Source organism: Eumetopias jubatus, unplaced genomic scaffold (genome assembly GCF_037043125.1).
Source record: "Eumetopias jubatus isolate StellerSeaLion01/CBP00866 unplaced genomic scaffold, mEumJub1_p1.0 scaffold_5, whole genome shotgun sequence".
NCBI lineage: Eukaryota > Metazoa > Chordata > Mammalia > Carnivora > Otariidae > Eumetopias > Eumetopias jubatus.
Genome location: NW_028274811.1, coordinates 101342060 through 101414148, shown reverse-complemented (window position 1 = coordinate 101414148; position 72089 = coordinate 101342060). Strand labels below are relative to the sequence as shown.

The 72089-nt window shown below is 35.7% G+C and overlaps 1 pseudogene; it reads left to right on the top strand.

The window, feature by feature from the left end:
* Positions 1–42883: 42883 nt before the first annotated feature.
* LOC114211967 (peroxiredoxin-1 pseudogene) lies at positions 42884–43508 on the top strand (annotated as a pseudogene).
* Positions 43509–72089: the final 28581 nt, after the last annotated feature.

The window sequence follows — 72089 nt, the reverse complement described above, 5'->3', positions numbered from 1 at the left end:
CACCTATTCATTTCTCTGCTTCTTCCATCCTCATTGTGATTACACTGAGTCAGTTTTGCATTTCAGTTATACCATTTTTTTTTTATTTTGGCTTGACTAGTTTTTAAATCTTTTATCTCACCAACGAGGGTTTCTCTGGGGTTTTCTATACTTTTCTCAAGTGCAGCTAGTATTCTTATGACTACTGGTCTAAATTCTTGTTCAGATATATTGCTTAAAACTGTTTTGAGCAAATCCTTGGCTGTGATTTCTTCTTTATCTTTCTTTTGGGGAGAATTCCTCCATCTTGTCATTTTGACTAAGTTTCTGTCTTTTGTGTATTATGAAACCTTGTCATGTTTCCGGCTCCTGAGAATAATACTATATTAAGAAAGAGTCATACACCATACAGGGCCTGGTGCTTCAGGAAGTGTTTCTGGTGTATGCTGTGTGCACTTTTGGCTGCTCTTTCCCACAGAGCAGTCATCTACAGAACTCCTTGCTTGCAGTGGGAAGTGTCTGGACCTTTAACTAGGTGTGCTTTGATCTGTTTGTTAAGATAAGCCTGATTTGAAAAAAACAAGCAAACAAACCTGATCCCAGAAAAGAGAAAAGGAAAAGGATCAAAAAAGCAAACATACAGGCAAACAAAAAACTATAAGCCTGATTCCAATGAAAAAGAAAAAAGAAGTAAAAAGGAAAAGAAAAAAAAGGAACTTGATCCAAAAAATGACGAAAGGAAACAAACCAATAAATTAAAAAAAGAAACTCTAAGCCTGATACCAAAAAAAGGGAAAAAAGAATAAAATAACATAAAATAAAATAAAAATATAAAAAATTAAAAATTAAAATTAAAAAAGCAATTTCTACAGAACTGAAGCTCACACTTGGAGCACTCTATGATCAGGAGAATTAGTACATGGTGGGGGCCTGTGGTGGTCTCCTGAGGGAGAGGCTGACTGTGTTGGCTCACAGATCTGCCCTTGTGAAGATGCCCTTGCTGGACTCAGGGGGTTGGGGTTTGGTGTAAGCGCCTCCAGTCTCCACTAGAGGCGCTGTGTTTCTCCCTGAAGTCTACTGTGCTGGTGGGTGGGCAGGTGGAAGATGGCATCACTCTGACCTCTCAACCCTGGGGAGGGGAACTCACAGCTCCGGCTGTTTAGGAGGCCCTCACAGAAAAGCAAACAATCTCCTCTCCCGCGTCCTAGGCTTTCATCAGATCCCTGACCTTAACCTGACTGTATCCAGCCATCGGCCCATCTGGTGCCACAGTTCTCCTGGGTTTTATCTCTGGCCAGTGGCTGGGATTCAAAACTCCATATCTTAAAGGGCCTGGCAAAGTGCAGACCCACTCCCCTCCCCTGAAGGAGAGCTTCTGTCCCAGAAAAGCAGTCACATGGCAGGTGCATGGTAGCTGGAGTCTATTGTGATGCACAGTGGAAAGCTGAAACCACGTTATCTGCCCTCTGTGCACACTTCTGTCCCTTGCTGTTGAATGGCCACTCAATGGCTCCCTGTTGGCCTTTTGGCCTTGGACAGACAAAATACCCTCCTCCAAATGTACTCCAGGAAGGGGAGTGATCTCTCCCAGTGCAACCCAGGGAATCCCCTCACTGCCGGGGTTTGTGAAAACCCTATGAGCTGCTCTCACTCTCCCACTCGCTCCCTCTCTTCCTGACTTGGCTCTGCGCAAAGGGCTCCCTCCCCTTTGCAGCACCGCAGCTTTTCTCTCCCTCAATTCATAGTTCTGAACCTCACATCGCCATGTTCTCTTCCTCCAACTGTACAGATTGTTTTCTTAATCCTCAGATCAATTTCCTAGTTGTTCAAAATGATTTGATGTTGATCTAGCTGCGTTCAGGGGAACAGGCAAGCTCAGAGTCCCCCTACTACTCTACCATCTTAACTCCATTTTACCTTGCTAGCTCATTTCAGATTGAAATTGTTGGCATAGAGCTAGATAAGTTTTAAGAATGCACAATTTTCCATGGGCTAAGTAATTTGAAAACCTCTTCATTTTAGTATATAAGCAAACTTTTAAACAACAGAACTCTACTAGATTTTCTGGACATGTGTGGAGGAAATTCAAAATTCATTCTAAAATCATCAATGGCTATATGATAAAGTTAAATATATAATTTGGTCCCTTACTCTTTGTTGTTATTCAAGTACATTGAGAAAGTCCAAACGGGCTTGGTTGGCCCATTCCAAAACCATATAGTTAGAATCATGAAATTTTGAGATTATAATTGTCCTCAGGGCACATCTCTTAGGGGAATCACATTATCAATTCTCTTCAGGGACTACCAGGCAGATAATAGAAAGATAAGTCTTCCAGAAAGTGAGAGTTTGTAGATGATTTTAGACTATCCCCTGATAAAATGTATCAGATTCAATTTATAAAATTATATAATGATCAATAAACATTTTTCTGTACTGAATCTGACTTAGAGCCAAGTATGTAAAACAGGATCTAATGCTCAGCCTTATTTTATGGATAGAAAACAGAAGTGAGTGGATGGAACTGGAGGGTATTATGCTGAGCGAAATAAGTCAATCAGAGAAAGACATGTATCATATGACCTCACTGATATGAGGAATTCTTAATCTCAGGAAACAAACAGAGAGTTACTGGGTGGGGGGTGGGAGGGATGGGGTGGCTGGGTGATAGACATTGCGGAGGGTATGTGCTATGGTGAGCGCTGTGAATTGTGTAAGACTGTTGAATCGCAGACCTGTACCTCTGAAACAAATAGTACTATTATATGTTAAAAAAAAAAGAAGAAGAAGAAGAAGATAGCAGGAAGGGAATAATGAAGGGGGGAAAATCAGAGGGGGAGACGAACCATGAGAGACTATGGACTCTGAGAAACAAACTGAGGGTTCTAGGGGGGAAGGGGGTAGGGGGATGGGTTAGCCTGGTGATGGGTATTAAAGAGGGCACGTACTACATGGAGCACTGGGTGTTATATGCATACAATGAATCATGGAGCACTACATCAAAAACTAATGATGTAATGTATGGTGATTAACATAACATAAAAAAAAAGAAAACAGAAGTGAATGTTGGGTTAAGTAAGTGACTTATTCAAAGTCATTAGAATAAGTTATGGCAAAGCTAGGTCTAGATTCTAAGTGTTCTGTCTTTCATTATATAATACATTACATTACATTATATAATAACTATCCAATATTCATAGCTTTTTGTCTTGGCATTTAAAATATTTTCATACATATAAAAATTGTGTTTAACTGTACACTGATATCTTTTATAACCCTAATTCACAGTTCTTTTTGCTTTTTCCTATTTCAAAAGGTTACTATGTGAAGTAAAATAGAGTAAAAAAAACTTTATAAATATATTTAGTGGATATCCTTATAAGTTTTGGTGGAAGAATTATACTACTTTATAAGTTACAAAACACCAAAGTTTTCTATTCTGAGAGGCAGATTAAATAATGAAAACTGAGGCTATCATATTCTTTATTCATATCTAGTTCTGCTGTATTTGCCTAGATATTTCCTTGAAGAGAACAATAAACAATTTTATAACCCCCTGTGCAGTTTGCTCAGCATGGATCTTAATAGTCTGCTATTAATAAAAGAAACTTTGTTAGGACAAATCAAAGAATAATAAATGTTTGCTTGCTAGCAAGTCACTTGCAGATAGACCACCATCCCACTTTTTTTTTCACAGCCTAAACATGTGTTGTTGCATTTTGAGAAAGATTCATTTTTGCTTAGTGGAGACATGGCGAGCAACTGGAGCCCTCAATCTGGTGATCTGCATGAATGACATCGTACCAGAAATAATCACCATGTTTACATGGGTTATGTCCATCAGGACATTAAGCAATTGTTGCTCCTAAATAGGCCAGAGAAGAGAAACAAAAAATCTAATGAGCATCATTATTGAAGTGGCTTCAGTCTCAGGGTCCAAATTACAATTATTTGCCTCTAAGTCTTCTGATTATACAGGAATTCTTCAATAACAATTTATCTTTTCCAGAAATTTGTTCTTCATTCTTAAAATAGAAGCATAACTCTTCTGTGAACACAATGATGAAAGATGAGAGTATGCAGCCTAATCCATTTGTATGAATGAGTTGGTTTGATTTCCTTTTTGGCAACTCCAAACCCAAGGCATTAGGAATAAATGTGTTCATTCAACAAAAATGTGTCTTATTTGATTGAATAATGCTCTGATTCAAGCAAAAAAGTCTTAGAAAAATGGAAAAGATTTGTGAGGAAACTAATGAGATATTCATATTGTAATAGAAATAAAGCCACTCACCGTAATTTTTTTTAAGACATACTTAATTTTCATCTGGAATGTAAGAATGGCACACAGCTCTTTCCCACTACCCATAGTTTCTAAACAGTTAAAGTTATTCCCTGGTTCTAAGACCAACTGTTTATCTGGCCTCCAGTATTAGTAATAGTGCCTGTGTCTGTTAAGATTTTTTGATTGTCATCAACAGAAATCAACATTAAATAACTGAAGAAGATAAAAAAATTTACTGGAAGGTTATCATGTAGCACAAAGATTCAAAAATAATACTGATGAGCCAGATTTAGAGATGGACAAGAATCTGGAAAAGTAAATACTCAAATTTCTAAAGGCAAGTATCTGACTGGCCTAATTTGGGACACTATGCTAAGAGAAGACACAATGCTTTGATTGGCAATTCCAAGAAAACCACATTAGAGGAAAAGTAGTTCTCCAAAAGAAAAAGAGGGTGCTACTATCAAATGGAAGGCAGGGAAATAAAATAAATATGCACTACACTGCCCTTCATATTTTGGCTGTGATCAGTGTAAGATTAGAAAGGCAGATGCTAATAGAGGCCCAGAGTATCAGTACGGGCTTTTGCCCATTCCTCCTGATTTGCCTCCATCTGACTCCAGTCTTGCTATCTGATTAAAGACACATTTTCTTCACTTCTGATTTGGGCAGGCCTGCACATGGGGACTATTGCTGTTTTGTGCTTCCATATCACAAAAAGGAAATCAAGCAGACCATCAAAGACTCTTTTAACAGGAATCAGGCTGAAAATGTGTGATTTTTTTTTAAACTTTATTGTGTAGAAAACATAACTGCTTACTACCAATATTTTCTGGATGTCTATGAATTCATCATAACAGAAGCTGTATTAAACAAGGAAAAAACATAGTTTTATATAAATCAGAAGTGACAAACCAATTTCTGTTTTTCAGGTTTCCAAACTTCTAAGCTTCATGTGAAAATAAGTATTAGGGGAAAATTTTTTATTTAACAAGAACACCTAAAACCAATTTTACATGCCCAATATGCCATGGTGAGCATTCTGACTGATGAATATTTTATGATGTGCTTAGTAGGCCTAAATGAAATTTTTATCTGCAGCAGTATCAATCATTAGAATTTGCTATTTTCACCCCATGATGAATGCTTTGCAAACATTAGTCCCTGATGTTTAGACACTTGTGAGAAGAATGGTCCTATTTCTATGTTATAGATAAAGACACTAAAGCCTACAGTCATTAAGTAACATATCTAGGGTCCTTAGCTAGTAAATGCTTAGAAGTGGGGGCTAAAGGCTTCTTGGACTTCAGTTTTTATACACTATGCCATAATTCTCCCTAGACAGCTTTGAATATTATTTAAGAAAAATTAATCTAATTTATTCTTATCAGATGGCTCAAATTTAATTCAGCTGACTTAGTCACAGACAGTGTCTATAAAATTTAAATAAAGGGGTAGAATCCAGTGTAGAAGGGTCAAGAGCACCTATAATATTCAAATTTCACACTGCAAAAATAAATTATAGTAACTAATGAATTGAACAGAAATCTTTTTTTAATTTTTATTTATTTTATTTTTTTAAATTTATTTATTTGACAGAGATAGAGACAGTGAGAGCAGGAACACAAGCAGGGGGAGTAGGAGAGGGTGAGGCAGAAGCAGGCTTCCCGCCGAGCAGGGAGCCCGATGCGGGGCCCGATGCCGGGCCCGATGCGGGGCCCGATGCGGGGCTCGATGCGGGGCTCGATTCCAGGTTGCCGAGATCATGACACGAGCCGAAGGCAGACGCCCAATCGCTGAGCCATCCAGGCGCCAGGTACCTTTTTTTTAATTGCCCATGATTCAGATCTTACTAGGAAAGGACCACATTACTAGAGACATAATTTAACCATATGATATGTTAAAAGTTATGGCTGATATTATTGAGTACTCACTATTTGATTAATATCAAATATAAAAATATGCCCACTTCTTGCCCCATCTTACTCCTGTAGTCTTTTCCTAACCTGAAATTGTCTATTCTATGCATGGTTTGTCATCATCAACACTATTGATACTTTGGGGTGAATAATTTTTTGTTTTGGGGGCTGTCCTGTGCGTTGTAGGATGTTTAGCACCATTGCTAACCTTAACCCACCAGATGCCAGTAGCACCACCTCCCCAGTGTGACAACCAAAAACATATCCAGAATTCCCCAAATGTTTTGGGGACTGAAGGAAGAGAAGATAAAATCACTCTCAGTTGAGAACCACTTCTCTAGAGTTAATTCCTTCTGTACCAAATTCTTGTACTCAGCTCTGCCATGTTTGCAATAATCTTCCCATCTCTGTAATCACCTTTCTCTCCAGAATCTTTAAACCGTTTTATATAGATTCCTCTCATTGGCTTTAAATACACAGGTCACCTCCTTTTAAGAATACTGATTGATTAATTAATTAAAAATCAACTGTCCCCAGGGAGTCTGGGTGGCTAGTCATTAAGCATCTGCCTTCGGTTCAGGTCATGATCCCAGCGTCCTGGGATTGAGCCCTGCATTGGGCTCCTTGCTCAGCAGGAAGCCTGCTTCTCCCTCGCCCGCTCCCCCTGCTTGTGTTCCCTCTCTGGTTGTCCCTCTCTCTATCAAATAAATAAAATCTTTAAAAACAAAATCAACTGACCCCTTAGGCTTGTCTTAGCCCCTGTTCTGTCTCTCTTCTCTCTTCATAGCCAAATTTCTTAGAAGAGTGATCTATTAACGTTGTATCATTTACTCACTTTTTTTTCCACTCCATAGCTCCACCCCAAATTGGTTTCCATCAATCCCTCTCTTTCCTTGGCTTCTGTACATAATAATCTCCTGGTTTTCTTTTCTTTCTGGAAATTTCTGTCTCTTTTCCTCTCTTTCTCTTTCTCTCTCTCTTTGGCTTATTCTTCATTACCACACCATGAGATGGTGGAGTTTCTCAAGGCTGATTCCTAATTCACCATTTCTTTTTTACTCAAGATTCTGTGCTTCAATGATCCCAGAACTTAAACAGCTACATCTATGGTGACAGCTCATAATATTCCCAGGTCTCTCCTGGGAGCACCAACTGACTGTGTAGTTCTAACTGATTACTTGACATTTCCTTTTGGAGATCCTAGAGCATCTCAAATGCAAGATGTCCAAAATAAAACTTATGACCGTCCCATCTCTAGACCTATTTTTGTTTGTTTCTCTATAAAGTAACTGGATCTTTGACTCATCTTGTTTTGCTGTTGAGAAACCTAAATGCTATTCTTGAAACCATTTTCTTTTACCTCCATATCCATTTAATCACAAAATTATGTAAATTCTGCCTCTTAAATATCTCTCAATTCTATCTACCTGTTCCATATTCATCAATTCTGGTCTAGTACATACAACTTTTTCTCACACTCGGAGTTATGACAATAGTCTCCCGTTAATTCTACTAGAATCTTCTCTGGCCTGCTCCAGGTAGAGTGATGTATTTAAAACAGAAATCACTGATCTCACTGTTCTCTATGCCTTTAAAAACTTTAAAAGGCTCCCCAATGCCATGCAAAGCACACATTATTTAAAGTTTATACTACAAGCAAATCACTGTACAAAGCACTGTAGCTAACTCGTCAAGCTAAACAGAAGCGAAATCTACAAAAATGACCTCAAAACAGCAACCAAAATGTAAAACCTTCATTATGAACCACATACTCTTCTAAGTACTTTACACACATTGAGTAATTGCATCTTCACAACAGTCCTAAGAGGTAAATATTATTTTCATGTCCATTCATAGATGAAAATACTGAGTCACAAAGAGTCAGAAGCAATCTGAAAAGATCACACAACGATGAAGGGTCAGAGGCAGGATTATAGTCCAGACACTCTGGTTCTAGGTTCACAGCCTAGACAACCACACTATTCTCTATCTTGATAATATAAGAATTTTAACTACTTCAAAAACCAAGATTTTTATTTAACTGAGCTTTTCTTAGGACTTTTACAGTGATAACTAGTATAAACATTGGAAGAAAAAATGGTATTCAATTTCTACCATTTAAGAAATATTTAATATTTTTAATCAAATGTGTATTACAATAATGCCCCTTCTGAAGTGCTTGGACAAAAGAGGAAATAGGCTCACCCAGGTAACTATGAAACAGAATGCATCTAGAAAGAGTGGGAGAGCCATGCTAAAGGCAGAAAATGCTCTCAAGGCATTAACAGGATCAAATGCAATACAGCTCTGAAAGGAGAAGGAATTAATTGGAAGTGAAAGGAAAATTCACAAAGGTATACTTTTGCTACAAACAACCATCAACAACACAAGCAGTGCTGATATTTATTGAGCATTTATTATAAATAAAAAAAATGAGTGGAGCCCTTTATGTGCAGTAATTCATTTGCTTCTTATAGTAACTCTATTTGCAATAAATATTACCTGTAATTCACAGTTGAATCAATTGAAACTCAGACCACAGAGCAAGAAAACCAGGCTAGAATTTGGATCCAACTTAGTCGAGCTCTATTAAAAATTTTTTTTAGAAATTTTAAATCCACTACTCATAGAAATGAAGTAAAATAAATAAATAAATAAATAAATAAAGCATACTTATGCAAATATAGGTCAGACCTTTCCAGGTCCTGGTCAGTGATGAGACTGCCTTGCCAAGAAACGACTGAGAAACACAAGAGAAAACATTCAGAGGATAAAGAAAAAGATGCTGGGTTTACTTATATAGCTGCCCTTTTTGCCTGCTCTGCTCCTCACCTCTGCTTTGCTGTGAGAATTTGGTAATTGGTTTTTAAAGCAAAATGTTCTTCTCTAGCAAAAGGCTTTTACCCCAGCCTTTAGGTAGATTAATTTTTTAAGCCTTCACAGCTTATTCTTCAAACACTGCTCTCTGGCACTGCCTGAGGAAGGCAATCACTGAAGGCCCTCAACACACAGCCAGTACTGAAGAGTGTAATTGGATGAACAACAACAACAACAAAAAGAAAAAAAAAAAATGGTTAAATTCAAATAAAAGCTGAATTTGAAGTTGGTCTTTGTTCTTCTTAACCTCTGGAGAGCTTGCCTGAAAATAACTTATTTCAGCATGTATTCAAAATGCCTGAATCAGAGACCACCCTTCTGATGTGCACAAGGTAGAAGAGATTGAATGTTGTCTGAAGAGCCCTTTGAAGTGACAGTTTCTACACAAGTCTTCTTGTGGAATTCCTCTCAGGATCTCCCTGACCATAAGCTTCTCTCTCAGAGACATCTGCAGTGGTAAGATAACTTTCACACATATGAAACATTAAATTCCCCAAACCAAAAGGAATTTAGAAAGAACAAAATTATCTGGTTGTGAAGAAAAATACGTTGCATAATATTAGGGGACATGTGTAAAAAGAACTCTCTTTTCCTTCAGATGAATCTTCTACAAAGCATTTCTCAGACTCCGTAATTAGGCATACACCAAGACTTCTATAAATATTTATTCATTATGCAATGGAACATAATATGAATAATAAGAGCTTGACCAACATTTTTTCTGCCCTTTGTAGCAGAAAGCAGTCTGACTTATGTATACAGGCCACAGTTCACACTCACTTCTAAATGCATGCTATAGAAGAAATTAAGATGGTTTCTTGGTAGCTTGCAAGAGCATCAAAAGCGCCTGAACATGTTCTATAGAAGGTAACAAGGAATTACGTTCCACTATTACTATTACAAAATAGGACACATTTTATTGATAGTAGAAATTTTTAGTTAGGTTAAAATACTCTAAAAATAGGAGCACCTGGGGGGCTCAGTCAGTTAAGCATCTTACTCTTGGTTTCGGCTCAGGTCATAATTTCAGGGTCTTGAGATCAAGCCCCGTGCCAGCCCTGCTTCTAACCCTGCAATGGCTCTGTGATCAGCAAAGATTTTATCTCTCCCTCTGCTCCTCCCCCTGCTCATGCTCTCTCTCTGTCTCTCTCTCTCTCTCCAAAATAGAATAAATAAATAAAATATTTAAAAAGTACTCTAAAAATTGAGGCACATGGGTCAAGGTTCTGCCTTCGGCTCAGGTCATGATCCCAGGGTTCTGGGATCAAGCACCATGTTGGGATCTCTGCTCAGTGGGGAGTCTGCTTCTTTCTCTGCCTGTGGCTCTCCCTCTCTCTCTGTAAATATTTAAAATATTTTAAAAATAAAAATAAAAAATACTCTAAAAATAAATCCACAACTCTAATGTCTCAAAAACCATAGTTGCTTATTTCTTTCTCAGTGCAGAGCAGGTAATGTCGGCCAATAGCTCTTATCTGCACAGTGAAATGGGGTCCATATTTCTTCCATTCTGCCATCCCTACAACCTAGTCAGTGCCTAGACCCCACCAGATGAAGGGAATAAAAAGGACACCCACTTTTTAAAGGCCATAACCCAGAAAAGTCACACAACAATTCCACTCCCATTTCATTAGTGAAAACTAGATGCATGACCCCATAGAGATGCCAAAGGGGCTGGGAACTATAGTCTCTGTCTGGGCAGCCACAATTCAACTACACTTCTGCTGGCACAAGAAAGGAAAAAGGGTTTTGATGGCAGCTTAGTCATCCCCATCACAAATCAACAAGAGTGCAAACAAGTTCAGCTTGACTGACAACAGAATTTCAAAGGCAGAAAGCTAAAAATTTAGGTTCCAAGGACCAATCATTCAAAATCAATGTAAAAATATCAGAAAAATAGCAAACACAATTTTAAAGTAGAAAGGATCAAAATGTTGGTATGGTATTATAGAGAACTAAAAATTCAATCCTGGATCCATGGTCAATAGTTACGCTATTTTATGCTGTTCCGTTTCACAGAAGAAACAGTATGTAACAGGAAAGTCAGACAGACCTGGTTTATTTAAAGTCTCTGTGTGGGGCACCTGGGTGGCTCAGTCATTAAGCGTCTGCCTTCGGCTCAGGTCTTGATCCCAGGGTCCTGGGATCGAGCCCCGCATCGGGCTCCCTGCTTGGCAGGAAGCCTGCTTCTCCCTCTCCCACTCCCCCTGCTTGTGTTCCCTCTCTCGCTGTGTCTCTCTCTGTCAAATAAATAAATAAAATCTTAAAAAAATAAAGTTTCTGTGTATTTCCAGCTGTATAACTTGGGAGAGTCAGTTAAGTTTTCTGATTCTCAGTTTCCTGTTCTGTAAAATGGAGTTAATACTATCTGTTTACATGACTTTCTGTAACTTATTAATATATAAAAAGAACTTAGCAGAGTTTATGGTAAAAATGAATGTTTAATAAGGCAGCCATTACCATTATTATTTTTTTTACATAAGTTTAAATTTAGAGGTTACCATAACATACTCAAAACCAAGTTCATTATCTTCTACTGCAACTCAGTTCAAGTCGGTTGCCCAAGAGATGCTTCTATTTTTGGAAAAACAACTGTACCTGGATTCAAACCTTTGTAGCCAGCTTTGATTTCCTCTTATCTCTTTATCCAAATTCCAGGTGTATAAATAGCCATCATGTGCCTATCCAATCTTCCTAATTCACATTTCTATAATGTTTTTTTGGAGCTCCCTAAACTTTCCTGCTGTGAGCCTTTTTATCCACCAGGGGCAGGACAACTTGAAAGTAAGAGAAAAATAGTTCCATTATGTACTAGTCCACCCTAGCCCAATCAAAATTTTTAAATCACGTGATTTTGCTAGATGTGTGGATTTTAAATCAAAGCTTAATTCAAACTGTGGTCTCAGAATTAAACAAATCACAAGAGAAGTTCCAAAACACAAGATATTAACTGGTTATGCATTTTAAAATGACTGCCATTTAAAAGCAAGTACATAAAATCATTTTACATCTTAGCTTGCACACAGACAGATAAAAAGGTCACTTATACTACCCATCATAAAGGTAACTCTTGCCGTATTCAAACACCATAAATCTTATTTCCAAGCACCTATAGCATTTCTTTCATCATTGAACCATCTGACTTCTTCAGCAGATCTGACATGCGCTTCTATCACCTTTTTCTGATTATTCGTCCAAATCAGGCACTTCTCACATGAGTTAACATCATCACCTAATTTGTCTCCATGTTCCCTGGATTTCCTGGGCATGTTGATTTATTTTTTTCAATTGGACCTCCATTTTACCCATGAAGTGTGGAAAACTTTTAATAGGTATAACAGACAGGAAAAAGAGTGGGCTTTAGAATCTGATCGACCTTTTACTCTTGATCCTTCAAATTATTCCCTGCGCTACTTTGGATATGTTGCTTAACTTTGAGATTTACTTTCCTTATCCTTAAAATGGGGATATAATATCATGCCCTTCAAATTACTATGGAGTTTAGCTAAGCTACATTTTAAGTTCCCTGAAGTCAAATCCCTAGCCTTGATCTTTCAGTCACTCACTGTTATATTCCCAGTGCCGAACACAGTGCCCTATACATGATAGGTGGTCAGTAAAATATTATTCCTAATAAAATGTTATAAAAAACCTAGGTAGAAGTAAACACTAATACGCCACAAATAATTGATTTTATTAAAAAAGGTCACATAAGCAATGAACAAATAATAAATTCCTCAAGGTAAAAACCAACCCTCAGCTAGTCAGTAACCTTTAAAGAAAACAAAAAACTCCACAGGTGCTGAATTTAGTGTTAGCATATGACTAGATATGTATCTAGGGCTAGATGCCCTGAGATACAGAAAACCCTAAATGTCCTAAGGAAAATACCTTCAGGAATAGGGAAGGAGAAAAAGTAAAATTTGATCTCTCTGTTCAAAGTCAGAAAAATAAAGGGAATCTCTAGTATCTCCAGTTTGCTGGTATAGAAGTTGGTAACAATTTGTCTCCAAATGAATAACCAAAGGTATCAGATCCTCTTAACCACGCTTCTGTTGCAAAACGGGCTTTACAGATAGCTTCTTTTTGATTGTGTGGCCATTATACTAGAAGTAGGACAATATTAATAAAATCCTCCTTAACTACATATGCATTGAGATCATCAAAATGTGGTAAAAGCCTGACAGCACCATCTGCTTATTTTTACTGATCCCTGAACTAACTTGTTCTAGTCACATAGAACAAGTTATTTAATAAGCATCTCATTGTTTAAAACATAAATTGGTCTTTTTTTTTTAACCTCAGTTCTGTTCTTCAGAAGTGCATGCTTCTGTAAAACAATAAGGTATACTTTAATTTTTACTGCATGACATGACACATTCAGCTCCAGTGACCTGTATTGAATCACTCAAATTATAAACAGCGGTTCCAAGGCATAAATGCAAACTAGGTCTGGTCACATTTTTGTATTTTAAAACACAAGTGGAAAATGGCAATTGGAACAACCACTGTTCTGTGTCTTGTGGAGCTTTGTTTTCAGTCAATACCACAAAGTGAGTCACATATTCAGCATGGCTCTTCTTAAACCAACTGATCAATAGCTTACCATAAAGACATACCATAGTGATGCTAGAGTCAGTAAGTTGTATATCATAATTTCCCATTTTTTGGTACCTTTCTGGCGCTTTCTAGTTCCTTTTCAGAGAGGTGATTTTAATATGCATCAAAGAGGGCAGCCCTGCAGTTCTGTTCCCTCTTGAGTCTGTGCTCACCAGAATATCAAACTGAACAGCAGAAACCAGAACTGAAAAAAGTAGAAGAAACATGTCTGAGAAAAAGCAAAAGACAGACTTGTTTGGGTTAATTTTCCTCCCTCCAGCTGTGATCCTTTGTAACACTAGAAAAAGGGACAAGTATCATCGAAGCACATTTATATGGTGTAGGACTTTGGAATGGACATATTCTGCCAGACAGGCCTGGTAAGGCAAACCCCTGTGGTGCCAAATCACAATGCTCAAATTCACAGAAGCAGCCCAGGTTCTAGAATATTGTAGCAATGGTCCCACACCCTTTAGTGGCGCAAAGAACAGTAGCTTGGAAATCATTAAGGGAGGCATCAAAAATGAGTAGAAATGGAATTTCACTTATAGACATAACATCAGTCATTTAGAAAAAAATCTTGCTAGCGTAACCCAGATGTTTCAAAACCTCTGGCCTTCGGAAGTCCCATTTGTAATATCCAGATAAGGTGGATCCATTCCATGCACAGTGGGGAAACATCTAATATTTTCATGGTCTCCCAAGAGGCTTATATTCCTCTTGATTCATTTATAATATAGTTTAATTTGTAACTACTACTCTCATCTTTTCTTACTGTTTGTCTTTTATGACTTTTTCCTTATTCAAGGATAGAATGGGCAGTGTAGCACATGGAAAAGGGGAGAAGATTAAGGTTCTGCTCTGCTCTGTGACATATTAACATACTCACATGATTAAAAGTGAATTAAAATTGATAAGGGTTTTAATGTCCTGACAGGAAATTCCTCATAGTTGGGTATTATTAGCTGTATATTAGGATTTCTGAGTTATAAGTTTTATTAGCAATTGCCTTTGATCAAACAAAAAAATGCAGCTTTATTGCAATTTTTTAATTTGTTTAATGAGTTTACTTGAGACGTTGTGTATACAGCTTTCCAAGGGCATCAAAAGAAAGATCAAAGTGCATATTTAAGAACTTTATCAATCTTTTTACCCTTAGCAATTAGCTTGTCCCATTTTAGAAATGTAGAGACTAATGACCAGACATGTTACGTATCTAGCTCAAAATCCCAGATGGAAGTGAGGGCAAGTTTTAAAAACATGCTCTCCTAATTGGTAAATTGTTTCCTTGCTGGGCAGATGGCCCTAGCTTTCTGCACCAAGTTCCTTGATCCCTACCTTCCTTCCAGAATTTAAGTTTCACTGAACCCATCAAGTATTTCAGATTCTTCTTTAGAGCACTGATTCTCAATCAGATTAAAGCCAGCAATGGGACTAATACAAAAGTCACTTCAGAGGATTATCTTCTCATAATGTTTGGGCAAAATTGAGTGACATCTTGACTCTCAGCCATATGACTTTTTTATATAGAGCCTTAGAAAATTAAATTCATGTGAGAATACTACAGGGAGAGGTTGCTATAAAAATAATGAGGATCGTGTTACACCAAAATACTCAGAGGCTTCATTCTTCTACTGTTCCAGGGGTAAAAAAATGCCTGGAAGTTTCTAGGTGGAAAGAGAAGACAGGCTTTGGATTTTTTGTTATTATTAGTATCGTTATTGTTGCTTTAATACTTTCAATGAAATAAAGCTGAGTGATGTTTTCAAAGAACTTAATCTGAATGGCAAAAGGTATTTAAAAAAGTTACATTACCTATATATATATATCTCCAGTTTAGAAATCAATCTTCTGATCAATCTTCCCTTCAGAAATTTTCAGTGTAAATGAACAGCAGCTTTGAGTTTAGAAGGTATTGTACTGTATTATACTGTATTATACTGTAGGTATGTACTGTATTATACTTTAGGTATGTGCTGTATTATATTTGGTTCAATTAATGTTACTATTAGTTACCTTTTTTTTCTTTTTTGCACATTTGCTGTATGCTCAATTATGGGCTAAGCACTCTAAAGCAATTATCTTTAATTCCTACAGCAGTTTTTTGAGGGATAAGCTTAATAAATATTTGTTAGGACAAATAAATGTAGTAGTCTCCAAGAGATATAGTTTTTGTCTGCCTAGAATGCCTCCTCCTTTCTTGTCGTTCTTTTGTAGTATCCTTTTCACACCTTGTGAGGTCCTCTGGGTGTTTTCAGTTGCCTTACTGTACCCTTCTCCAACCAAAGGGAAGGAAGCACAAAACCTAGGCTGGCCATTGAGAATACTATCATCTGCCTGACCATAGTAATAACCCAAGCAGAATCAACCAGATAATTGCCTTTGAGAGCAACAAGTCCTCTGAGCTTTCTATTATGGGGATACAAATCTGGACATGAACGAGACCTTCTTGCCTCATTAGGGACAATATGAGAATGTAGCTGAGCAGAGAACAACAAAGTCAAGAGGTAAAAAGAGAAACACTGTTCTGGCAACATCTGTTGAACTTTTGCAATGAACTGTACCTAAAGCCAAACTATCCTTGGATTTCCGTTACATGGCCAATCAATCCCTCTTTCTGGTCACTGTAGTTAGATTTGGATTTCTTTCACTTGTAGCCAAAAAAGGCCAGACCAAACTTTATGAATGAATCCTATTTTACAGATGAGAAAATTGAGACTCAGAGAGGCCAAATAAATTTCTCAAGGTCACCAAAATAATTGGTGAAGCCAAGGTTATAAAACTAGGGTCTCTAGACTCGATAGAGTCATGTGCTAGACATTGGAATGAAAGCCCATTTGCTGCACTTGAAGACATCATATTCTTAGAGGTTTTGTTCTTCTTGTTGGCCATACTTTGTCAGTTGTGCTCTCAAACTCAGTACTCCTTACTACCCGTGCAGTATAGTTCTGAGACCGTGGATGAGAGCAGCAGACTGAAACTACTGGTATATCCACTCTCCAATCTTGAGCACTGCATTAAACAATGAGTGGAAGAAAGAAATGAGATGATGAAGAAAAAAGAAAAACCCTGCCCTCAAACAGCAGTGAATTAAAGATAATGTAGAGAGACACATGAATAAGTAATTACAATATAATATGATAAGTATTGTATTGGAGTTGTTTATGCACAGTGAGCTATAAAAGCAAGAGAAAAGTGTGAAAAGCTATCAAGGGAATGTGAGAAAACTTCCCAGAGGGATAAGACTTAAACTGAGAATTAAAAGAGGAATAGAGACTTGCTCTTTATAGAAAGTAGAAAGAATATTCCTGACCAAGATATTTTCAGAGTCAGAGTCAGATATAGTCAGAAAATGGATTTTGATAAGCATCAAATCCATGAATCTAACTTCATTAGTGCTGTTCTTGCATTTCTCTTTAAACTGAATAAATCAGTCCTTTAATTCCAGTGGTTTGGTTATTCTTCCAGGATGTTTTCAGGTAAATCTATTTTACTCAATTCAATAAATATTTATTGAGCACTTTTTTATATGCCAGGCTCAATGCCAGGGAATACAAAGATGTGTGTGGGCAGATGTAGGGCACAAGCAGGAGGAGTTACTGGGGAACAGAGTTGGGTGATGGAGAATGCACTCATAATAGTCTGATTCTTCAAGGATTTTATCCAGAGAGGGAGACATACAAATGGATAATCTCCACACAAGGAGATAAGTACCCATTTTTTGCTGTAAAACTTCAAAGAAAGTGCTCAGAAGAAGCTGCCTGGAGGTTAGGACATCTGACCTGAATCTTAAAGGAAGGGTTAGAATGAGACTGATTGAAAAAAAGGATGACAATGGCCTTCCACGCTGAAAAAATAACCTGAGCAAAAGCATGAAGAGTGAAACTATACAAAGTATGCCCAAAAAAACCTCAAAATAATGGGGTGTTATTTCAGCAGAAAGTATACAGCAGAAAGTGGCTGGAGAGGTAGAGACCAGGTTATGGAAGGATAGAAGATCTAAAAGTTCATTCCATAGACCATGAGGAACCACCAACATGTTTTAAGCAGAAGTCTGACACAGGTTTCATCTAGCTAAAATCAAAGCGTCCACAGTGCTATGGTCCTTTCTGTAGGCTAGAAGGGAGAATCTGTTCCCTTACCATTTGCAGCTTTCAGAGGCCGCCCAAGTTACGTGGCCCATGGCCTTCTTCAGACCCAGCAACACTGCATCTCTCTGACTCTTCTTTTTTTTCTAATTTTTTATTGTGATGTTAATCACCATACATTACATCATTAGTTTTTGATGTAGTGTTCCATGATTCATTGTTTGCGTACAACACCCAGTGCTCCATGCAGAACGTGCCCTTTTTAATACTCATCAGCAGGCTAACCCATCCTCCACGCCCTCCCCTCTAGAACCTTCCGTTTGTTTCTCAGAGTCCATTGTCTCTCTGATTCTTCTTAACAGTCACCTCTCCCTCTGACTGTAGCAGCAAAATGTTTTCCAGTTGTAAGGACTCATCATTAGATTGAGCTCATCCAGATAATTCAGGATATTCTCCCTATCTTGAGGTCCTTACCTTAATCCTATCTGTGAAGTCCCTTTGCCATATAAATCAGCATATTCACACTTTCTGAGAATTAGGAAGTGACTGTTTTTGTTTGTTTGTTTTTGTGGTGAGGGAACATTTTTCTGACTGCTAAGGCATGTACCTGATTCTTTTGGATGCTCAAACACCTTACAGAGAGTAGACAAAATTATAAATATTACAAAATTACAAATACAAATATAAGGAAAGTTAACGCCATACTTAGACAAGTGTATCATAAAAATAACACCAAAGTTTAAGAAAGTTGTCTTTATTTTAAACTAGTTTTGTGTGATTCTAAAATAACAGGCATAATTTGAGATCCCCATAAGGTATCAGAAAAATTATTGTGAATCGCTTTGATAGAGGAGGTTAGACTTTAAAGTCCCACTTAGTTCATATTATATAACCCATTGTTCTGTCCATTGCCATATTGATTCAGTAAGTTAGAATTATTTAAAAGTAGATGCATTCCTTATTAACATAATACTATAATTAGCAGGACCATACAGAGGTTTTATCTCCTAGAAATAAGGGATTGAGTCTCCGTAGTTAGCGGTCCTTTTTGAGAAATTTGCTTAATTTATTTTCCAGAGACTGGCTGTACAACTTTTTCTACTTGATAATTGTGTAGCATCCCATACAAAAGAGTTCCCAGATTTCAAGGACTACTTGTCTTACTTTATAACTCCCTGTGTTTATTTTTCATTGCTATACAGATAGAAGTAAAATATTTTTATAATATATAAGTACCCAATGAATATAATAATTTTAAAACATATCCGTATGTATAAACAAACATACATATATCTGTATTAACAAACATATGCACATATACATATGTATATGCTATACATATGTGTGTGTGTATCTCCCTACTTATGAAAATCAATTCAAAACAAGGGGCTATTTAAAATATTTAACAACTGGTTGAGTTCAAGCACCAATTCATCAAAACAGATGTCAGCCCAAAAAGAAGGCAGACCAGCTATAAAGAACCAATGATCCTTCCATAACAATGCATACTTATTAAATATTAACGCTTTTTTATACTCTGTAACTTTTTTTAATACTCTTTATTTTCTTTTCTGTTTTAGGTATCATTATGAACACATGACCCTTACTAAACTAACTTATTTCAATAATCCACAACGGCTATGATTGTATTATTTTTACTGATATTCTCAAATTTCTTGATCAATGGAAACCCTTGAAGTTAGCTCCTTTTTGCTTCTAGTCCTTTCTTTTCACGGATTGTCTCTTTTTGTCAGAGAAGACTATGGACACACGAATCAAGGGATGGGACGCATGAGAGTTGGTGGTGGTCAAAATTGACTCTGTATTTGGGCCACATGTGAAAAAGTTGTAAGAGATATATTTTAAAGTCACTGATTATTCCAAGTATTTCAATATATACTGTGGTGTTATACCCTACTCTTTTTAAAGACTAAGGATTTCATACTATAAGACTTTCTACTACATAAATACCTCAGAAAGATATCTATAGTCAGACCTTTTATTCCATTTATTGGGGAAATAAATTCCTACTGCAAGGGAGGAAAAAATAATTTTCCCACTACCCTTCTAAGTTTTTGGTTGAGATACCCCAACAATAAAAGGCAGATTAACAGAAGAAATTTAATAACATGTATACCTCCTGTATACATGGAAGAGACCCAGAAAAATTCAGTAACTCCCAGAAATGGCCCAAGTCACCACTTTAAACAACGTCTCCAGCTAAAGATAAAAGAAAAATGTTGGGGGGTGGCAGTGGGAGAGGCCAGTTACCCTCTTACAAAAGGAGATTTTCCCTTATAAAAGTAAACGTCTCTTACAGTAGGGTAACTTCTCAGTTTTCAGAGCTTCTCCTGTGTCTGTTGTTTCTTAAAAACAACCAGTTCAAAATAACCCTTATGCCAAAGAGGCATATTTTGGTGTAGCAAATTCTGCTCCCAGTCATTACTTGCTTCCTATCTTCAATAACTACACAAGTCTTCTAAATTTAAGAAGTCTAATGAACTGTAAGTTTATGTATTTACTAAAATACATATTCCTAGCACTAAGGATGTTTAGTATTCATGTCAGTTAGCTGATTGGAAAGACAGCACAAAAATGGAGTGAACTGTGCTGAATACCTATCCAAACTAATAGACAAGTCATGATATTTATAAACAATGGAATTATGAACATACCTACTTAGGCAAAATAATATCTTTTTTCCAGTTTTTCATAAACCATACAGAGAAAATCAGACAAAGGGGCTTAAAAGCTTAATAAATGGCATGATTTAGATTTAAGACACATAATCCTATTTCAAAGTTCATGTATTTAGCTTCCATACTTCCCAGAATTTTTAAAATGCACACTAGATCCACATATGTCATTATGACCAGTCACTGAGAATAACGTATTTTAGAAATCTCTTCTCCAAAGTGATTAGGTCTTTTAGAGAATGCACTAGTTGAGGAAAATAGTGTGTTTTTTCTTTCTTCTCTTCTTTTGGTAATATGACTAAGGGGCTATTAAAAATAATAGGCATGCTAATTAATAGATTTAGGAAAGATTAGTCTCTCCAATTTGGCCTTGGATTCTTGAAATTTATCTAGCCATTCATTTAATGAAAATGTATCTATTACTTATTGTTCTAAGTACTGGGAATAAGATAATGAAGAAACTAAATGTACTTTTCCTGAAATTCTGTTTATCTTTTACTAGCCCACCCCAGACTCCTCCTCCTAGATATTTCTTACTAATACTTAACTCCGCTTAGGGATTTTATTTTCTGGAAAACCTATCTTGATCCCCCAAGATGGAAAGAAGTCCTTTTCATATGCTTCCATAATGTTCTCTATTTAGTTCTTTTATAACATTTTTATCCTAGGTGATCATTAGTTATTTTCTCATCTGAATTCCCCCTGCCTCATGTGTCCTACAAGTAATCACTATGCCATTCACCATGGTGGTCCCCAAATGCCCAAAATGTGTTCAAAACAATCAGATATCCATCAGTATTTACTAATTGAATTAATGTGGATCAATGCCCAAGTGGCGCCCCTACTTTCCAAACACTTACTCTTTGGTGAGTCAAGCAAACAGACATAGGTACTGCTGCATTATAAATGCACCATTATAGTAAGTATAGAGTATAATGAGAGCACAAAGGAGGGGCAATTAACAGGGTTTTGGCAAGCCCCTGTTATCTCAAGAAGAGATGACATCTACAACTGTTTGCATCTAAATGGCTAATAGGTAAAGGAAAAATGATCGGTGCTTCCTGAGTAATTGCATTTCTTGCACCTTACCAAAACCATCAATAGCTGTTTCCTGTTTTCTTCCCCACAAATCATCATGGAATGCCCTACTTTGAAAGAGAGATGAGAACAGTATGTCTATTTCAAGTTAATGTTTTACTGTGAATTGGAATAAGTAGATAAATATCCCACACCAAAGGCCAAGTGACTAAAAGACAGAAGCTTATCAACTGTCATTTCTGTCAAACTGCCCCAATTTTACACTCCGGCACTCTTGCTATTATGGAAGGGAAAAGATACCAACTTGGAACAAAGATCAAGAGAAACATAGACTGAAATGGAACAGGTTTTTGTAACTTGTCTTCAGAACAGATAGTCAAAGGCAGAAATTAGAAATTTACATTAAAATAGAGAGAATGATATCTACTGGTTGAGAGAATTTGGCCTTGTGGACAGCTGGTAATGTTTTGTGTATTTTTTTCCTATAAAGTTTAAATGTTTCCCTTTCTTCTTACACATAAAACTCCAATTAATGATAATGGGAATTATCTACACACAATGAGGGAGGAATTGACCTATTATCTGCACAGTTCTAATAATAATGAAAGAAAATTAATCCTTAATTAGCTAGCATTGCAGTTAGAAGTATTTTACAAATGCCTTTAAATGACTTTGACTTTATAGATCTGTATAGATCTTCTTCGACTTCAAATGGAGTTATGTCCAAGACATCCAGCATAAATTGAAAATATTGTAAGTCAAAAATGCATTTAAGGGACGCCTGGGTGGCTCAGTCATTGAGCGTCTGCCTTGGGCTCAGGTCATGATCCCAAGGTCCTAGGATTGAGCCCCGCATCGGGCTCCCTGCTCAGCGGGAAGCCTGCTTCTCCCTCTCCCACTCCCCCTGCTTATGTTCCTGCTCTCCCTATCTCTCTGTCAAATAAATAAATAAAATCTTTTTAAAAAATGCATTTAATACACCTAACCTACTGAACATCAAAGCTTAGCCTAGCCTACCTTAAATATGCTCAGATACGCTAATGTATATTAGCCTACAATTGGGCAAAATCATCTAACAGAAAGCCTATCTTAAGATAAAGTATTGAATATCTCATGTGACTTACTGAATGTGAAAAACAGAATGGTGATATGGTACAGAAGGTAAGTGTATGGGTTGTTTGCCCTCAAGATAGCATGGCTACTAGAAGCTGTGCCTCGTTACCATTGCCCAGCATTAGGACAAGTTATGGCAGATCACTAGCCCAGGAAAAGATAAAATTCAAACTGTGAAGCACTGTTTTTACTGAAAGTGTATAGCTTTCTCACTATCCTAAAGTTGAAAAATGGTAAGTCAAACCATCATAAATTGGCGACTGTCTGTACATATATAAGCAGTATTTCATGACAATTTATGACCTAGAAGTCCCCATTTTTCTTATTAGTAAAATATGGAGATTTGTGTGAGAATTTTTTTTAAAAAAATCATTTCTTGTAGTTATCATCAGAGCTTCCTGCACTAAAAGTTATTTGTACTCTTAAAAATAACCTTGGGTTTAGTGATGACTTCATTTTATTTATTTATTTATTTATTTATTTATTTACCTATTTATTTATTTAGAGTGGGAGAGGGGCAGAGGGAGAGAGAGACTCTCAAGCAGACTCTGCACTGAGCACAGAGCCAACATGGGGCTCAATCTCATGACCCTGACATCATGACCTGAGCCGGAATCAAGAGTTAGATACTTACCCAGCTGAGCCACTCCGGCACGCCAGTGATGAGTTCTTAGATACAGCACCAAGACATAATTTCTAAAAAGAAATTTGATAAGTTGGACTTGATTAAAAGTAAAAACTCTTTTGTGAGAAACACTGTTGAGAGAATGTAAAGACAAGCCTTCAGACTGAGAAAATCTTTGAAAATCACTTATCTGATAGAGAATTAAATTTAATTTTAATTTAATATTTATTTAATATTTATTAATATTAATTTAATATTAATTAAACTAATTTAATTTAATTTAATTTAAATTTTAAAAACAGCCAAAAGGTCTGAACAGATAACCTCACTAAAGATACACAGATAGAAAATAAGCATATGAAAAAAAAAAAGTCTGACATGACTTGTCATTAGGAAAATGCAAAGTAAAGCAACACTTAAATACTACTACACACCTATTATAATGACTGAAGTCCAAAACACTGGCAATTCAAATTTGCACAGAGCAACAGGAACTCTTATTCATTGCTGGTGGAAATACGAATGGTACATCCACTTTGGAAGTTTGGCAGTTTTTTATAAAGCTAAATGAAGTCTTACCATACAACCTAGCAATCACACTTTTAGGTTTTTACCTAATCGAGTTGAAGTTTATGTCCACATAAAACCTTCATATGCATATTTATAGAAGCTTTATTCATAATCATCAAAAATAGGAAGCAATCAAGACGTCCCTCAGTAGGTAAAAGCATGAACAAACTGTGGTACTTTCATACAATTGAATACTATTCAGCAATAATAAGGAATGAGCTATTAAGCCATGCAGAGACATTGACGAATCTTATATACACATCTTTAAGTGAAAGAAGCGAGGCTGAAAGGCTATATTCTATACATTTCCATTTGTATGACATCTGGAAAAGGCAAACCTATAGATATGGTAAAAAAAAAAAAAAAAGATCAGCGTTGGCAGGGATTTGAATAGGTGAGACACAGGGGATATCTTTTAGGGCAGTGAAATTATTCTGTATAGTGATGTAGTTTTGGATACTATGCACTTGACAATACCCAGAGAATCTGACATCTTCAACCTTAATGTATACAAATAATAAAAAAAATACCAGTAGAAAACTGAGGAGCCTAAGATGGAAAACTGACACTGAGAAAAGTATCTGACTGTATTAGAAACGTATGACAGATACAACTTCACTGAACAGGGTGGGAGGAAAGCGCTGTCCTAAGTAATTTCAGAAACGATAGAGACTGTAAGACTAAAGACAAAAGGAATTGTACATAAGCACATATTGTAATTGGTGCAGTGGTTTCCCATCGGATTTACAATCCTAAAACCATAGTACATATATACTGGGATTGAATGAATATGTAGATGGATGACAGGTGGTAGGTGCCAGGTTTCTCATTGTTGATGTGAAAGGTTACAGACAAGCAACAAGAAAATCCATGGGATACCGGATAAAAGTCAGATACATCAGCATGAATTCATGTTTAGCTTAATAGTGATACAAATGGGTATCAATATTGATACAGATACAACTATTTATTGATATGTGTATATACTCAGGTTGGTATACACAGATCTATTTCCTAGCTCTATTTGCTGAGAGATCCTAGAAGCAATGACACTCCATAGCAAAGAGGCCCTTTCTGCCCTAAATTCCAATCACAGGGCACTTGTCACTTTACAGCCTCCCCTACAGTCACCGTGTGTTTCACAATCTGTCCCTAACTTGAAGACTGTGTATAGAGGATCCACACCTCTCCTAACTAGCAGCTCCAGTAGGATGGTTAAAGGCAACATACATAATCATATCCAAGGGGAAAATCCCCTATGATATTAAACTTAAGAACCTAAAGCTAATGCATTATTCATCTATTCGTTCTTCTACAAACTTCTATTGAATGCCTACTATTCTGAGAACTGTAGTAAGTACTAGAGATACACAAAAGAACAAAAAAGCAAAGCCTCATCATAGGGGAAATCAGTTTAGTGTCAAGAGACAAAAAATCAAAACAAGTAAAATGCAATGACACCAAGAATATTAAAATCATGAGAAATGTTAAAAGGCAAATAAATCAGGGTGATGTACAGAAGGAATTAAAGTTAAGCCTGCTTTAGAATAGGAAAGGTCTCTCCGAGATTACAGTTATATCTGACATTGAAAGAGCTAAAAGATTAGCATTTATTCTATGATTAACATGTGAAAAGTTTAAGGGAGAGCTTGACAGAAAGAAGGAGAAGCAGGTGCACAGGAGCTATTCAATGACAAGAGGAGCCTGTGTGGCTGGATCATAAAGAGGGTGCTAGGATGGCATCAGAAATGAGGGCAGTGGGAAGAAGGATTAGACAATGCAGGGTGCCACAGGGTGTGCTGAAGGAAAGCAGTGAAAGGGTTTGAAACTGGGGATAGTTTGGTTTATGTTTTAACACTACAACTCTGTCTGCTCTGTGCAAAGTGACCCACTGTAGATCAAAACTGTAAGTAAAAAGACCAGTTAGGGTACTACTTTAATGGTCAAGTGATTACCACCCAAATTGTAACTAGTATGGGGCTCCTAAAAAGCCTCCCCTAGATTTCACTATTCCTCTACTAGAGATATACCACACATACAACTTTTTTTGAAAACCTCTAGTTCTTCATTTTACGGTTAACTTCTGTGAAAGCCAGCTCCAACTCCACTCACCTCTTGAAGCACGTAGAATGCCTCCTACACTTCAGATGCTGGTGTATGGTAAGATGTGTAGGGACAGACCCCTGCCCATGAGGTCTCCCAGTCTAATAGAAGAAAATGACATGGACACAAATAAAAACAGAGGATCTGCTATCTGCACCACAAAATAAGATTTCCGCTAGCTTCTCTCAAAACTACCTCCTTCACACTTCAGAGGGTGCTTCTAGGATTTGATAATCAAGTCCTATCACATTGTGATTTTTAGTGTCGCCTTTCTAAATCCTATCTACCTTTTTCCTTTCCCATATGAAAACTTATTTTTTCCTTCAATCCAAACAGTCTACACTGATGTTCCTCTCCCATCTGTTAGGACAGTTGAGGCTTCCTATGAGATTTAGACATACTCTGGCTGAAGACAAGGCTGCAATCCAAGCAAGGCTGTTTAATTTTTTTTTTTAAATAAAAGCTTCAGATGAGAAGCAAAACCTCAAAGATTAACATTTATTCTTAGCTAGAAGAAAGATGTTATGAGAGCAAATAAATTTGAGCAGATATTTTACTTTAAATATTTCAGAGCAATTTCACTTCAAGATAAAGTAGAATCTTCCATCTGCCAGAGATATTATAATCAACTTAATCACTTAATGTTGACTTCTCCAACACTTGCTTAAAGGACGCCAATTCAGATCAATAGTAGCACATTCACCTAAATAATCTGGGCCAAATATCCTTGCTCTCTAACCTCTACTTCCTCGCATTTATTCGACATGTTTCAGGTGTTAGAATTACATTCTTTAATTCTGATTTTCCTCAAAAGTCAATGGCAGTGGGAAGTGATTTTTTAAATGACAGCATAATAAAGACATATGTGGTAGACTAACTGGGAAAGTTTAGAGAAAGAGATTCATGGCCCCCTCACTACCACCTTTGTAAGACTTAAATTACAAAACATCATCTGAATTTTCTTAAGCAGCAGTGTATTTGTTTCAAAAAACTTATCCTGAATTCAAATATGTGAAAAGAGAGATGGAGAAGAAAAGTCTAATTAGAAAATCTAACTATGCCACAGCATATCTAAATTTTAAGCAGAAAGAAGAAAATTTAAGATGCCAAATTTTAAATTACTAACATGGAAGATAAAGATGAACTTCCCTAACCATAAAGGTATGAGGGGCTTTCTGCTTCCAATATTGTGATGCGCTAGATTCCCTGAAGAAGTCTGTGACTAGCATATAACCACCCTCCAAGAAGTTGAAGACAATTTCCAAAGGGGCGGGGTTCAGAGGAGGAGAAAGGAAGAGAGGGCTTTGAGTAATAACTGACAGCAAGGTCTGGGTGGGAGTAAATGCCAGTCAGAGGACAAAGACAGAGGACCAAGCTTTAGCTCCCTGATCAGAGGGAGGTGGAACCAGAGACTCTCTTTAAAAGAGCTAAAGTGGCCCCAGGGTGTTAGCAGTTCCTCATTCACAGCAGAAGCAATTGCAAATACTCTCTGAAAAGAAAAATTGTCCCTAATTCAGACATGGAATTTTCACAGATTAAGCTCAGTGTATGAGTACCTTAAAAATAATGTACAAGGGGCGCCTGGGTGGCTTGGTCATTAAGCGTCTGCCTTCGGCTCAGGTCATGATCCCAGGGTCCTGGGATGGAGCCCCCACATCAGGCTCCCTGCTCAGCAGGAAGCCTGCTTCTCCCTCTCTCACTGCCCCTGCTGTGTTCCTTCTCTTGCTGTGTCTCTCTCTTTCAAATAAATAAAAAAGATCTTTAAAAAAAAGAATAGAGAAAATAGTGGGGGAGACATCTTGGGGGAAAAAAAAGAAAGCTGGCTAGGAACTTTTCAGAACTAAAGAAGGCCATAAAAGTAGAATATATACTAGAGAGTATAAATCAAATGAGATCCAAAGTTAGACCTATTGTGGTGACAGCAAAGAGCACAAAAAAATAAGTATTAAACTTAAGCAGAAAAAAAGATTAATCAAGCAGGAGCAAAAACTTTTTATCCTTTTAACAGCCATAGTGGAATAAGAATACAAGGCAAAATATGTCTAAAGAGCTGAGAAGGTGAAAAAAGTCATCTTAAAACTGTATTCCCAGCCAAACTGGCTCTCAAGGATAAGGGCAAAGTAAAACTGTTTGGGGATAAACAACAAAAAAATGTAATCAGTTTTACCACCTACAGAGCTTGACTACAGATATTTCCATATATATGCTTCCAGGAAAAGAAAAAAAAAAAAAAGGAAAAGGAAAATAACCCATGAAGTCTGTGACAGAGAAAGAAAACTTGAGTAAAAATATACATGAATATGTATTACCTAAATCAGCTATTCTCAAATAGTGATGGTACTATTTGCAGTACTATAATGTGGTGGGGAGGGGTATTTTTGATTATTAAAATCATTAGTGACTATACTAATAGCATTTAGCAGGACCAATGATGCTAAATACCTATTAAAGGGGAATGGCTAGATCACTTTTTTTTTTAATGCTTGTTGATAAATGAAACATTGCAGTGCATGTTTCAGTATTATTCATATCTAATTATCAGAATCTTATTTTTTTCAAAAAACATTTACTTTTATCTTTATGAGCATAAAAGCAATTTATGTTAACATCATTTGGAAAATATTTAAAACCACCTATTTTAAAAATTACATTATCTCACTGTACCAAAAAAAAAAAAAAAAGACTATCAACGTATCAACATTTTGGGGGATACTAATGTTAATATTTTCATTTTATGTGTATTCATATATTTGAAAAATCAAATTGTGGTTATATTACAAATGTTATTTTTATTTTTCATCCAGTTTATAATTTTTCTTATCAAAATACTTTTATAGTCATAAATTCTCTCCCATGACAGTGAAACATTTCCCAGTTTCTAAGCCTATTTAGTGTTCCAGCATTTGATGTATTACAACTGATCAAACACCTAGACTGCATCTAATATTCACTATTACAAATGATGGTGATGTTTCTGGCCTTTATTTTTCTTTTTGGCCATGTAAACTACATTTACTTTGGTTATATCTTCTCTAGAACTTCAGAAGTCTGATAATTGGCTCGATTCCAATGGTGGGTACTCTTGTTTTCTTAGGAATCAGCACATATATTGCTTCAATGCATATATTTCTATTGTCAAAGTAAAATCTGATCTTCTGAGTCCCTTTATTTAAATCATAATTTGACACATTTTGAAACATCCAAACTCCCTCCCTCACGGTTTAACTTAATAATGCAATTGTGAATTTGAGATACAAATTTTACCTAAATTATTGTTTTTATTTAAGTTTCCTTTAAAACATTCCAATGCTTGCATATGGTTTCAAAAACACAAGAACAATAAGATGCTTATATATAACTGGTTCTAGTGTCCACCCCCTGTCATGTTATACTCATTTCAGGTTATTTCCCACTGTAGAAAACTTAAAATAAGTTTTAAGTTTACTAAAATGTATTTCACAAACCATAAATTTCACTCTTCTAAGTTACGATTTAGGGGGGTTTAGTATATTTATAGATCTGTACAACCATTACTGCTATCTAATTCCAAAATATTTCCATCACCCCCAAAAGAAATTCCATACCCATTAACAGTCATTCTCTTTGCCCCCTCCTCTCAGCCCCTAAAAAACACTAATCTACTTTCTGTTTCTTTGGTCTTCCTTATCTAAACATTTTCCATAAATGGAATCAAACAAGCAATAAAATATAGTGATCAAAGAATCAATCCCTGTATTATGCAATACTTATTGAATTACAGAACTATATACTTATTTATGAATATCATCCTAATTTTCCATGAGGCCTCAAAGATTATCAGCCCGTTTCACCTTATAAGTGAGGGGAATTATGACTAGAAGGTGAAAAATTTGTCTCAGACCACCCACAGTAGGGGCAACCCTGCTCTTCTAATTCCTAATTGAAGTTTCCTTTTTCCACGCTAAGCTACCTGCATCCTATACTAAGACCCCCAAAGACACACCAGGACATGGCAAATGCTGACCTGAATGAGTTCTCTTGCTGGATAATATGAAATTCATCAAAGAAGGGAGCATTGGGAATGTGGGAGTGGTAATTATGCATGTTGGAAGCCAGTCAATGCTATTGACTGCAAAGATGCTCAGCTTAGAGTCACTAAAAACGATTATCAAAATTATCTTTTATTTTACATTCGGTTTCCTTCTAGGAGGCTAATCTCTTTCATATGTCCTTATTATATGGAACTCATTTTTACCTTTTATTTCTGACACCCTTTACTGTGTTGTGATTTGCTAAGGGGCAGTATTGAGATGACCAGATCCTTGACACTGACATTTATTACCAGGCAGGGGATGGGTCTGTGTAGGGGTGGTGAGGGTTGAATGCCTGAGCCAGAGACATAGAACATTGCATCCTAGAGGACCCTCAGCAACAAGCAAACATTGAAGTAAGAAAAAATATTCAAAGTGGTAAGGAAAAAAAAAAAAAAGCCCTGCTGCTATAGATCTGAACTATTAAAAATTGTATGTTAATTCATACAGAATAAAGTCTTTATCTTAAGGCTTAAAGATTAGTTCAACTGTCATTGGCAGCAACAAACAATGTTTTTGTATCCTTCTAAAAAGATTCATTAGGTTTTTATTTCTAATTATAATCTGGTTTGTTCCATTCTCTTCCCTTCTTTCCCTCAGTTTCCATAATCATTCAGTCCTAAATTCATTAGGAAGGGCAAAGCAAAATAGGTATTCACACACTGGGAGAGGGGGAACATGTTGATCCAGATAGGGGTGACCCAAGGTGTCTCCACAGATGCATGACTCCAAGCAGAGTATGGAGAGCCTGAACATGATAAGGAGGGCAAATCTACAGAGGGACAACCTGGTGTGGAATGGAGGCATTGGAGCTCACATAGGATGAGAAGGTCATCCACAGGGTTGGGGGAAGGAGGATGGTGTACCCAGTAATTTATGGCCCAACTCGAGTATAAGGAAAGAAAAGCATCTTCATTTGGGTGTGGTCCAGCATGGTGTGAGCCCAAGGAGGGTGAGGAGAGTGTCTACATAGTGTAAGCAGGCATCCAGGAGAAATAAGTCAGAGCTGAGCAGAGTGAAGAGGGCATCAGCACACAGAAGGGGTGGCAATGGCAGTAGAAGACTGGTTATATAGAAGGAATTGGTCAAATAAGTAAATGCATAACATTCATGCAAGCCAATCTTCTAACCTTCAAAGAATGCAATTACAAATATGCAAAAGGAGAACTCTGGTATCCATGTGGTAGATGATTGAAGTTGGAAACATAGGCTGAATTTATGATTTTCAACATGTGGATGTAGAAATAAGCAGAGAGGTAAATATATATACATGTATGTGTGCATATATATATCATGTTCACAAAGGTGGCCTAGGATCAATGACTCCCCTAGCAATAAATATACCTAATGCCCAACTCTTGGCTTCTAAATACCATTCTCCACCAAAAGGCAGTAGGATTCTGTAGAAATGACTGTTTCCAGTGGTGAGTCAGGGAGAGTAGAAAAATAGCCCGGGGCATATTTTTTGTTCCTAAAAGCAAACAAGTATTCAAGGAATGATTAGGTCAAGTCAAAGGGACAAAAGGGACAGCTTGAAGCGGTTCTTGTTGACCAAATCTGAAGCAGCATTGACAAAAATAGGAAACAGTGATTCTGTAATTTGATGAGATGGTTAAAAAGTAAGCTCTCATAAGATACTTAAAAATCTCAGAAGAGAAAGTAGTGACTGGCAGACACCAACCTAATTAAGGGATCAAAGTGAGCATCTTAGTAGTATCACAGCTCAAAATAGTGTGCCACCTGATAGGACACTGGGAGAAGGACACACCATCACTTCTGCATTATTTCTCCTAAAAATGCATAATTTAATAAAATCATGAGTAAGCAAAAGACAAACACAAATTGAAGGACATTTGAAAAAACAACTCTCACATCTTTAAAAGGGTCAAGTCCTGAAAGCCAAGAAAAAAACTGAAGAGCTGTCCCAACGTGAAAGAGAATAAAGATCCATGAACTAAATGCAGTGAAAGGTTTTAAACTGGATCCTTTCATTATAAAAGATATTATTGGGACAACTGGTATCACTAGAATAGGCTTAGAGGTCCAGATGATGGTAATGTATCTGTATTAATTTCCTGAATGTTATAGTTTATTCCGATGAAGTAAGAGAATGGGGAAGGTACTGCATGTAGGCCAATATTCTGGCTGTTCAAAAGGATGAAAGACAAATTTCAAAACCACAGGTATCATAGAAAAAATTCTTAAGTAATGCATTAAGCAAAAACAAATAAGTAAATACACATTAAATTATTAGGTGATCAGGAAGTATCAGGTCAGCTCAGCCCCACTCAAACGTTACAGGGACAGAAAGCTATTTGTACTTTTCTATACATATCAGATTGTATAGAAAGTATTTTAAAATTTCAGTTAAAAAAAGGATCTGAATTTTAAATAGTATCATTCAATTCATTATATCACATACAGAAGCCAACATAGGACTTCAGGAATCAGAAATATCTCATTAGGCTCAGCAGGATTGTCATTTCTGATTTTTCACAACTAAGAGAAACAAAGCAGAGCCATAAAAGAATTGTGCCTCTTTGTCATCTGTAAGAACATTCACTAATCAAAGCTCAGCTTTCTTTCTGCTTCTTGCATACAATTTTGTTGTGCATATTTGCCACGTATCTCCTGAACCCGGACCTAATACAGCATTTGGTGTAGTATTAACAGTATTAATACCTCATACTTAATACAGTATTAACAAAAATATTAGTAGTAATCATAGCAAACTGTTAAGTATCAATTACTATATATACCAGGCATTGCTCTTAGCACATAACATTCATTAATTCATTTAATTCACACAGCAAGCCAATAATATCATGCTAATATCATTTCCATTTTACAAATAAGGAAACTGATACACAGAGAGATTAACCCACTTACTCAAGGTCATACAGCTAGTAAATGTCAAAGCCAGAATTTAAAGATGGAGTATTTGACTCGAGTCACATAAATATTTCTTTACTAAAACTTCATAAATTTACTTCCCTTGAGTGGTTTGCTAAGAATGAAAAACCTAACCCTCCCACTTGATTACTTTTAAAAATCACCGAAACCATAGCTCTGGTTTCTTTAAAAAATATATCAGCATCTAAGAGAAATATAAACCAATATATCTTATTTTCATTATGTAAACAATATGAGTCACATCTTTAGTTGACCCACTCTTTTTCTGTTATTATACAAAAGTCATCAGTTTTTAGATAAATAGAAATTTTGAAACTGAAATATTTTATGCATTTTTTCTTATAAGTACAATCTAACAAACTGAATGAAACCATTCAAAACTAAATTCTGAAAATGCCACGATATATTAATTCACTGCTTCAACAACTAATATTGAGCAAGCATTATGCACCAACACTATTCGAGCACTGGACAAAAGATTCCAAAAAGAAAAAAGCAGTCAATTAAACTAGTAAGATTATACAGAAGTTTCACTAATAAATCTAATTTTTTAAATAAGATGTAAAAAGTTTCATTCATTCATTCATTCATTCAAAATATACTCATTTCTTAGTATGTCCTAGAATGTGGTTGTAGGTATGAGGACAAGAACAACAATGACAAAAAAGAACAAAAACAAGCTTAAGCAAGTCACTGAGAAAAACACCTCAAATATTGTCACTAAATCCAAAATAAACTATTTCAGCAAATACAAAGTCCAATCCATTCATTGGCTATAGTGAATTGAATGATCTTTAAAAAGCCCTTCAAGAGCAACAACTACTGACTTCAGGCAATGTGGACACCTGTTCAGAAAATTATTTTCAAAGATCTTTCAATGTCCCTGAATCACACCACTATGGGCACTCACACACTTAACACCGTGGGCACCTATGCCTAACACCAGCCTTGCCTCCTCTCTCTGCCTGTGTGTATTTCAGGTCCTGGGTTTAGTCAAAATGAAAAGACGGCCACCTACTGAAGTACAGGTAACTACATTTGGAATCTTGAGGCATGTTTAACCCTCTAGATTCATCCTTTTTCTACTGCAGATATCACCTATTCTGAGGCACTCTGGGGATGACTAGCATGTAGGTTGTGACTGGCAGTCGATCAGGAATAAATCTCACAAAAGCCACTCCTTGACTGACAAAATAAAGTAATAATAAGACAATTCTCAGCTCAATAAAATCAGTCAAAGCAGCATAACAAATTCCTTGAGATATTTCCTAATATAAATACTGAAATTGTGTTTCCCTATTCACCTTTTTTGCCCGCTGAGGCTGTTAACAACCTTTTTCTTGCTAAAACAGTAAAATCAAAGTGGTCAGCTAAAGGGCTGTAAAAACTATCAAAAGAAAGGAGGACGAATCGTAAAGATTTCTTATGCCTTTCTGTGTTTGCATCTTCATTCAATGTCATCCCTAACTCTGGCTATCTATAACTTCACACATCTCACCCCATAGATAAAAGTAAAAAGTCTCTTCAAAATTCATACTGTAGCAAGCAAGCAACAATCATATCACTGACAGTGAGAGGGATTATTTTTCATGAGCATAATAGAAAAAAAACCTGATTTTCCCATTAATCATAATTACCTGAGGTTTAAAGAAAAATTAATGTTTTGAGAAATAAAAAATTAACTCATTAGGTGAAAATAGCAGATCATCTTCAAATTCACTATTCATGAATGTTGGTATTCATTAGCTAAAACAGAAAACGCACAGATGCAGATACCACATAATTTACAGAAAGGTTACCTGAATGATGCCAAACATTCTCCAAATACAAATAAAAGTTTGATTAATGGCTTAACAGCCAATAAAGCTCATTTAAATTAGCTCATGGGGGAAAATGTAATTCTTAAACTAAGCTAATAAGTCTCACTCTTCCTTGAACTAAATTAACTTTATTAACTTCATTGTTTAAATTCATGATTACTTAACATTTAAAATGTGTTTACTATTAGAAACTCAATAGTTGATTTCATTATTTTAATGTCATTAATCAAATAAAAAAAACTAAATCACATCTGTCAACTTGTTAATGTGTCAGATTTTTTTTGGAAATGGCCTGACTCCCACATGCATACATATATATACTTATATATATGATATATGTATTCTACATCCTAAAATATTTTGCTATTATTTTAAAGTTTCAGCAGGGGCATAAATTTTATATACAAATAAATCAGAGCCCTCAAGTTACTTCTGAAGAGCCAAAGTACTGTATTTGCTACAAAATTTCTAAGGATACCATTTCCCCCCAAAATTAAATGCATACAGATATGGAAGTTTTCTTTTAGGTAGAAATAATGAAGGTAGTAGCAAAAGCTATTGAGATCTAGTAATATCTTAGAAGATGTATACTAAGGAATTTAGGGAGAAGGAATTTTGAGGTATACCACTTAATTTCTTTTTTTTTTTTAAAGATTTTATTTATTTATTTGAGAGAGAGAATGAGAGATGGAAAGCACGAGAAGGAAGACGGTCAGAGGGAGAAGCAGACTCCCTGCTGAGCAGGGAGCCCGATGCGGGACTCGATCCCGGGACTCCAGGATCATGACCCGAGCCGAAGGCAGTCGCTTAACCAACTGAGCCACCCAGGTGCCCTATACCACTTAATTTCTAAAGACTCAGCAAGATAGACAAAATAAGTATGTCAGAATATTTGCCTAGCCATCACAATAACAAATAACTCCAACTCTAGATTTGGGTTGAAGATATATATATATATATACCCATACCAATGTGTGTGTGTGTGTGTGTGTGTGTGTGTGTGTGTGTGTGTGTGTATAATTTTGTATTCTTCCAACTTTCCTGTATGTTTGAAAAATTCTGGTAATACATGTCACATGTTGGAGACAAGAGATAGCAGATAGCTCAAGAACAGAATTTCTGTTTGATATCTTTGAGCAATGCCCAGCCTCCAACATGCCATTCTTGAGTATTATTGATGTGTACTTCGGTCCAAACAAATATCTTTAAAATCATGTTCTAATATCAGAATTGATTATACCTACAAGATAGGTATATATCAATAATTATTTGCTATCCATAGGTATTTCAGGGTCTTATTTTTAGGAAGTCCAAACAGATTGAAAAGTCTCATCAATTGTTATGCAAGGTCCGGCATCCAAATCAGTAAAGAAGATTGAAGAACAGATATTCAAAGGACTAGCCAAAGAGTTGGGTAGACATGGCCCTTTGAAAAGAATTCGCATCACTTTGAGCTCATTCTAATTAACAGAACCTCCGACTAAACTCTGGGAAATAAAGTACCTAAGTTCCTTAGCATATTAATGCGTATGTAAGCCAGGCTAGTCCAAATGGTCATTTTAAAAGTAGACGTAGTTTCTACCTCTGGAATGTAAAAGGAAAAGCTCTACATGGACCTGCTCCTGAGGGAAACTGGTAAAAATTATTTTTTGAAGATTTATTTATTTATGAGAGAGTGTGCATGAGGGGGAGGAGGGGCAGATGGAGAGAGAGAATCCTCCAGCAGACTCCCCACTAAGCACAGAGCCTGATGCAACACTCAGTTCCAGGACCCTGAGATCATGACCTGAGCCCAAATCAAGAATCAGACATTTAACTGACTGAGCCACCCAGGCACCCCAATGGTAAAATTTATTTTTTAATTTATTTAAATTCTCTGGAAATAGTCATAACATCATAGAGCAAATAGAGAAATATTTGAATCAAGAAAATCTACTAAAACCCAGAAAGAACAATGAGTATTTGTAGTATCTGTACTACAAACTGATCCCTCCCTCCTCCAACCCAACTTAGCATAATAAAAACTCTATTTTAGTCTGATGTAGTGAAGAATACAGGGCTCCTCTCTTCCAGCAACTGGTCAGGAGTTACAGTATTTTGGGTATATTATCAGGAGCAGCAGGATGTCAGCAATTTTCATCCCCTCCCCCAGCTATCTATTGCAGAAGCTAAATTCCAAATAGTGCAGTTGAGAAATCAAGAGCTCCCTTCTTACATCTAGCCTCCACTTATGGAGCAAAGGATATTGAGGACCTTGCCTTCACCTGGCAGAGGTCTATGCCAGGCAAGACAAGTCAAAAAGACAAACAAAAACCAAGTCCACTATCCTGCAAACCTTAATCCTAAAGTAGGATTGTTACACACAAAAAAAGCATGCCACTCTTCTTTCCTGCAACTCAAGAGCCCTAGCACAGAGATTTGTACAGAGGAGGAAAAAGATGACGATAAAACAGAGAGCTCTGAAACTCTCCCAAAAAAGAAATGCCTAAGGAAGTCTCAAAGACAATGGAGATTTTGTTGGAAAGCCACTAACAAAATTGGTAGCTTATTTAAAGATATAAGCTAAACCACTGGCAAACTAGTTTACCAAAAAGCAATAGTGGGGAAAAAACAGCTAAGAATTCTGCTGGGATCAGAACAAATTTAAGTACTGACCTCAAAAACTACCCTTGAAAAGGAGGCTGGATTAGTCTATGAAGGAATTTATGCACAAGGCACTGCTGAAAATAATAGAGCAACCAGTGGGGATTTAGTGAAGCTTTATAGCTAGGTGTGGTCAAGAAGAAAAGAGTCAAAGAGAAGCCTGCTAAGACCACTGTCATCACAGAGTGATTAAGCACATGCCCAAGTGACTATGCACATGCCCTCTCAGGAATACCATCACAGGAGGAAATAGATTTCACTAAAACTGTTCAGCTACTTCCTAAACAAATAAACAATCATACAACAGTATCAAGTCCAAATGGGAGACTAGTACCCAGAGTCACCATATTATTTTATAAATATATAATTATATATTATATACAATATATTATTTAAATACATGACCAGTTTTCAGCAAAAATTATGATATGCTAAGAAACAGGAAAATGTGACCCATACACAGGAATGACAACAGTGAACCTAAACCATCTGTGAAGGTGACCAAAAACTGGATATAACAAAGACTTCAAATTTGCCTATGTTAAAAGAACTAAAGGCAGTGCTTTATCAAATATATAATATCAATAAAGAAATACAACTTACAGAAAGAACCACATGGAATTCTGAAGTTGAAAAATACAATAAATGAAAAATTTACTGAGGGGGCTCAATGGTAGATTGGAACAGACAAGGAATCAGGGAACTTGAAGAAGATAAGTGCTCATGCAATTTGAAAAACACAGCAAAAAGAATGAAGAAAACTTAGCAGAGCCTCAGAGAAAATGGAATATCATGAACCACACTTACATACATTCATACCAGGAGTGCCAGAAAAAGAGACATAAAAAGAAGAAAGGATATTCAAAGAAACAATGCTTGAAAAGTTCCCAAATTTACTGAAGAATAACAGCCTTAACATTCCAAAAAGCTTCCTAAACTCCAAACAGGATAAACACAAAGAGCTCTACACCAGATACACCACCATAAAAACTCTGAAAAACAAAGACAAGGAGAAAATCTTAAAAACAAAATAAAACAAAAAGAAAAGAAAGACAATTCTTCATCTACTAGGAAACTCCAAGAATAAGAATAATATAAAACTTCTCTTCAGAAACAATGGAGTTCAAAAGAGTGGAAAACTATATGCAGAGTATTAAAAACAAGAGACAAAAAAACTGCCACCCAAGAATCCAATATCCACATTAACTGTTTCTTTCAATGAAGGTAAAATAAAGGTAATCTCAAGTAAACAAAAACTGAGAAAACATGATTATAGCACACCTACAAGAAATAATAAAGAAAATTGTACAGATTAAAAGCAAGTGACCCCAAACAGTAATTTAAATCTACATTAAAAGTCACAGAGCACTGGTAAAAGTAATATGTAATTATAAAAGAGAGTATAAATATGTATTTCTTCCCCTTTGTTATCTTAACTAATTTAAAAAGCAATTATAAAAAGAAGTATATGTATGATTATACTTTTGGGCCTATAATCTATAGAAATGTAATCATACACTGGAATATTTTTCTGCAATAAAACAAATGACTTAATGATACATGCTACAACAAAGATAATCCTTGAAAATATTTTGGTAAGTGCTAGAAGCCTATCACAAAACACCATGTGTTATATGCTTCTGATTTCTAAGAAATATTCAAAATAAGCAAATCTAAAAGTAAAAGTAGATTAGTGAGTAGTGAATGCTTAACGGTGAGAGGGATGGAGGGTTGAGTGGCAGGGGCTGAAAACTAAAGTGTATAGGCATTTTTTCATGGTAATGAAAATATTCAAATACTAATTCTGATGATTGTTGAACAATTCTGTGAATCCTATCACTAAAAACTAAAATTGGGAATTGTATAGTATGCGAACTGTATTTCAATGAGGTCATGACCAAAAAAAAAAAAAATTTGTCTCACTTTTCCTTTCTCTTAATGATTTAATCAATAAATACATGTTTTTTTCAGTCAACATATAAATTATTAGTGGTGGATACTATAATAATAATAAATCCTAGTCCTTGAGACACTCTTATCATGAGAGAGTACAATTATAATAATTGTAATAAGAATAATGATGAGAATACATATAGTGTTCTGGCAGATTTTATAAGAGAGACCTACAAACACTTACAAAATCAGAGGAAATGACATCTAAACTGATTCCTGAAAAAGTATGGGGTAGTGGGCAAACCAGCCAGCTGTATACCAGCATATGCACAAGTTTAGGGACAAGAGAAAATGTATGGCCTGTCCTCAAATTACAATCACACAATATGGCTAGAAAGCAAAATTCAAGGATAAGGAGGAAGGCTTAAGGCCAATGATGTAAGTAGAGACCAGGTTTTCTCGTTTGGCAGAAGTGGAGTCAAACTTGGTGATTACAAATGGGTACCACCAACTTCCGCAGTACCATAACATTCCATACCTTCTCCCCTGTAGATCCTGACCCCAGTTAGTGTGTCTTACACGTGTTGCAGCCGGTATCAGAAATTCATGAAGCATTAGAAAAAATTTTATTTGCAGTTTATATTCAATGTTTCTGAAATGCTGTGTTTTCTCAATCTCAAATGTTCACATTTCCTCTTCAAACCAAATCACCTGGCATCATTTTCTTTATAGGTCTTAACTCTGTTACATTTTAATATTGTTCTCTTCTCCTGATAGAATATACCTGCCATAAAAGCAGAAAACCTATCTTTCTTGTCTTTGCTGCATCTTCAGTGCCTGGAACAGTATATGATACATAGCAGGCACTCAATAAATATATGTAAAGGAATGAACATTTATTTTTTTTAAGATTTTATTTGATTTTGTGAGAGAGTGAAAGCACACACAAGCAGGGGTGGGGAAAGGAGTGTAGAGGGAGAAGTAGGCTCCCCACTGAGCAGGGAGCCGGATATGGGCCTCGATCCCAGGACCCTGGGATCATGACCTAAGCTGAAGGCAGATGCTTACCTGACTGAGCCACCCCAGCGCCCAGTGAATGAACATTTATTAGTCTCCCATTATTTCCCAATTTTTTATCTGTTTAAACTTAAAAAAATTATATTGAATATATATTGAATGTATACACCTTTATATTGAATGTATACACCTTTAAAAAGATTTCCCATTGAAGAATGAAGGGGAGTAAATCGGAGGGGGAGATGAACCATGAGAGACGATGGGCTCTGAAAAACAAACTGAGGGTTCTAGAGGGGAGGGGGTGGGGGGATGGGTTAGCCTGGTGATGGGTATTAAAGAGGGCACGTACTGCATGGAGCACTGGGTGTTATGCACAAACCTCACAAAATGGTGATGAACATAACAATAAAAAATTTAAAGAACAACAACAAAAAAAGATTTCCCATTAATGGAAGGGGAGTTGATAATAGCGGAGGGGCTAGGAAAGGGTCAAAACACTGTTGTTTTTCTCAAAACTTAGTCTTTTGGAAGACAGATATCATTATCCCTGAGGAAGCTGAGACCATAGCATTCACTGTCTCTTTGGTCTGAAAGAGTCTTGTCGAAGTATTGACCTTTGGAGCACCTGTCAGACACAACTGATCTTCCTAGGTAAGCAAGAATCCAAAGCTCCATCTGGATTTTCTATTTGTCTTTGTAATATTTAGTTCTGAGAAACCTGACTTACATGGTTGCCATGGAGATGAGTACAATGGTGAATCATGAAGCTTTCAGAAGAATGCTGCATAAATGTAAGAAAGTGCTATTTTTATTAATGTTTGTTTAAAAAAATTGGTAATTCTCAGAGTAAGAAAGACACTATGGAAAAGGAGAAAAGTTAGTTATTGCAGTTCTTACCCAGGTTATGTTCTGTAAATTCTATGAAAAATAAGTAAATACATTGTTGCAATGAATCAAAGCAAATATAAGAGTATGTCTATATGTTATTTTATAAATGTAAGTCTATCATAAATCATAAGCCCTTTGAATCAATATACTCAATATAATAGCAACTTATTTTATATGTGTGCATAGGTTTTTTTGTCCAGTCTCAGCCTTATAAAGCATGTCCACTTTCTTTTTAAAGCCCAATATGCACTAAACAATTAAATAAATGGATAAATAAAAATGTAATAATTAAATTGGCAACTATGAAAATAAACCTTTATTTTCATAAGCAGCTAACTTTATTTTATAAGCAGTTTTGCTTTTGCTGCCTTCTGATATAAAAAGAAACAAGTACAGATCTGTCAACTTAATATGGCAACAATAGTGGGAAACCAGTATTACATGAAATGCTTATTGACCAGCATTTGGGACAAGAACAAGAGCCACAGGATACAATCAGATTTCCCAGATGGAAAACAAATACCAAGGAACAAGAGCCCTCACCTTTCTGTAGTATATTTTTAATTACATTTTTTTAAGTTTTTGGCCTATATAGAAATTTTCTTTATCAAGTTTAATAATTTTAAATTGGCTTTATTCGGAATATATGTAATAGCTACTGTGAACCCTTGGAATGATTTCCCACCATTAGTAACTGTAACTTATGCTGGCCCTTCCGATTTCAAAATATATGGTTTCTTTGTTGCATTGTGGCTACTGCCATTTTTGAAGATTATTATCTTTCCTGAATGGTATTTATTGAACATGACATGTTTTCCTCTTTAGTTCCAAAGCAAATTTTAGAATGCTTTTGTCATTTAGAAAAAGAAGCCAATCATGAGAACAGGTAAGCTAAGGTGAAACCTATCTCCAGGTCACTAGTTTGCCAGATGTTAAGGGATATTTGTCACATAGCATGCTTCCCCTTGTAATGTTAACAAGTATAAAATAAAACCTCATTTTTCATCTTAAACTTTTAAACCCTGAAAGTGTTCTGGGGTTTCTTTCTATAAGAAGTAAACATCTTTTTCTGCATGAAACATAGGAGGATTTAAGAATTACCTTTAAGGTTCCAACAATTATAACTCATTTGAACTTGATAAGTCTCATTTACCCTCCTAAGAATGCTATATTATAAGATCAATAAATAATGCAAAATACATTTGCCTGTTATGGAAGGTCAAGAAAAGTAATTTTCTTCTGGTGTTAGGGAGAAATAGTATATGAAGGTAATGTTCAAAAGACTGTGTGTGGTTTTGAAGTTACCTGCTATGATAGAATAATCAATAGCTAACCAGGAAGACCTTCATTTGATCATTCACACCTCATTGCTCATGAGCATTATTAAGTATTCTCTTGGTTTCTCAGCAGAGAATGAAGTTGCCATACGGAACATTTTTTTTTTTTGCATGAAGAATTGTAATTCCCCAAAAATGTGATACTGATGTGTAGGTTCAAGATAAAAGAGATATAAATTTGCACATTTATCAATTGCTCACTAACCTTGGTTTGTAAGATTATTTTTATCAAAATATGCTTGTCTGTTCTTGAAAAATCAGTTTTGCCAAATGGCCAACCATAGGCTATCAATCATGTGGTCACATCAGACATAGGAAAAACATTTAAACCATAGCTATTGCAGTATTTGTGAGAATTTCATAAAGAAGCAAGTCATCGGTCTTCTTCCTGCCTTGTCTTCGGCGTTCTTGCTTTCAGAGCCACTGATAGCAAGATGTCTACGGGAAATGCCAAAATTGGGCATCCTGCCCCCAACTTTAAAGTCATGGCTGTTATGCCAGATGGCCAGTTCAAAGATCTCAGCCTATCTGACTACAAAGGAAAATTACATTGTGTTCTTCTTTTACCCTCTTGACTTCACCTTTGTGTGCCCCACGGAGATCATTGCTTTCAGTGACAGGGCAGAAGAATTTAAGAATCTCAACTGTCAAGTGATTGGTGCTTCTGTGGATTCTCATTTCTGTCACCTGGCACGGATCAACACACCCAAGAGCCAAGGAGGACTGGGACCCATGAACATTCCCTTAGGATCAGACCCCAAGCATACCATTGCTCAGGACTATGGAGTCTTAAAGGCTGATGAAGGCATCTCCTTCAGGGGCCTCTTTATCATTGATGACAAAGGTATCCTTAGGCAGATCACGGTAAATGACCCTCCTGTTGGTCACTCGGTGGATGCGACTCTGCGACTGGTTCAGGCCTTCCAGTTTACTGACAAGCATGGGGAAGTGTGCCCAGCTGGCTGGAAGCCTGGCAGTGATAGCATCAAGCCTGATGTCCAGGAGAGCAAAGAATATTTCTCTAAGCAGAAGTGAGCGCCAGGTCGTTTTAGGGCTGGGCTGCATTGGGTGGCCATGAAAATAAAATCTCTCTTGTATTATTGTCATGCTTAGAACATAAGACTTTAGACTGTGCAGATGAGGTATGGGGACAGGACAGGCCTTTTCTGCAGGGGTTGGGGAGGCCAGCCTTTCTTCCTCTGGAGAGAAGGGCCTGAGCTGTTATGGGGAAGGCCAACTGTTATGTACAGTAGCAGGGCATCACGTTTTGTCTTTTGTTTCTATTAAACTTGAACCGAGAAAAAAAAAAAAGAAGCAAGTCATCTTTTTCATCCAAATATTCTTTGTTAAAAGTTACAATAGATTAAAATAGTTTTCTTCAGGTTTATCATATTTGCTAACAAAATTATTAACAAAAGCATCTGTTGGGTCAAAACTGAAACTTAAAGCCACTGTGCACATGTAGCAAATACAAATTGGAGCACAAGTGTTAACTCACTAAGAGGACTTTTATGCACAACCACAAAGGACATGTAGCCAAAAGCATTAAAATGGTTGATGTTTACAAAAATTCAAGGTCCTAAAAAAAATTCTGTCATTTCTGAGGAACACTCTTCGGAATGAGACAATTTTGACTAGTTTTATGTTTCCAGTATAAAACATATATGTATTCATTTGAAAATATCTCCAAAACCCATTCTATGGGTAAGAATGAGATGAAATTTACACTGAAGCTAATCCATGATCCCTCAATAATTACAAATCTTTCATTCTAAAACCATGTTCCCCACTCAGTCAAAAGACATTTATTAGAATTTACTATGGGCCAAGATTTATAGTAGGAACTGAGAATACAAAAATAAATAAGCCACATTCCTTACTCACAAATAATGGGGAAGTGAGGAACACAAGCAGATTGCATTATTCCATAATAGAACCACATTCAAAGGAAGCCTGATCTACCTCGGAATGTCAAGAGAATGTCCTTAGACAAAGTGATGCTTTAACCTAGTCTACATGAATAAATTGGCTATGCTGAGAAAATATAATCTGTGGAAAGAGCATAGGTTTGGAAAAGTATTGGAGTTTTGTAATTCATGGGTGATCTGAAAATTGTGAAAAATTCATGGAATGCAAAGGGCAAGGCAACTAATATAGCTGAAGAGGGATTTGTTTCCATATTTTTAATATTTTCAATAGTTAAGACAAGAGATAGCAGTTTGAACACAGACTCAGTTATAGTAGGGATAACAGTAAGGGGCCTAATCAATAAACTTTGTAATTGAGTACATTGGTAAATGAGGGAAAAGGCAGAAGTTAATGATGACACTCTTCCTTCTTGCATAGATTTTAAGTCAATAGTAATGTCATTAACCTACACAGGAGATAGAAATAAGGAACCAACAGAAAGAAAGTGAATTCTATTTTGGACATTTCAAGTTTGAATTTCCTGAGGAACACCTATAAGTAATGTAAAAAGTTAAATACTAATAGAGAAGTGGATCTCAGGAGAGAGCTCAGGTGCTCTAGATGGTACCTGAGATATTGGGAACTAATATCAGCACCCAGGAAGAAGAAGCGGAAAAAGATAAAATCTCAGAGAATTCAAAATTTTAAGGAATGAAGGAAATGAGGAGGGGTAAAATTTTAGAGGGAATCTCTAAGAGCATGAAGGAGAAGAGGGGGCAGGTAGTAAAGTAGAATGATTTTCTGGAAACCAAGAAAAGATTATATCAAGGAAGAAAGGCAAGAGGCCTTTGTCAAGACCATGAAAACTGAAGAAAGGTCAAAGAAGAAACTAAAATAGATGACTGGACTTAGCAATCAGAAAATAAGCCACTGGACTTTTCAAGAAGACTTTCTGTACGGTAGAAATACAAGCCTGGTCAGTGGGCTGAAGAGTAGGAATGAGGTGATGATGTGGGAAGAATAAATTTATACTACCTGGCCTCAGAGTTCCAGAAAGATGTAAGAAAGTAACCAATGTGGGCTAGGTAAAGGCAATCGTAAGTACGAGTACAGGTTTGCTGTTGTTTTATTTTATTTTTGTTCAGAGAGAGAAGAGCAAGTAGTGTGCTTTTAGACAAAAGAACTTTTAAACAAAGTGACTGCAGAGAGGCAAACGTGAATGTACAAAGTCCTAAAGAATATGCAGAAGATGAGAGGCTTAGTCTTAAAAAAGGTAAGCTGTGCTGCTTGCTCTCAGATAACATATATACAAGGACACATGGAAGGATAGGTAAGTTTAGAAACAGAAAGAAGAAAAGTGATAAAATTTGCAAACTAATAGCTACTTTCTTTGGATTGTAAGCTTCTCATCTTTTGAAGGGATATTAAAAGACCATCCAGTATCGTGTTACATATGTATCGAGTCACATGGTACTTAAAATAATAGGAATGTTTAACAAAGAATTCCTCGCATAACTAAGAATTGTTGGCTAGAGATTTACATATAAACTTAATGGTCTTTTGAAAAATATTGTCCTCTCACTCATTTTTTGTTTTTAATTCTACCTTAAGAAGCAAATCTGAAAAACTAGTTCATTCAAATATTCCTTCAAAGCAGTTAAATCACAAATGTCAGGAAAAACTGCCCAAAACTTGGAAATACACAAGAGATTCCTCTTGTCTTTAAGAGGCATGTTCCATGTTTTGTAGTGGACCCTCTGTGGATTATCTGATTCCGAACATCTTTGACTTTCTACTGAGTAGACTATTTTATATCTCTCTAGTAGCAGAAGATAACTTGAAAAATCTGATAGGAATGCAAATTATTCTTATCCATAACAATGCAAATGAATTTTGTCTGGTGGAGAATCAATCGATTTATGCCTGTAGAAGAGATTTATGCCGTAAATAAAATGACATTTTATTATCCTATATGACATTAATCAGTTTTACATATATTAGCAAATTCATTTTCACATTCCTACATGTGTGCAGGCATGCATGCACACACACACACATCAACTCTTCAATTTCTTCTTTGAAACTGGTTCCTTCACTAATTAATGAATTTTAAAAATTCTTTGATATGTGTTCAATTTATATTTTTAAGACAATCATGAGGTTTTTTTTTAAATTGAGCTTAAACACAAATTAATTAAGTGAACTGGTTAACTACATTTAAGAAATACCTGTCTAGAAGATTGTTCTACAGATCTTCTAAATAAACCTCATAATGTCAACCTCACAGCACTAATAAAATAAATTTATCATCAGCCTCCATTTATATGGATTTACCAAATGCATGTATTCACTGTTGTCAAACAAAAATAGTCAAATGTATCTAATCAAATTAGAACTCTACATATTTGTATAGTAATAGAACCTCTATTTTTTTGAACTATACATGTATGTATAGTAATAGAACCTCTATTTTATTGAGAAAGAAATATTATATAGAATGAGTATTAGCTAGAATGTTGAGGAGTATAACCTTAGTCACTGCGGAACTATTTTTACAATAAAACCTTCATTTTGTCTAACAAGTTCCCTTGGGAATTAAGACAAAAACACATTGAAATGGAAAAAAAATGCAGTTGGAAATTTCAGCCTAACAACTATATGGTCTAGCTTCACATTTAGGGTAAATATTCTCAACATATTTTTAATGCCCTGAGTTTTCATGTAATGAAATAGAAAAAAATATTCAACACTTAATTATATCTGCAAAATAAAATTCATGTAAAAATGAATTACTTGAAAAAGCAGGTATAGATTAACAAAATGTGAACCATGATCCTTTTAAGGAAATAGGTATGGATTTATTGATCTTAATTCACTGATGCAATAAAAAAACTTATTTTATGAACTCTATTTTACCTCAAAAATACACATTCTCATGACTCAGAGAATGCATTATTTTGATTACCCAGAAGTTTTCACCTTACCTCCTTAGTGATTCATATAGACATACTCACCTATTAAATACACAGAAAAAGCCATTTATAGAATGCTTATATCAACAAGAAACGAAGTAATCCACACTATTATTTGACCCTAAACATATGACTGTACAATGAGATTTTATAATTCAATCTTTTAAGAGACAACTGTAAGTATAGGACCAGCATACTCTAAATTTTTCAATACTTGAGATTTTGTTTACATCCATGTTTTAATATTTTACCATAGATTAAGTATAGTATTTATGAGAAAGTACTCAGGATATAATTTGAAATGGAAAACTCATATAAAATAACTTGTCAAATGAGTAAAATATTTTATAGGTATTATATATACACACATATACATAGGCATTTATGTATGTACAAATATATATTTTATTATATCTAATCATATATTATATATTTTACTATATATATAAACTGGAAGGAAATTCTCTGAATTCTGGGCTGTTAATTGTAATATTTCCCAAACCAGGTTTTTGTCACTTCTTCATAATTGATTATTTTTAAATTTTTGACAGTGAAATGAAAATTACAAAAAAAAAAAAATCCATGCTTTTCCATTAGTCACACACTGAGCTATACAGATTTTTCTGCCTTCAAAGTTTCACCTGTCATTTCTTCACTTTGGATGTGTCAGAAGCTCAAAAAGAATCATGATTCCCACTGTTTTCACAATTGTTTCTACCCTTGTAATTGAATTGAATTCACTCAGAATGGCTAAAAGCTTCCAGCTATGGCAGGTTTTCTTTTTAACACCTTGTCCCTGATACATTATAAATGTTTTACATCCTTTTATGCCCATTTCAAGTAAGTCACATGGCTCCACTGTTACAAAAAGAATTCATTCTGAAACCATGCCCGTAACTAACTGGAAGCATACTGGCTGGGGGATTTGCAAAGTTAGCATGGAACTGATTATTTTTTAAAGACTAAAGAACATATTTTCAGTAGTTATCAAACTAGAAACAAATACCCTTATCCTAACAGATATTGTATTTACTAATTATTATATTCCTTGAGTTCTACTCGGTTACAAGGTAAATATATAAAATGAAAATGGCGTTTATAAAGGCATTTTTGGTGTACTGGAATGATTAAGAAGCATTAATTTTAATCTAATATTTAGGGAAGTCCTGGGGAAATGCAAAATCATTTCTGCAGCCAAGGGAATCTTAGAAAATGGTGGATTGAATGACTTTCAGCTTGGTTAGCCTCTCAGTCCTCACCTGCCCACCTTTGCTGAGAAAGTAGCTGTAGGGAGCAGGTAGATAGGGTCTGGGAGGGTGAACGTGAGGTCCCAATTCTGACTTCCTCCTGATGGACAAAGATAGTTTCTCTGGACCATATGTGGATCAGAACAGCAACAGAGAGACCTAAGATAGGAATTAGATTGCCACAGCAGGCCTGTTCTCCTTGGAGCCTGAACACTCAGTACCGAAGAGGTGGATTGAGACAACTCCATCTGTTAGACTAAAAGACTAAGAACACGGAGAGCAGAGAAACTTTCTCCTGTGTATCCAGAGGTGACTGACAAGTTGTCAACTGCTACAACATCAACCCACATGTACAGAGAACACTATAACTTACACGGGCTGCCAGCAGTTAAGGCACCCAGTAACCACCACACAAAAGAAAATTGCCGCAAGCTCAGTGAGACCACCATCCAGACAAAAGAAGAAATGGAAAAGTTAATTGAGCCCTGAAGGATATGAGAGATTCTGGAAGGGAAGGATAACACCATGATCAAACCTAAAATAAGGGCACAAGAGCATATCAACACATTTAAGAAAAACACAAAACGGGGCGCCTGGGTGGCTCAGTCATTAAGCATCTGCCTTCGGCTCAGGTCATGATCCCAGGGTCCTGGGATCAAGCCCCGCATCGGGCTCCCTGCTCCACGGGAAGCCTGCTTCTCCCTCTCCCACTCCTCCTGCTTGTGTTCCTTCTCTCACTGTGTCTCTCTCTGTCAAATAAATAAATAAAATCTTTAAAAAAAAAAGAAAAACACAAAACAAGTTTCTGGAAATAAAATACATCATTTTCAAGCTAAATGAATGTGCTCAAGTAGAGAAAGAAAAAGTTACTGATGACATCTGAATTAGTAGAAAAACATGATCTGCACAAACCTTCCAGTAACTTCCCTTCTTATTTAAAATAAAACTGCAATTTCTCACCATGGCTTGTAAGGCCAATTATAATCTTTCATTTCACTGCTCTCTGACCTAGAATCTAACTTGTCTCCCCATACTGTATTCCAGACACATTTCTTAAACACCCCCTTACACACCATAGGCATGATCATGCCTCCAAGACTTTGCACTTGCTATTCCCTCTCCTAGATAGCCATATGTCTGGTTCCCTCATTTCATTCCAATCTTTGTTCAACTGTCACCTCATTAGAATATCCTTGGTCTCCCTTTCTAAATACTTATCCATCTTTATTTATCTTTATAGTATGCATGATAAGCTAGTATACATTTAATTATTCATTTTTTTTTTAATTTTATCTTTTCCCTAACAAGAATATACTCCAATATACTCTCCATGAGTATGCCTGAATCCCTAGTGCCTAGAACAATGCCTGGGACATGGTAGGCACTCAATAAATCATTGATTCAGTGAACAAAGACGTGGATGAGTGAGTGGTGTGAATGTTGCATTTAAAATATCCTCTCATGGGGCACCTGGGCGGCTCAGTTGTTAAGTGTCTACCTTCAGCTCAGGTCATGATTCCAGGGTCCTGGGATCCAGCCCCCCTTCAAGCCCCACCTCGAGCCCTGGATGGGGCTCCACTCTCAGCAGGGAGTCTGCTTCTCCCTCTCCGTCTGCCCCTCCTCCCTGCTTGTATGTGCTCTGTCTCTCAAATAAATAAAATCTTAAATAAAATAAAATGTCCTCTCTCAGTGTCTCTCAATGTCTTCAATTCTTGATCTCTGTTAAAAAGTAATGAGAAGCTCTGTGGAAATGAATTCCTATATTATTCTGCATGTGTATGAGAGTGCTGAAATAATGATGGCAAATACAGCAAAAAGCAGTGGCTACAAGGAAAATATTTACTACTGTGGTGAATTGCATTGTTTATTCAGAATCACTTGCTTCCTCTGCACCCTTCCCAGGCTGCCTAGTATTCAGATAATACTTACCTGGCCAGTTGATTCAGGCTTGATTATGTGATTTGTTTTAGCCAATGGAATGTGAATGGATATGACTTTTGCCCCATGTGGGCAAAGGCTTGAAAAGTAGTGTGATTTGGGGCTGGCATTCTTGCTCTGAGACCATCACCATGACAACTGATTGTTCAAAAGATGGTTGGCTATTCTATCAGCTTGGGTTCTAGAGAAGATATATGGAGCTCAGGCAATCCCAGCAGAATTGAAGCCTTCAATGCAGCCACATAACATGAACAAGAAATAAATATGTATTGGTATATGCCACTGTAATACTGGGGTTGTTCTCCTGCAGCAAAAGATGAAAAATACAACTATTTCAGAGTTTAATATATTTGCAAAAAAAAAAAGTGATGAGTCTGTGTCTTATTTATTTGCAACTGTATCCCCAGTGGCTAGACCAATGTCTGGCATATAGTAGGTGCCCAACAAACAGCTGTTGAATAACAAGGACTACTTGAATATCAAACAAATCTTAACAAAATCACCCATGTACAAGCAAGAGTCTGTAAACATTTCAGTGATAGTTTTACCTTATGAGATCAAACCCTGATGAGTTTTTAGTATGAAACCTGTGTTTTCTGACTAGCAGACAGATCTTCCCTCATTACCTCATACTTTGAAGTTGGCCACCCACACTTAAGTGATAACACCTAATTGAGCTGACAGCTGAATATGCATCTGAATGAGCACCAGAGTTTGTTAATATCAATATATTCTTAAATTGGTATTCGAAGTCAGTTTTAATTTGAATCAATTCTCCCTCCTTGGTTCAGGGTGGCTTCATTCTACGCAGCATATTCTTGAATGAAAGAAGTAAATGAGGGAGCACTATGACCATCACTAGATCTTTTCTCTCCAAATATTTTAAGATTTTATTTATTTATTTGACAGAGAGAGAGCACAAGGAGAGGAGGGGTGGCAGGCAGAGGGAGAGGGAGAAGGGGCTCCCTGCTGAGCTTGATCCCAGGAACCTGGGATCGTGACCTGAGCCGAAGGCAGACACTTAACTGACTGAGCAACCCAGGTGCCCCTCTCCAAATATTTCTTAATCTTCATTTTCTAGACTCAGTTCAATTACAGTTCCTGGCTCTTCACAGTTAGGTGGAAACACAACTAGATAGTAAATTGTGAGGGGAAGTGACATGAGTCACTTCTGGGCCAAAGCATGTACTTGCTGATTTGAGACACTAAGAGTTCTATCCTTCTGGCACTATGATGAAGAGGGCCCCACAGGGTACCTGCTCCATTAGCTCAGGTCTCTGTGGGATTACAAAAAACAAATCTTTGCCAACCTATCATGGACATATTGTGTGAATAAGAAAACTGAACTCTTGTTTTAAGTCACTGAGACTTTTTAGACTGCTTACTACCATGCTTGTCTTAGTGTAATCTAATTAAATAAAATAAATGAATATATAGATTTGAATATATGCCCTCAGTGTGTATGTGCATGCACAACAAAACTGGTCTGAAGTAATATAAAACTAATTAGTAGTTATAATGTACAACCATTAATTATAATTAATTAAAATTAATAGTTACATAATTGTTAATTATAAATATTACTTACATAATAATTATAAAGGGGATTTCAACATTTATACACTTCTATGGCTTTTTTTGGCAATGTGCATGTAGTAATAAGTTTCCAAAATAATTTATAACAATAAATACAACCTCTACAACCCTGAGGGGAAAAAAGAGTATCTTTTAATAGAAAAGGGTAGAAACAAGGTAAGGGACTCTATTTGGAATAAAGAACCAGAGTGGAATCTCAGGTCAAGGATCAGCTTCTTGCCTATGACTTCATTTTCCTTTTGGTATCTGAGAGTGAAGAGACAATAGGACTCCTGTTCCATCAGCATGTATTTCCTATAAACTGTTCAAACCTATAGTGTTTAGGTGGAAAAAGTTACATTAGTTGACACTTGGGCCCCTAGTTCATCAAACATTAATACTGGTATGGCTGAAGAACAGTAGCTAAAACTGAATCAATTCAGAGTTTCAGAGGTAAAGTTTAAGTTAACCTCAGACTACAAAAATGTAGCACAGCTGAAAGAGCTAATTTTTTCTGCCTTTGCCCATACTCTCCCTTTTCTTTGCTTTAAGTTTGATCCTCCCAAAGAAGCCATTTTTAGCCATCTTTCTAAATTACTATGCTTCTCCATTTTTTTCTCTTTGATAGCCACTGCATTTTTTCCATCATAGCATTTATAATAATTTGCAATTGTTATTTTTTATTTGTGTATTGGCTGTATTTCCCCCTATGATATGTGTCCCATGAGGGCAGAGGCCATGTCTATCCCTGTGAATACTTTATCCCTAGTTTCGGACAGTGCTAGACACATAGTACACTCAATATATATTTATTTCATAAATATGTCTTTAAACAAATCATCATTATTCCATATACAGAATAGGTCTCATGTAACAAACAGGAATAAAATATGAAAATACTGATAGTTCTACTAATACTTCCCATTCCAGGAATTATTTTAGACAAAATAATTCATTTTTAATGAGTTCTTTGGTTATCATGAGCCAAGTAAGTGAGAGTGTTTGTCTTTTTTTCTTCTAGATTTTAGCAAAATATTTATGCTCATTCTGTAGATATTTCACTGGATTCTGGACAGAAAAAAAGATTTGAGGAGCATGTCTTTGAAATTTTCATACAAGTTCAAAATTGTTTAAAGATTTTTGGAATTTTACCAAAATAGACCAAGGTGTACACTTAAAGAATTTGTTTAAACGATCAATTTCTCAAGGTTTTCTTCAAAGGCATGCCTTTTGAAAGAATTAATTCTGATAGCCATGAGGTTGTTTCTTAGCAAGTTGTTTTGAATACCTCTACAAACTAGCCTATTCTTGTTTGAAATTTTAATTGGAAATCTCAAGGAATTGCTGGCATTTCTAATTTGATTATACAAAGAATAACTCAAGGAAGGAGCATTTTACATGTAGATTATTTAAAGCTCTAATTAAAAATGAATTAAAAGAACCATCCCCTGAGAACTTTTAAAAGAAATACCTGAATCTGTGTAACTTAGATCCTGCAGCCCTTAAGTGTCTGAAATAAACTGTCAAGACATTTTCTAAATTTACAAAAACAGGTTTAGGTTAGATTTACATTTTAAACTAGGTTTTAATCTGTTTCAGAAAAAGTTCATTCTTAATTACTTTCCTATGGCCAAATTTTCTTACATAGAATTCTCTCTCGGTCAAAAATACTGTCACAATAACTATTTGCTAATTATTTTTAACATTAGGGCTAAACAAATTTAACTCGGTTCCCTTATTCCAATAAGGGATTAGGGACTTTATCACCACTATATTAAATGTAGATCATGAGACCAGGTCCTGTTTTGGTTAATAAAAAGAACACTATACTGGACAATCTTCAGTTCTGTAATTACTGTTGCCTCTGTAAGTGCATTCATTGTATTCACTATAATAATGAATTCAATGACAAATTGATTGACCTTCTAAAATTTCTGATGCAAATCAATATTCATAAGCAAATATTATGAGTCTGCTATTTATAGTCCTAAAAACTGTCATGGCCAATAGCATTTCTAAAACCTGCTGATCAAACTGCCTGATTCTGCTTGTACAATTGAGGGAAAAGTGGGCTTGGGTCTGAATTATCTAGATAAGTGCTTAATTCTGGTAGGACCACTTTGAATATAATGTCTTTGTCCACAATGTACCCATTAGTTGTTATGGCTTCTCCCAGACAGCTTCTGGTCGGCTACATTCAGGTTGTGGACTTAATGACAAAGTAAAGGAAACATGAAATAGATCACTTCAGAACTGTGGTTTTCAGCATGTAGTCCCTGGACCAGCAATATCAGCACTACCTGGGAACTTAATAGAAATGCTACCCTTAGGCCTACCTCAGACCTACTAAATGAGAAACATAGATATAGACCCAGCAATCTGTGCTCTAATAAGACCTCTATTTGATTCTGATGCTAAGATTTGAAAACCACTACATTTGCGTCTTCTACAATAGTCCACTGGATTCTTGCATGCTGGCATTTTCCATTGCCATGGGAAAGCGCAGAACTTCTCTGACCTAGAGAGTTTCTCCCTCCACATAGGCTTTTTGGGCCCTGTGCTTTAGGTTCACCTCCCTAAGGAACTAGGGAGGTGATGGCTAGCTGCAGGGCTCCCTATGTTTATATCCTTAGCTACCACACACCTGTGACAAAGCTCAGTTCCCAACTGGAAGGTAAATTAAATGAAAGCTAGTTTGATCCTAATCAGAGTTGACATCACTGCCAGTACTCAAATCTAGAATACTTTGTGTTCAAGCCCAGCTCAGTGATTCAGTGATTGTCTGAAAAAAAACCAAACAAACAAATTGACTGTTAAAGAGTCTTTCCTGTAACTAACCATTTGACTGATGGTCCGTGAGAATTCTCTAAATAATCTGATCTCTAGAAAATGAGATCTGGACTTTGTTGTTGTTTTGTTGTTTTGTTTTTTGTTTTGTTTTGTTTTAGACAGAGTACAGGCAGGCTCAAGCTGGGGGTAAAGAGGAGGCAGAGGGAGAGAGGGAATCTTAAGCAGGTTCCATGCCCAGCGTGGACTCAGAAAGGGGGCCAATCTCATGAACCTGAAATCATGACCTGAGCTGAAATCAAGAGTCAGACACTTAACTGACTGAGCCACCCAGGTGCCCCTGGACTTTGCATTCTCATCTGAATAATTTACTTTCAATATTTAACAAGGTGTCACCCCTCACCAATATTTCACCAAAATCAGCATTCTCTACATTTGTTTTGAGATTTCAGAGGGTGTGGCTTTTATTCTGATCAGTAAATATAGGAAGTGAGCATATGGTCCAGGATGGTTAGCCTTTCTGAAAGAGTCATTAAATAAAGTTTGAAAATTGCTGTTTGAAATCATCATATATTCTAAACAACATTGCCTACATATGTCTAAATTCAATTTCTGTGCCACCTTTGGAATAGCTACCTACTTCATACCACCATTAATCTTGTACAAATGTAATGTTCCAGAGAGCAAAAGGACTATGCTGAGAAAACATCAGTGTTATTTCAAACTCTGAAAATATTTAACATAAATCTGAAATGGTACTAATGCCAGGGACATTCAATACTGCTTCTAAATGGTCAAATGTAAATGTGAACTGCGAATGTGACTGAAGAGAAATGACAATTTACATGAGCCAAAATCAAAAACAGAATCAAAACATTTCCCCCCAAACTGCCTCCTCATTCTCTAGGTGGAAATACAAATTCCTGATATTTAGTCTGTGTGACAACATTTTCCACGAGGTAGGCTTCCATGCCCCAATGATGAAGTTAACACATGGGTGGTAGTGTTAATTGCATGTCCATTTTCAATTGTACTCTGACTATTTAAGTAGAATGTGACTGCCATTTTCTACCTCTGGCAGAATCTTAAAGGTGTTTTCAATCTCAAAAGATATAGATAGATATAGATAGATTAGATGATAGATGATAGATAGATAGATCCAAAGATATATACATATGTATAGTACCCAAGTGGCACAAGAATGATGGAATTTTGAAAATCTGGTCTTACCTAAATTTTACATTGCAAGGATCTTCTAATTTCTGAACTGAACCTTAGGACACTAAGCTTCTTCCCTAAAGTTGCATAGTTCCCTAGAGCCAAAGTGAGTATTGGAAAAATTTATCTCTTTGTCTTTTCTTCTATCTCAAAAAGAAAGAAACATGCGTTACCAACGTGTTTAAAGAATTCTTTTTTTTAAAGATTTTTATATTTGAGAGTCAGTGAACAGAGAGAGAAAGAGAACACACAAGGATGGGGAGGGGCAGAGGGAGAAGCAGATTCCCCACTAAGCAGGGAGCCCTAAACCACCATATCCCCATATACCTGAGCCAAAGGCAGATGCTTAACCAACTGAGCCACCTAGGTGCCCCTGTTTAAAGAATTCTTAAAATTATCCTCAAATTATGCTCAAACAGGGCGCCTGGGTGGCTCAGTTGGTTAAGCGACTGCCTTCGGCTCAGGTCATGATCCTGGAGTCCCGGGATCGGGTCCCGCGTCGGGCTCCCTGCTCAGCAGGGAGTCTGCTTCTCCCTCTGACCCTCTCCCCTCTCATGCTGTCTCTCTATCTCATTCTCTCTCTCAAATAAATAAATAAAATCTTAAAAAAAAAAATTATGCTCAAACATCCAATTAAAAAAAAAAGTGTGTATGTGTGTTTTATTCTGCTAACATAAATAAAACAGCCAAGTAAAAAGCATCTGGCCACACCCCCTCTACTTTGAGTTTCTACTTTTGCATTTAGTAATGTCTTCTGTTTAATGTAATTTTGCTAATTTCTAAAATTCAAATCTTACTCTTTTTCTTGTTTAACAAAAAAAAATAATATAAATTTAAATGATATAAGCCAGTGTGATAAGTAATACATCTGTAATTCCTCCTCAAATCTGTAAATGCATGGGTTAGTATACATTCCAACAATGAGAAACATGGCTCCCGCCAGCTGTCATCTGCTTAATTGTTCAATTCCAGTGTACATGTATAACAATCTGAAAACTGTTATCCCCATGGAAAATAACTTTAACAATTACAATACAGTATTTATGGACTGTTTGTTTAGCCTTTCGTCTTACAGACTACTTATTTTTGAATTTGCTTAGGTAAGCACTTCCCTCACAGCTACACCTCTTCATTGAGATTGATATTATTTGTAATACAGTTAAATTGCTTATTCATATTCTGCCTTCCTTCCTGGGATCCCGTGACCTACCAAATGATATTTTACCAATTTGCAGACAAAGTTTCACTCTGTGCTGCAAAGGTTTTGACAAATGTATACTATCCTGTATCCACCATTAAAGTACCAGGCATAATTTCACCACCGTAAAAAGTTCCCTGTGCTTCATCTATTTCACTCTGACCAACTCTCCACAATCTCTTAGCAAGTGATCTTTCTGTAATCTCTGCAGTTTGGCTTTTCTAGAATGTCATAAAATTGAATTAATACAGTATATAATCTTTCTGACTCCCTTCCTTCACTTAGCCATAGGCACTGAAGATTTATCTATATCATTGTGTGATTTGCTAGCTGATTTCTTCTTATTGATAACTAATATTCACTTGCATGAATGTACCCCAGTTTATTCAACAAGTGAAAGATATCTTGGTTGCTTCAGGTTTTTGGCAATTATGAATAAAGCTTCTATGAACATTTGCATGCAGGTTTTTATGTGGACATAAGTTTTCAAATTAATTGAATAAATATCTACATGCAGAATTGCCAGATTGTACGACCTTTGTTTTATGTGTTTGCCTGGTGTGCCTTTGACCATATTTTGATTTTTAAACTTTGCATAATTTTATTTTAGATGTATCTCTTTGTAAAAAATATGTATAATAATAGCATATATTTGCAGATGACTTGTTTCAACCCAAAATAAAATCTTTGAATTTTAATAAGTTAAATATATATATATGCATATATATACACATTCTGAAATTTGATAGTTACCTTTATATTCTCAAAAAATATATATCTCTACAAACTATTCTTTAAAACTACCAAGAAAGAGACAGTATCTAGTCAATACTCCCTCTGAAAACTGAGAAATTTAGCATACTTTCTTAAGTTTCTATCTTTTAAAGTTGTAGATACAATCTAAAACAGTGAATTTAAATCCTTTTAGTAGTAGAAACTTGTCTTCAAACAAATTTTGCAAGGAAATACAACACATAAAGCAATGAAACAGTGAAGCTGCTCTAGCTGAGTCACACAGAGTTATTTCTCCCTCAGTTCTTTTCAATCCTTCTGAGGCTTAAAGATGCTCTTTGACAATAGTATTTCTTTACCATCTCATTAAAATGTGTCAAACTCATCTAGCAAAATGTAGGCCGGCCTTTAGAAGCAATGTATGCTTTCTCTGTATTATTTTACCGTTATTTCTCATGGAACGTGATCCTAGTCTCACATAGACTCAGCGATACAAGGTCTCCTCCTTAGATAAATTAATTTAAATTACAAAAGTGAGTTGATAAAAAAATAATAACTACACAAATACTCATGCAGACAAGAGGACAAAAAATCGCAATGGCGGATAAAGGAGTAACAATTTTAGAAAACAACAAAGCCTGGAAGAAGTTGAGTCAAGGAGAAACAGTGTTGTCTGGGACTCCAAACAGACTGAGGGTCTTTCAAAGATTTTGCTTAAATAGCAGAATATTAGGGGAAATGTAATAAAATTAACAGGTTTGGTGAGAATTCACACAAGGCAACCAATACATGTCAGAGCCATGGACTGTTTCAGTTTGCCCTCACCCTGCTCACTTAATTCTTCAGCAAGTAGTCACCTTTTTTGAGGAGTAAATAATAATCAGAAACAAACCACCACAAGACATGCACATGAAAATACATAAAAAATTATAAACATGATGTATACACAATATATCTGCAGAAGAGTGAAAAAAACTCAACAGAAAAAAGTGATCAGGATATAATAAAACTCTCCTTGAAATAATAAAAGAAACTTGAGATTTAGATTAAAAGAGCAGCCCATCTATTGATATAGCATTCTAGTGATATGTTGAGACAATAGTGAACTTCAAAAATAAGGAGTGAATATAATATGCATCTAACCAAGAAAACTAAATAATTTACTAATTAAAAACTGATTTACCTCAGACTACTCTATGGCAATACTCAATGCCAAAATAAAGTGGATTAATGTGTGCAGTAGGTTAAATAATGGTCATCCAAAGCTGTCAAGTCTTAATCCATGAAATGTATAAATGTTACCTTATCTGGAAAAAAAAACATGTTGATAAGATTTGACTAAAATAAAAGAATTATGAGATGAAATTGCCCTGAATTATCCAGGTGGGTCCTAAATGCCATTATAAGTAGCTGTTAAATAGAGACAGGTGGAGATTTCACACAGATGAGAAGGTGCTGTGGAGATGGAAGCAGAAATTGGAGTGATATGACAATAAACCTAGGATTACTGAGGCAGTCCTCAGAAGCCAAAAGAAGCAAGAACAGATTCCACCCTAGACCCCCTAGAGGGAGTTCAGCCTTGATGGATTTCAGGCTTCTAGCCTTCAGCCCTGTGAGAGAATAAATATCTGTTATTTAAGTCACCAGCTGTGGTAATTTGTTATGACAGCCACAGGAAACTAACACAATGTATAAGATGTTGATGGAAAGTATGATCCAAGAATATTATGCCCAGAACAACATGTACAAGTATGTCAGAAACTAAGAAATAGAGGCTATCTTTAAAAATAAAACAAACTCACTTGAGTATGAAATCTAACCAAGACAAAAGTTAATTTAGGAAGAGAAAGACAATGAATAAGAAGAACAAGTTAATAAGTCAATTTGAATATAAAATCAAGTTTGTATAACTATGGGATTATGGTTACAAACCTTAAAATATATATTAACATAAATATATTTATACATATAAACCTTAACAACAACAACATAATAATATAACTAAGATGAATTAAGGGGAAGTAGAATGGGGGAAATGGGGAAAATGAAATGAGGCCAATATGCTACCTTTTACAAAAGAGATTTAAAAATATCTAAGTAAAAAATGTATAATATAAATACATAAGAATTTTAATCTATAATTTTTATTATCTTTTTAAGTATAGTGTCTTTGAGAAACACATAGACTATACCATTAATTATTTAATCAAACAAATTTAATTCATCTCATTGTGTCTGTTATTTTGTAGATGGGGTTAATATCTATAATCAGGTGACTTTAAGGAGATTACCATCATAGACCCCTTATTGAACCAAAGGAAATCTTATGAACAAAGCCTGAGATTTTCCCAAAAAAAGGAAATTCTGCCTCGATCCTGCAGCATCAAGTCCTGCCTGAGTTTCCAGCCTGCAATCTGCCCTACAGATTTCAGACTAACCAGCAATTGTGTAAACCTAATTCCTTGAAATGAATCTTTTTCTCTCTCCCTCATTCCCTTTGTCCCTTTCTCCCTCTCTAACCTGTCTATCGACCCATTGATTCTGTTTCTCTGGAGACCCTTGACTGAAAGAGAAACTTATTGATGAAGAAACAGTTCTTTCAGTTTTTCTACAGATTCTTCTTTTAAAAAAATTAAATTAAAAGAAAATTTTAATTAAAAAATATGGCCTGCATAATGGAATGGAAAAATGTTTCCTCCCTATTTTCCTTATAGCTTTTTCCTTTCTTTTCCTTTTCTCTTTTGCTGCCACCTTGCTTCCTTCTTTTGTATTTCTGCAAATCTGTATGTACACAAGGATAAACATCTAGTATAATGTTCACGAACAGATATGAAAGTCATTTCCAACTGGTGAGATTTTTCTTAACTTTTTTTTTGTACTTTTTTTGTACTTTTTGGGATACTTGGAAATGTTACAAGTGATTGTATTACATTTTTTAAAGACTTCAAAAATAAACAATCCCGATATAATCAATTTTTTGAAATAAAATAAAATTGAAACCCTTTCTCTCTTACATATATACATATATACACATAGAAATTTTAATTTCTTTAAATATTTAAATGCAATAAAAGAATGTAAAAGGAAATAAAGCCCTAATATGAAATGTAGAAATTATTACTGAATAATTTAGCAAATATTAGAGTAAGACAGTACTTTCAGACATAAAACCAAGAAAAAACGAATTACAAAGTATATTCATTATCAGGGTTCTCCAGAGAAACAGAACATGATATACAATATGTATATATAGTAAAGGAGATTAGCATATACTTGTGTGTGTGTGTGTGTGTGTGTGTACCCTCACTTTGTTACCTAGAGTTCAGCCTCTATGAATAGTGAAAGTTTGCCTTCCTCTTTGCTGATTTGGATACCTGAGGCAAGGACTTCCAGCATATTTTCATTGAGAGTGGGGAGAATAGACATCCTTGTTGTGTTCCTGACCTTATAGGAAAAAACTTTTTTTTCTCCATTGAGGATGATATTAGTTGTGGGGGTTTTGTATATGGCCTTTATGATGTTGAGATATGTTGCCTCTATTCCTACTTTGTTGAGGGTTTTTATCATGAATGGATGTTGTACTTTGTCAAATGCTTTTTCTGCTTCTATTGAGAGGATCATACGCTTCTTATCCCTTCTTTTATTAGTGTGGTGTATCACATTGATTGCTTTGTGAATATTGAATTGCCCATGCAACCAGGAATAAATCTCATTTGATGGTGGTGAATGATTCTTTTAATGTGCTGTTGGATTTGATTTGCTAGTATTTTGTTGAGAATTTTTGCATCCATGTTCATCAGGAATATTGGACTGTAGTTCTCTTTTTTAGTGGAGTCTTTATTTTGCAATGGGGCGCAATGCTGGCCTCATAGAATGAATTTGGAAGTTTTCCTTCCATTTCTTTTTTTTTAAATAGTTTGAGAAGAATAGGTATTAACTCTTCTTTAAATGTTTGGTAGACAGGGCACCTGGGTGGCTCACTCAGTTAAGCATGTGACTCTTGATTTCAGCTCAACTCATGATCTCAGGGTCATGGGATTAAGCCCCACGTCAAGCTCCGCACTCAGCAGGAATCTGATTGTCCCTCTCCTTCCCTCCTGCTTGTGTGCACATGTAGCTCTCTCCCTCTCTTATAAATAATAAATAAATAAATAAATAAAATAAATAAATAATAAATAAATGGTAGAATTCCCCTGGGAAGCCATCTGGCCATTGACTTTTGTTTGTTGGGAGATTTATTACTGATTCAATTTCTTTTCTGGTTATATGTGTGTTCAAGTTTTCTATTTCTTCCTGTTTCATTTTTGGTAGTTTATATGTTTCTAGGAATTAATTCATTTCCTCCAGATTGCCCAATTTGTTGACATACAATTTTTCATAATATTCTAATTGTTTGTATTTCTGGTGTGTTGGTTATGATTTCTCCTCTCTCATTAGTGATTTTATTTATTTGGGTCTTTTTTCTTTTTGATAAATCTGGCTAGGGCTTTATCAATTTTATTAATTTTTTCAAAGACCAGCTCTTGGTCTTATTGATCTATTGTTTTTCTGTTTGCTTGTTTCTATATCATTTGCTTCTGCTCTAATCTTTACTATTTCCCTTCTGCTGGCTTTAGGTTTCATTTGCTGTTCTTTATCTAGCTCCTTTGGTGTAAGAGATTTTTCTTGCTTCTTGAGGTAGGCCTGTATTGCTATATTCTTCCCTCTTATAACCCCTTTTACTGCATCCCAAAGGTTTTGCACAATCATATTTTCATTTTCATTTGTTTCCATGTATTTTTTTTATTTCCTCTTTAATTTCCTGGTTAACCCATTCATTCTTTAGTAGGATGTTCTTTAGCCTCCATGTATTTATGGTCTTTCCAAATTTTTTCTTGTGTTTGACTTCAAGTATCATAGTGTTGTGGTCAGAAAATATATATGGTATGATCTCAATCTTTTTGTACTTGTTGAGACCTGATTTATGACCTACTGTGTGATCTATTCTAGAGTATGTCCTGTGTGCAGTAAAAAAGAATGTGTATTCTCCTGCTTTAGAATGAAATGTTCTGAATGTATCTGTTAAGTCCATCTGGTCCAGTGTCATTCAAAGCCATTGTTTTCTTGTTGATTTTCTGCTTAGATGATCTGTTCATTGACGTAAGTGGGGTGCTAAAGTCCCCTACTCTTATTGTGTTATTATCAATGAGTTCCTTCATGTTTGTTATTAATTGCTTTATATATTTGGGTGCTCCCAAGTTGGGGGCATAAATATTTACAATTGTTAGATCTTCTTGTTGGATAGACCCCTTTAATATGATGTGGTGCCCTTCTTCATCTCTTATTACAGTCTTTGGTTTAAAATCTAGTTTGTCTGATATAAGCATTGCTATTCTGTCTTTCTTTGGACGTCCATTTGCATGGTAAATATTTCTGCATCTCTTCACTTTCAATATGCACGTGTCTTTAGGTCTAAAATAAGTCTCTTGTAGGCAACATACAGATGGTCTTTTTTTTTTTTTATCCGTTCTGATACCCTATGTCTTTTGATTGGAGCATTGAGTCCATTTACATTCAGAGTAATTATTGACAGATATAAATTTAGTGCCATTTTATTACTTGTTTTGTCATTGTTTCTGGAGATTTTCTCTATTCCTTTCTAGTCTTTGTCACTTTTGGTCTTTCTTTCCCACTCAAAGAGTCCCCTTGATTATTTCTTGCAGGGCTGGTTTAGTGGTCATGAACTCCATTAGTTTTTGTTTGTCTGGAAAACTCTTTATCCCTTCTTCTATTCTGAATGTTAGTCTTGTTGGATTGACCCTTCTTGGCTGCATATTTTTCCCATTCAGCACATTGACTATGTCATGCCACTCTCTTCTGGCCTGCCATGTTTCTGTGGAGAGATCTGCTGCTAATCTTATTTGTCTTCCCTTGCAAGTTAGATACTTCCACATAAAGTATCATGTCATCTGAGAAGAGTGAGATTTTTACTTGTTTGCCAATTTGAATGCCTTTTCTTTCTTTTTGTTGTCTGATTGCTAAGGCTAGGACTTCTAGTACTACGTCGAGCAAAAGTGGTAAGAGTGGGCATCCCTGTCGTGTTCCTGACCAAAAGACTAAGAGCTTTTCCCCATTGAGAATGATACTTTCTGTGGGCTTTTTGTATGCAAGCTGGTATCGCCACTATGGAAAACAGTATGGAGGTTCCTCAAGAAGTTAAAAATAGAGCTACCCTATGACCTAGTAATTTTACTCCTAGGCATTTACCACAAAGACACAAATATGATGATCCAAAGAGGCACATGCACCCCAATGTTTAGCAGCAATGTCCACAATAGCCAAACTATAGAAAGAACCTGGATGTCCATTGACAGATGAATGGATAAAGAAGATGTGGTATATGGAATATCACTCAGCCATCAGAAAGGATGAATCCTTACCATTTACATTGAGGTGGATGGAACTGGAGGGTATTATGCTGAGCAAAATCAATCAATTAGAGAAAGACAAGATTGTATGTTTTCATTCATATGTAGGATATAAGAAAAAGAATAGGATCATGGGGGAAGGAGGGAAAACAGAATGGGAAGAAATCAGAGAGGGAGACAAACCATGAGAAACTTAACTATATGAAACAAACAGCGTTGCTGGAGGGGAGGTGGATGGGGGGATGGGGTAGTTGTGTGATGGGCATTGGGGAGGGCACATGATGTGGTGAGCAATGGGTGTTATATACAACTGATGAACTGCTGAGCTCTGCATCTGAAACTAATGATATACTATATACTGGCTAATTGAATTTAAATAAAAAATATATACTTATAAATTGTACCTTTAAACAATTTAGTTTTGTTCTTATAGAAAATATAATTCTTTATTTGTAAAGAATTAGAATAATAATCAGCATAGGTTTGCAATGTATTAATACAAATTTCTCAGTTCCATTACTTACCATTTGTTTGACCCTGAGCAAGCATGCAAAGTACTTATTACAGTGTCTGGGGGGAAAAGGAAGGGACTCAATAAAAATATAGCTATTAAGAAGCAGCTCAAGAAATTTTCTGTTCGGTAATATGAGAATGAAAGGATCAGTGGAATCACCATAGCATAATGAAAGGGAATTCATACCACCAAAAACTATTTTATTACTACTATAAAATAGCCATTTATGTCTTCTGAAAATAAAATCTTGCTTGAATTACATTTTTCATTGATCTGAAGATGATTATCCTAACAGTAAGCAGATAAAACTGATAGTCTTATTTGTGAATGTGCATTGTTATTATTTCAATTCACAGTTGCTCAGGATGAATTACTTCATCTCCCTTTATATGCCCAAACACAGCTTTATTTTATTTATTTATTTATTTATTTATTTTTTGCTTTGAGTAGTTTATACAGGAAAAACCAACAGGGATACTTGGATTTATCCCAAGCAGTTTTAACACTACAATTACTACCTGTTTACCTACATGAAACTGAATCTTTCCTTGCAAAAGTAATTATTGATTTAAGTGAAATGTATGTCTCATAAGAGCCGTATAATGCAAATAATAATCTAAAAAGAATTCCTGTGAGCAAAACCTATCCAAGTCCATTGAAAGAAAAGATTAATTTCCCCTTCCTATATTTATAGCCACCTAAAAATTATCAAAGGCAAAAGAACCAACTGAAAGTAAATTTTTTATAAGCTGTAAGTTCAAAGAATGACATAAGAACCACATAAGCAGAGCAAGACAAATCAATTTTTCTTTATCAAAAATAATTTCATAAATAAATATTCTGCTGTTAGAAAAAGTGTCACTGCTGACACTATGGATCTCTGTCTTCAGGGTTTACTACAGGTTTAATTATCATTCATTTTAAGTTCCCGAAGCTAACTTCAGAGACTTTAGCAGGAATATTCATTCAAATTCTTGAGATTTAGCTATACTTTGTGGATATAAGAGTGTTTTTTATATACAGGATCTTTAACAAAAACCCTTAAGGTACTTTACAAATGATCTTATCTCTATAGATTAGGAAAAGTGCAAGATTTAAGTGAGATCTGTTTTGTTGCCAAGAATACATATTTGCTGAATCCAATCACCTCCACAATATCTCCCCTGATTACTCTAACTACATTGGTTTCATCTTTATCTCTATTATGATCATCATCAGAGAGCAGCTTAGGGATTAAAATTAACTGCATGGTATGATTTTAGTCTGGTTCTATAGCCCAGTTAAAATCCCCAGGAGTGACATCCTCATGATTTTGTTTCTTTCAATGCATCATATTTCTTGGTTCATTTTACAATGAGCTTGCTAAATGTCAAACACTTTCCTAGCAGATTTTAAATGTAGTGTCTTATTTAATTCACACAATATCCTTGTTAAATGGTATTGTTATCTCAGTTTTTTTCTAAATGGGGAAACTGAGTCAGTTAAAACCAGAGGTTAATCCTAAGCCATCTGATTCCAAAATATTTCCTCATCTCATTATCACATATACAACCACACAGTAGACATTCAACAAGTACTTGGAGCAGAAGGAGAAGGCAAGCAAATCTCAGATTTGTTTACTAGTAACTCAATTTTAATGTTTCTTTATTCTGAAAAAGTCATGGGTATAAAATAACTAAAAAGATATAGAAGGTAGTGGAATAAAATTAGTTCTAGTAAAGTTTATTGAAAGTAATTTTAAAGTTAAATTCCTCTATCTGGTATTCAAGTTTCTTCAAAAAAAAAAAAAGAAGCTTTTTATTTTGGAATAATTTTAAACTCAGAACAAGTTGCAAATACAGTACAGAGAGTTCCCATATAACCTTCACTCCGTTTTCCTCAATGTTAGTGTCTTATCAAACCATAACACATTATTAAAACCAGGAAACCAGCACTCATAAAATACTATGTTTTTTTTTAAGACTTTATTTATTTATTTGACAGAGAGAGAGAGCGAGAGAGGGAACACAAGCAGGGGGAGTGAGAGAGGGAGAAGCAGGCTTCCCGCTGAGCAGGGAGCCCGATGCGGGACTCAATCCCAGGACGCTGGGATCATGACCTGAGCCGATGGCAGACACTTAACCGACTGAGCCACTCAGGCGCCCCTACTATGTTGTTTTTTGATGTTATGTTTTGTGGAAACATATATGCCCCATTTTCTAAAGTAGCCTGAAACTCACAGATATGCTGAACTGTTGCTAGGAAACCATTTCCTATAGTCAAATTCCCAAAAGAGAAAGGATAAGAGCTCACAAATACATTTTTGTTTTTGTTTTTTTAATTAAGCAACTAAAACTGTAGAGTTGTGCAGATGGAAGAAGACACAGTGTCATATTCATGGATCTTCAGACATAGAAATGTTCTTAAGGAATATTTAATATAGTCCCTAATTCTAAGTAACATAAGACGCTAAGAGATTTGCTCACCATCACACACCAAGTCAATGATTTAACCTGGATTAAAACCCGTGTGTTTCCAACTAGCATATTTTGCATTATACACTTCTGTCCTTTTATAAGTGGAAAAAAGGAATATGTACTGACTTCTGAAAAGTGGCAGAGAGCCCCACAGGAATCTAGCTTCAAAATAAGACCAGATTTAGATTAAACAGAGATTGATAATATTTAAAGATTAGTGAGAGAGTTGCCTAATTACACATGACATTAAAAACTTCCCATTTTTCATTTTAGATTTGATAATATTTAAATTAGCTATCTTCATTCAAAGTAATTTCTGATGAGTGAGTTAAGAGGTGGGCTATTACAGATTGGATGTTGGGGTTGGGTAAGAAAAAAGGAGGTTGTATAGTCTGATAATATTTGAACCACATTTGAATCACTGAGATGTGATAGGTGGACCCATAACACACTGAACCAATCATTTAAAAATTAACAAAACTTATGGAAATTAAACCACAAATCTAAATTTATGAGAAGTACCCCTTTTATCCAAAAATACCATTCTTAACCCATTTTAATTCTGATTTCTCTTTGATGCCTGAATGAATTCATATTAATCTAACACTTTTCTGATCTACCCTACTATTTATAATCTGTATCAGATTTTAATAATTAAAGCTTTTCATATTATTCTTCTCTATATGTTCTCTTACCATTATAAAGCACACTTTGGGAAGCAGCTTATGTTTAATGCTTTTCTTTTCCAAGCTGGCCACAGAACAAGTTTTCAGGAAATAAGTCCAAATCTATTTTGATAAAGGCAATGCATAGAGGTTTTACATGTTCCAGCAGAAAGAGCATTTTATTCCATATAAATTCTGAGAAATCTTTCTAACAAGACACTGATGGAAAATTAACATTCTGAAAGGGTTGGTAAAATAGGGCTAAACATCTGACAATGAATCATCAGTAATTTACTGCACAATGCTTATTACTTTAGAAGGTTGGTGAGGAAAGCTCTAGAGTAAACTTTAGAGAAACTCGTTTCCAGACAAGACTATTCTTCCAGCAATTTGCATGACCTTGGGGAACATACATAATTTCTTTGGGTTTCAATTAGGATTGATTTCTAAAGTACTTTAGCTCCAAAGTACTAAATTTTATTTAAGTTCTAAAACATCCTTACTTATATAGAGGTTAAGAAGAATTTAATTTATAGCAGAGTTTGGAAAATCAAAAGTTTTAGATTATCTCAGTTTCAATAAAACATGACCCTTATTTTAAATTAATTTATGAAAAGCTATTTTGGACATAAAAACAAATAAGTAGAACTCTGATATTAAAAAAAAAAAAGCTAGTTTCAGCTGACTTGAATTTAAAACTCTGCTTGACTCTTATTAGTTTATTGGAACTTGAGGAAAACTGCTCTACTCTGTCTTTGCTTGTTTTCTTGTCTAAAAACAGGTGTAGGTTTAAGACTGTTGAATCACAGATCTGTACTTCTGAAACAAATAATGCAACATATGTTAAGAAAAAATAAAAAGAAGAAGATAGCAGGAGGGGAAGAATGAAGGGGAGTAAGTCAGAGGGGGAGATGAACCCTGAGAGATGATGGACCCTGAAAAACAAACTGAGGGTTCTAGAGGGAAGGAGGGTAGGGGGATGGGTTAGCCTGGTGATGGGTATTAAAGAGGGCACATTCTGCATGGAGCACTGGGTGTTATGCACAAACAATGAATCATGGAACACTACATCAAAAACTAATGATGTAGTAATACATGGTGTAATACATGGTGATTAACATAACAATAAAAAATTTAAAAAAACAGGTGTAGATTATGGGGGGTTATTACAATAAATATTCTCTAAAGACCTTTCCATGTTTTTTTATTATATTGTAGGCAAATGGTATGACATTTCAGCACAACCACTATCTTAAGAAAGAAGGCTAAGAAAGAATTAAATACTGTAGTCAAAGGAAAGAGGATGGGTCTGAATCAGTCAGACTTCAGAGGGGACCTGGGGTGAGGGAGGTCCTCCGATCCCCAGAGAGATCTGCAAGAAGAGCCAGTTACATGAGGGAGCTGGAAAGCACTCTAGGAAGAAAATCTAAGTAAATTTCAACAGAGCCCTTGCTATAGACTAAATGTTTGTGTGCCCTCAAATTCACATATTGAAGTCACAATCTCCAATGTGATGGTATTTGGAGTGGGAGGCTTTGGGAGGCAATAAGGTCATGAGGGCGGAGTTCTTTTGGTGGGATTGGTGCCTTTATAAGAAGAGACACTGGAGAGATGATCTCTCTCCCCACCATGTAAAAATATAGCAAATAAGCAAATGTGTGCCAGAGAGCCCTTACCGAAAACTGAATCACAGGTACCTTGATCCTGGTATTCTCATCTTCCAAAACTTTGAGAGATAAATGTTTCTTGCTTAAGCCACATAGTCTATGGTGTTTTGTTATAGCAGCTGGAGCTAAGATGGTCCTTCACTGAGGCAGCCATTTTTTGTTTAATCTAACACTTTTAAATCTAAGCCAGATTTTTCTTCTGAAAGTTGGATCCATACGTCTGTTTTCACTTAGATGTCTCATGGCCATTTCAATCTCAACATGTCCAAAATCAGGGTGACATGTTTTGTCCCTCAAATTTGTTTTTTCTAGTGCCACAATTAACCAAGTTTCTCAAACCAGAAATTCCTGATTTCTCCTTTTTTCCTACCTACCTCCAACATCCAATCTGTAATAGCCCGCCTCTCAAATGTCATGAACGCATTCACTTTTTCCCATCATCACTCCTATCCCCTAATCAAAGTCATTGTCATATTTCACCTCGACTACTCCAATAGACAGTTTCCATTCCTTCTTTACCCAAACCGTAAACCACTTGTTCTCCATCAGTTGGAATCAACTTTAAAAATATAAATAAGAATGACATTATTACGACTAGACCCTCCAGTGGATTCCCAGTGAACAGTTTACTCCACTCTGCAAAACCCTTTATGATTTAGCATGAGCCTCTCTCCATCTTCACCCTGGCCACTTCTACTCCTTAGTCACTTCCCTCTAGGAGCCCCAGATCCTGAAATAGATCAATCTCATCTCCCCTTCCAGGTTTTTGCATAGTCTCTCTCCACTCCCTCTTCGTGGCATGCTTTTCCCCTTCCCTCCTCTCATCCCTGAGCTCAGTTTACTCACCTTCATTTGGCCAGTTCATTTTCCTCCTTAGGGTTCAGTTCGATGCCAGCAAGACAGAGATGTTTTCCCTCATCACCCTACAAAAAATAGCTTCCTCTTAATTATTACCGAAGTCCCTTATTTGTTTCCTTCATGGCTCTTACAACAATGTACAATTATTTAACTCATCTGCCTATTTGTTTTTAATCTTTCTTTCCCTCCAGAATATTGAATATTGAATCCCTAAAGGTGAAGAACAAATATCTCATTCACCATTGTTTTGCCAGTACTTAATAAAGTGTCTAGAATATGATAGGCACATGGTAAATATTTTTTAAAAATACATTGTGTCAGAAAATTTTCCCCTCAGGAGACATCAAATTTTCTCGTGAAAACCAAGAATGAGATTATAGTCATTTTCTCTAGTTTCTTTGCCAGATTCATTCCACAAAGCAGAGGACACCTGAAATAAGATAACTGAGAAACTTTTTTATGTGTTTTAACATGTTGCCGATTTGAACTTATATTTTTATTTCTTGTAACTCAGCACTTTCTGAAACACATTTCATCTAGATATTAGATCACATTTTATACTTAAAATTTTTGAAGATTCCAACAGTAGTATATGCAGTATTCCTTGATATTTTCCTTTCTTAAAAAAAATTAAGTTTATTGGAGTTCAGAGGTACTAATAAATTTCACCTATCATACCGTGAAAACTGAAAATATTACTGGATACTTTGAACACAAATATATATGGTATTGATAGGCATAAATAGAACCATATGCCATTAATACCCCACAGCATTTCTTCTAACAAGGTATCTAACTTTTTCTTTTCTTTAGCATAAAAATCAGTTTTTTTAGGGACACAATGTAATCAAATTAAACTTGCTTTAATTTGAATTTAAGTGATTTATGTAACTCAACAGAATAGTTACCAGCAATAAAAAGTGAAACATTATCAAATAATGCTTTGAATAAAATTGTATCTGCATTTATAAATTATCATAATCCAATTTTAAGCTATCATATTCTCCATGGATCCATTTTTGTATGAAAAAATTAACCCAGTGGTCAAAGCAAGGTACCTGTGAATACACCGATTTACCTTTGCTTAGTCGATATTTCTTTTGCAACAGGGTTTCAAACCAGGTGATCAGATTTATATAACACTTTCACCTGAATTAAGAGCAGCTGGGGTCACATACAATTCTGTATGAATTCTCCTAAAAAAATCTAACATTTTAAAAAATCTACCAATTAAAATTAGTACTCAGAGTAAGTTGCAGAAAACTGTTAAGAATTAATTAACTCCCATAGTCTAAGTAGGAGCTGATTATGAACTGTAAAAACAGGGTAGAATCTGCAAAACTTGCCTGAGGCACCTCAAATATGAGTGATAATTAGTAGAGAAAGTTTCTTAAATTAGTCAATTTATATTTGGATTTAGGCAAAAGAATGCATTATATCTATCATTGTTCTGAGAAACTTCACTATTTTAAAA